This window comes from Amphiura filiformis, chromosome 8 (genome assembly GCF_039555335.1).
Source record: "Amphiura filiformis chromosome 8, Afil_fr2py, whole genome shotgun sequence".
NCBI classification, from domain to species: domain Eukaryota; kingdom Metazoa; phylum Echinodermata; class Ophiuroidea; order Amphilepidida; family Amphiuridae; genus Amphiura; species Amphiura filiformis.
Window position 1 is genome coordinate 46117727 of NC_092635.1, and position 72089 is coordinate 46189815.

General features: G+C 36.8%; 2 protein-coding genes across 3 annotated transcripts in view; one reads left to right on the plus strand and one right to left on the minus strand.

Annotated features, from left to right (window-relative positions):
* Positions 1-23563: 23563 nt before the first annotated feature.
* Positions 23564-54916, minus strand: LOC140159114 (transmembrane protein 209-like). 2 transcript variants are annotated; one of them, XM_072182466.1, is made up of 13 exons: positions 54752-54916; positions 53923-54119; positions 52663-52919; positions 51940-52063; positions 51503-51589; positions 50623-50861; positions 49937-50033; positions 49285-49410; positions 41779-41876; positions 40706-40820; positions 40159-40256; positions 39042-39115; positions 23564-23686 (listed from the first exon to the last, which is right to left on the minus strand). In XM_072182466.1, the coding sequence occupies exons 1-13, from the start codon at positions 54901-54903 to the stop codon at positions 23572-23574; spliced, it is 1779 nt and encodes a 592-aa protein (XP_072038567.1). In that variant the 5' UTR covers positions 54904-54916; the 3' UTR covers positions 23564-23571. The 2 variants fall into 2 exon arrangements, with proteins under 2 accessions (XP_072038567.1, XP_072038570.1); XM_072182469.1 differs by lacking the exon at positions 23564-23686 and having other exon boundaries at positions 39038-39115.
* A 15495-nt stretch (positions 54917-70411) lies between these two features.
* Positions 70412-72089, plus strand: part of LOC140159578 (plexin-A2-like) — a 348956-nt gene continuing 347278 nt past the window's right edge. The window contains 1 exon segment of the mRNA XM_072183069.1: positions 70412-70541. The gene's annotated coding sequence lies outside the window, so the exon portion shown is untranslated.

Genomic DNA, 72089 nt, shown 5'->3' on the forward strand with positions numbered 1-72089 from the left:
CTCAACCAGTGTCAACACATAAGGTCTTGAATCAGAGCTAAAGAGTTCAGGTATTAGCTGCTTGTTTTAATTTTGACAAATTTCTCTTTATTTAGGATATATAGGGGTGAACACAACTGGTACCTTAATTTTTTGGCTTACTGTATTTTCAGATCTAGCATGCTATGGTGTTGTCTGGGGTGCTGCTATTCAAATTCTGCAATCTAAAAATAAAAATGCTGCTGCAAATTTAAGTTTGTCCCATCAGTTATGCCTGTCAATAAACGTTTTTGACAGATTATACAAATATATAATAAAAATTATAGAACAGAATTTATTGACAGATATTATGGCTTTTAACAAGGTGCAAAAGAACATTCAAACAGTAAAAAGTTGCATGCTGATTTATGTTGCTATATGGATAAGTGATATTATTTTGCCTGTTTTGTTGTGAAAATGTACATTGCTGAAATAATAATGAAATCAAAATTTGAATTGATCTTGCACATTTCAATACAAATTTGAACAGAAAAAGCTATTCCAAGGTTTAAGTTAAATCAGTGCAATATGATGCATTATGATTGGTTGGAATTTGTTATAAAGTATTGCTGAAAAAGGGCAAATGTGGCCCAGAGAAATTTTGTATTTGCATTTTGTTTACTGGTAAATCCTATATTCAGATTTGCTTCAAAATGTATAATTATGATGAAGTTAGAGAAATAAAATGATGATGAAGAATGACATATAATTATAGAATGGTGTGTTGATTTGTGTGTTGTCCAGTTGACCAGATTCCGAATGATCATTGTGAAAATCCTTCAATAAGGCACGGTGGCTCAGTGGTTACGGCCTTGGACTCATAATCTGAGAGCTTGCTTGACGTGCTTGCCTCACCCCACCCAGGTGCAATGGGAAGCTGTTAGGGGTAGTCACAGTCGTTGTACTGATGAACCCTGCGCCATTTGTAGGCAGCAAACGTGGTTTCGACATATTCTAATAACGGCGGAATAAATGTAAAGTGCTTTGAAGCTGTTTACGGCATAAAGCGCTATATAAATATCTACATTTATTTATTTATTTATTTAATAAAGCATGTCAAATTTGGCTATGCCAGTTGAAATTCACACAACCTCTATGGAAGACATTACCTTAATTTTCCACACAGGGAGTGTAAAGGTCCATTCATACTTCTTCTTCCATATTAGTGCCTCCCATATGTCTGAGTATTATCGCACTGCATACAGACAAGCTGTACTTATTTTTTACTCTGGAACCTAGAGTAGATGAGTGCAATTTCTTTGCGGTGCGGTGCGTTGCGTTGCCGATATATCAATTATTTTTTGCCGCAACTCAATGCAACTTGTCGCAAAGCAATTACGGCGTAGTATAAATGGACCTTTACTTTCAAACGGGGTTACCTGAATGGGCAATTCCATTTGAAACTCGCAATCCCTGTGATGTAATGGATTTCAACCACAATAGCCCAATGTTTGGCTCCAAATATAGAATTTTTCACTCCAATTAGTTGGTTGTATAAGATATTGTAATGATGACCCACTGAATTGATAGTACTGCTGTATTATCCCAATATTTCAGTAGTTCCATCTTTCAAAAAAGTCTGATACCAATGTCTGATATTGGCATGTAGTGTTAGACCAAGAAAAAATCCATTGGTTATATTGGCAAAGCCTGACCTACCGTAATTGTTTGTAGGAAAAAAACATATAAAGCATCAAAATTTTCCATTTTGGGCACATTGGGAACAAATATTGGCAAATGTATCCAAAATCACACAATTAAGGTGTTTTGGAAGAAAATTTGCATCAGAAAAAGAATATCCTATCATGTTGTATGTACCCTACTTTTTCAGCCCATGCCTGTTACACCAATAACATTTTTTAAAGGGCTTAGTTGGAAATTATAAACTTACACCTGTAACTTAGGTTATTTCCATTCAGTAGGTGAATGCCCTAAGGGTACAAATCCCACGAGTCCTTAAATGGATGATACACTCACAATGCTTCATATAGATAAAATGTATGCAAAACAGGTGTGGTCAGGTGAGCCCTATGACCAAACTAAATTGTCCAGTGAACCAACTGATGAAATCATGTCCGGCACTGCCTGGCATGACCAGAGTTATTGCTGCATGCTGCTATGTTTTTATAACCTGAAGAAGTGAAGATACCCTCGCACCTTGATGGCTACTCCGGGGGATACTCTTGTTATATAACTGGTGATAGAAGCTATCTCAATTGGTTATTTTGATGACTTGGGTTGTATTCAGACTTACATCAAGACCTGATATGCATATGATATCTTAAATATTGTTATGCAGACAAATATAGACGAATCCAATTTCACGCATTCCTACACCTCAATGGCAGCCATAGCTGGCCCCCAGGTCTATCCCACCTAACATGTGAAATGATATGGCCTTGGCGGGAATATTTAAACTGCATTCCATCACCCGTGTTACACATAGACAAAAGAATGATGAAAGTTTACAACACAATATAATTCGACATTGATTTTTAAGCAGATTTAATCCACCCAATTGAGCAGTAACAATACCAGTTTGGTGCAGATGGGACCCAGTAATGGCAGACTGAATTCTGACCATCACTTGGCTCGTTGGCAGAGGTCGCATTTAAGGAGTTTGCGCGTACAGGGACTCCTTATTTTTTGATTTTGCCCATTTTGGACTCCTTAAATCTCAAGTTGAAAGTGACCAAAGGGTCCGATAAAAACTATATGGACTCTTAATTTCACGATGCACAGAGTCATAAATCATCAAAAAAAATAATAAAAAGATCAGTAAATCTTTTGAATCACCATAGGCCAACAACACTAATAATTTCACTGGAATATTTGACAAGTTCTGAAGTTTAGAATTTCGGACAGATGGACTCCTTAAATTCTCATCAGACCCCTTAAATGTTGGTTTTGCAGGTACCAAAGGGTCCAAAAAACTAAATTGGACCCCTTGATTTTTTGTGCTCGCGCGCGCGCTACCCCTGCTCGTTGGATTTGTCTATATGCTGGTAGATAGATGTTATAGAGATGTTACGGTAATAAAGATACAGAAGATTAATTACAGGCAATATATTCACTCCTAGGATAATCAGGAAAGAAGTTTGAGATATACAGCCCAATACATTTATTGAAATTATACTTAGGATATTGCGCACAAGTTTTAGAATGCTTGAGCATCGGATAAGGATTAATTCGTTTTCATTTTTGTTTGACACATTCATATTAATGCACTTGTGCTGAAATGTTGGCTTGTTTAATATGCCCAACCTCATATCTACTGTCAAAAACATTGAGGACCAGCCTTAGTAACAACCTAAAACATAAGATTGTGTGGTACATTAAACATAATTTGATTACTTGTTGAAGCAAAACTCTACACATAGTGTAACTTGTATAAAGTAAAGTTTATGGTCAGGTTTGAAGACTGTGTGATGAAATTAAATTAATCACAATACAATTTCCTTACAATTTCCCTAAGAAAATTGAATATAAATTGTAAAAACCTGTAAAGCATTTCATCAAGAGATATTGACTAAGTAGACTTTGGATCAATGCCTGCTTTAAGAAATAAGGTGAACTAGAAACGCTGTGCTCATATACCACAAAGACACCTGTGCTGGTTTTTCTTTTGCCACCTTTGACCCAAATTGGACCCCAAATCTGGGAATACCCCATAGACACTGGCTAATGTCAATGCATGTGTGTGTGGTGTCACTCTGCTATGTGGCATAAAGGCATTTTGAAGGAAATTTTTGTCTTGCCTGGAAGTGACCCACTTAATGACCTTTGACCGCAAATCTATGAACACCCTATAGACACTGGGTTATAATAACAATGTATGTGTGCAACTGGTGTCACTGTCCTATGTAATTTGTGGAAGAAGAGGCTTTTTGAGCTGATATATTTCTGACCCTGAAACCCGTGTGTGTATGACCTTTGACCCCATGAGTGTAAGGTGATATGTATGGTTATGGTCAGTGATGGTTGTGACAAGTATGGTCAAAATGGGTCAAAGTATGTGACTGCTAGAGCAAATGCAAGTGTTGACAGCAATAAGAAGAAAAAGGAACCTGTATGGAAAAAGACAAAGCCACGAGTCTGTCATTGATGAATCTCTTCAATTATTTGATCAGATAAGTGGGTGTGACATTTTTAAATGTATCAATTAATGTCTTTGCAGCCTATTTATTGATAAGGTCAAAGCTACAAACATACCAATCTAATGTCTAATCTTGCACTGACTCAGTACCGGAATGCCACAATACTCCCCACCCCAATAGAGTGGTTGCATGCTCGTTGCTGGCTTCGTTTGTAATATTCAAGATGCGGTTTCGTGAACTGAGATATTCAATGTTTTAGCTTTAAAATGAAATTTGTTTCAAAGTCACCCAATTTGTATGAAAACCAGACCTTATTTAATAACCGCTGGAAATTCAACTCAAATTGATTTTTATGTCAAGTCTAGTAGAAACTGCAAGTGGGTGGGCCCAAAGATAAACATCCCTTTGATACATTGGCCACCATTCAACAAATGCTGGTCTGAAACAAGTGCTGTTCTGTTGGAGATCATACTGTAATTGGAGAAAGAATTATGAAAATTATCCTTAAATCTTCCTGTATTCTTAATTGTCCTAAATCTTCCACACAGGGAATTTCAAATAGGTTACCTAAATGGGTGGCTTCATTTGAAATCTAAACTCCGTTTTGGAAATTAAGGTCATGTCTTCCATAGGTGGTGTATGGATTTTAACTCGAATAGGCTATTGATCATACAACTAACATAAAACAGAACAATATGGTTGAGCTTGTAATTTTGATGTATGTGAAGAAAATTAATTATTGTGGGTTTTAAGGGTACATTACTTCATTTGATTTAGCCTGACCAACTTGTTGACCTAATTTGATGCAAATACAACAATTAATCATGTATCCATAAATCTTATTGGCTACAGATGATTTGGCACAAATCAGGTGTTACCCTATTTGTTCATAACTTCAAGCATTTAGTTGTGACAAAGCCTCAATAAAATCTGTCCATCATGATGAGTGACTAGTGGTCACTCTAACGATACGGTCTATTTCATCTCAAGTCCGCAGGAATCTGGACATGATCCACAACTAGTGGTCAAGATACCTTTGTCCCCCTCCCTTGGGCCTGGACAGGAAATTAATCAGTATCTGTTTCAGATCACACTATTAAATTACAGATGAGAAGTTACACGATATGGATACAAACAAGTAGATTGAATTTCCCTTCTTTTTTGTAGGATGTGCAAGATTTTAAAGTATTTTTCATCAGTACCTTCCATTATTTGTAAGCAACCCAGTAACTTGGAAAGATATTCATCTATAAATCTATATCTACCAATTCAGCACAAAGTGTGTACTGACTTATTATGACTTATTCTAACAATGTAATCCATTGCCATTGAGATCCATTCGTATTAAAGGAGTATTTCATTATCCTCTTTTTAAGACATTTTTCAGTAGATATCCTTGAAAAAGCTTAGCTTCGAAATTTTAGGTGATTATGATTTTGCGTTTGTGAGTTATGCATGTGTATTACACTGCTCCATAAACAAGTATTGTAATTTCGTTTTGGTGTACCAGAACATAATTCAAATTTGGCGATATTTTTGCTAAATGAAGTAAGAACAAGAATTTTTTTTGTACATAAACATTATGTAACCAGAGGTTCCAGTGGTATAAAAATCTCAACTTTTTTTTGAGAAAAGTAGGGGGATGATGCTGTGGATCACATAATGCCCTTTTGGTATATAATAAAATGTAAAACAATTCCCACAGTATTCTCATAAAAACCATTTCAGGATGCTATCTTCCACTCAATCTGTAATACAAACACCAAAGGTGGTGACAGCTCACTCTCTCCATACTAAATATCGCTAAAAGCTTACAATCGTCCGCGCCGCCCGCACTGGGATATTTCACAGACGCAAATCTTGAACCCTATGCCCAAGGGGCCCAATTATGAGTTGTCATTTTCCACATCATAGTACAAGTCATAACATCAACTAATCCGACACGACCCAGCTATCGCTACTGATAGGGAAGTTTCACTTCCTGTGGGTCAAGTCAGGTCATGGCTGACTGGTCCTCATCCATATCGCCATGGTAATGCTGTTAAACAGGTGGATCATGTGGATGGCCGGCATCCACGAGGTAAAACCTGTGTTGCACTTTTTCTATCTCTGCTACGAATGACAAAGACCCTTTAAAGTATTTCTGAATTGGGGTAAGAGATGTGAAAGAGACTTAATTTGTATTTAAACAGGGCAATGACATGAAATGTACTTTAAAGTGAAACCACATAAATCTTATTCCATCAGAATTAATATTTCAACCATGGCAATGACTGCAATGTAACTAATTACAAAGTATTAGTCAAACTTCCAAGGGTATACTCAATTTAGCATCTACATCACAATTCAACTGCAATGCCATTAGTGGGAATAGTGCCATTAGCTGCCCTGTGAACATTTGGCAATTTACACAGAGTATAATGTACTCATCTATACATGGCAGCTACACTTGGCAGCTATTGCACTTACCCACTTCTAGCACTGGGCAGTCAAATTTTGTATCCATATATCACAATTTTGTGTTTTTCTACATATTCTAATTTTGATCAATTTTCCTCATTTCAGAACCTCTGTCCCCTTGGACATGGGTATCCCAACATGGTCCTCATCCATCCCCGTTTTCATCCCTGCAAATCCCCCTCGCTTCACCTATCTATGCTACTGCTTGTTTCAAAAGAAACTTCAATCTACTACCCAAGTAACTCAATCACATCTATCAGTTTGCCGACTCCTCTGAATTTACAGACCTATCTGTAAAATCAGTTTTAGTTGCTTATGTTGTCGTAGTCTAACCATTTCCAACATGCTACTGCTACAACAACATATAATCTTTGAAAAAACAATGAACAAAGTTGTGCTGCAAGTTTTTTGCCTAATAATACTGATTACAGCCTTTTGCTCTCCGTAATAAATTGCAGATAGAATTTGATTTTCACTGATTAATTTGATTTTTTTTTATTTAACTATCTAATGTACTTTAAACAAGTTGCCAAAATATTTTACTTGCAGTCGAAATTAAAATAAGTGAAAAAGTATGCAAAATCACAGATGGGTCTGTGCATTCACAGCACCCTCAAACTGATATAGAGGTCCTGCATATGACATAGCTACCTAAAATCATAATCATTCATTTCATGACAATTGGACCCCTCACAGTCCAGCATGTGCACCCAGTCAGACTCTACTATCCCTCAAAAAACCTGGATATTTTTTGGTCAGAGCATCTCAGTATAATCGCAACACATCAATTTTCGGAACCACATTTTGAGCTCAAACCGTATACTGGGTCATGACCAACAGGTTGTGAGCCCTTGTCTAAGTTAACACCATCATCCTACTTCCATGATCACACTGACATCCACAACATCTCTATTGACATCTCCCCTGACACTACTACACTCACAGAGATACAACAACCCCCTAGGCTAGGGCTGGCTGGGGTGACTATATTAATCTTGACTTCAATTTACCATGTCCTAATAGTTCCATATATCCTATTGACCATGAAACATGAACGCACCTTTAGATGAGGTGTACGGCATGGTGCCACTTACACCTAGTCAGCATTATTTAGTCCCATTGGGACTTTTTAAGAGCTTTGGGAATGGTGTTACATATATAGGTGAAAACTACTTTGATTTGGGCTTTGTTGGTCATACACTTGGAAAAAAGTGGCACAAGCTGTGTTAAATATACCAAGTGAAATTCAGATTTCCTGAAGTCAGTATGAACAAAAATAGTTCATGCTGCCAGTGTCAAACCAGGGACCTCTGGAATGGATTTGAAAAACACAAGTCCATTGTGGAAGAATTAAGAATTCAAACCAAATACCAGTTTAAATTATTTTCAATTTTTTCCCATCGCTCCAACTTGATATGGATCCAGCCATAAAAAGTGGAAAATGTGGTGGAGGATTTTCTAGTACTTGACTGTTTTGTTTGTTTCCTTCTTTTGTCATTGATGTTGTCCCCTTTTAAAGGACCCCAATGGAAATAAGCCTCCATGGTTTTTTGGGCTATCCTTGGTGTTATCAACGTGCTCTCTATAAATATGTGCTGTTTATATTCTTATTCTGTTTTTTATAAAATGTATTTAAGTATTTTCTATATGTGCCTTTTAAAATGTCAGTTGTTGTTGTTGATAAGACTAAATAAATATGATATGATGATATGATGATATGAATTCAAAACAAAATTTTAGGGTAAATGTTTAATTGAATTTCTATAAATTTCCACATTCACACCCATCGTTCATATATTTATATTCCAAATTTAGAGCTAAATTGGTCCAACGATTTGGATTATAGAAGCAAAAAATGAATGTGTATCTCAGTGGTACATAGCTTGGTTACTTAAGGGGCTGTGCAATAATTACAAGCCCTGGAGAAGGGTAAAATGGGGGGGAGAATTGCAATAAAAAGTCAAGAGGGGGGGGCACAAAGAATTTTGGCACACATTCATGGGGCGCTTTATGGATAAAACGATCATAAAAGGCTTGGGAAAATAGTATGGAAGTGCTTAAATATGATAATTTCCCAGCTCACTGCGCTAGCAATATACATAATTATCTAGACTTTAAGGTTTGCACATTTGGATCCAAAAAATTGGCACATGCAAAGGGCCAAGGGGGGGGGGCACAGATTTTTTGGCTGGCTGAGGGAGGGCAAGCAATTTTTGGCACACCGTTTGGGATATTTCAGTTGAAATCCATACACTACACAATATATATAATGAATATATAACCCTCAAATGGTGTGCCAAAAATTGCTTTCTCCCACTCACGATCTTGCCTGCCAAAATTGCTTGCCCTCCCTCTCTCTGACAGTAAATTTTTTTGGCCCCAGCAGGGCTCATGACTATGACATAACCCCTAATCTCCCACACAAGGGGTGTAGATTTCAAATGGGGTCACCCATTCAGGTAACCCCATTTGAAATTCACACTCCCTGTGTGGAAGATTAAGGTCATGTCTTCCATACAGGGTGTATGGATTTCAACTGGAGTAGTCCATTGCGTATTGAACCTGAACTCTTCACTCAACCTATTATTCCCATTTGGATTGTTTTTATAACAATTAGTTTCACATGACAAAATTCCCTAGTGTATTGACACAACTTCCTGGATAAATTAAACTAATCATAGCAATGGACAGGTTGAATATCTAAGACAAAACTACAAAATGCTCCACAAGTTACGATATTACCTATAACAAAGTACCTTTACCGAGAATTAACACTAGTAAGGGCTAACAAGCGACATTCTGAAGTAATACCTAGAGATTTTGGAGTGCACACATGAAGCCTGCCCTCTCAGAGTTTCACATTTTTATAAAGAGTAAATCAGGCCGTAGCTGTTGTCCTATTAGCCTGCATTGGATAGTCACTACTAGCTTTATTAATTACAAGCATTTTGCTTTAGGAGTAGACAGAATCTAAATATCTATCGATGTATCAAATGCATCTTTCAAGTGGTTAAATTGCAACCGTAAAAAAATGTTGAGTTGGCATTTGCACCCGTTTTTAATTCCTTCTTCAAACTTGTAGAGATCATGAATATGGAAGCTCTGAAGGGTCATGTCAAGAAGACATGCTAAAATTCTCACCTTGAAGAGGTGCAACACACAGTTTTTTCAACTGGTGCAACTCCATGTTTTATTTAGACTGGTGCAACTCAACGGTTCTTTCAATTGGTGCAACTCTACTTTTTTTCAAGTGGTGCAACTTAACCTTTTTTTAGCTGGTGCAACAGTTTTTTCGACTGGTGCAACTCGATCAGCAGAGGTGTACTCGATACAGGTAGATTTTAGATTTACCCATAATAAGGGTAGTGAAACATGATGTGAGAGTGTGACTATTTTGATTGTTTGTTACATCTTGCCCTAGTATGCAACAATCATACCACAACTCAACTATACTAGCATACAGAAAATTACAAAAAAGAATGAAAACACTCAGCCCCACATTAAAGACTTGTGCACTTATTTGTCATACTATTTTTTGCTTAAAATAAACATGTGTATAAGCGTCAAATTAGTTTCCCCTAAAGTTAATGTAATTTTTTGATGACAGGTATTGAACAGCGTAACAGTTGTGGCCATATTTGAATGAAAATTGATTGCATTTCCAAAGCTTCCCTATTGTTCACTGATGAGTGTACACAAATATATGGGAACAATCCAAAAGATGGATGACATCATGTAAAACTAGTTTTGTTGTGGAGAGGGGGGGGTTAAAAATGTTGATACTGCTTTTCCTATGCCCTTCAAAACCATCTATATTTTTGACCCATGTTTTGTTACAAACGGGGAGGGGGTCAGCTATAGTCCGACCAGCTCGTAATTGGCGGGAATTGTTAGGCTTTTACCACTACACCGAAAAGTAGACCCACATTAAGTGTGATATAGTTGGCCTGTCTGGTCCATAATATGGCTGTTGAAGAAAGTAGACAAAGTATAGGACTTTAATTAATAATTCAAAATGCCTCTGGCGAGATATCAAAAGGCAATTCTTGAAATAATATAATACTGATATTAATCCACGATGCTATAAGGCCCGCCGATTATGAGCTGATCAAACTATAGATACGTTTATAGGACATCATTGATCTTTTTGGTTGTTCCCTAATGCTCACCTGGTGTAAATATCAAATCTTGGAGGGATGAGCAATATTACTCATTACAGGAAACTCTAATATTTAAGATGTAAAAGATTCAAGTTGAGAGATCTGCTGGGTGGATCGCTAGATCTTGGATAACTAGAGCGCACTGAACTCACATCAGCTGTGTGTGTATAACAATAAATAGAGATATTTATAAGCTGAGACAGAGTTTAAAAGATTATTAACATAGTTCTTTTTATGCAAATCCAATAAATAATGAAGATGTTAAACTCACATTTTATTGGCGTTTCACCATTAGGCCGTATAAAATTAATGTTTTGGTTCTCGTCCCAGAGGATTTTCATGAATTGATGAGGGAGGGAGGTGTTTTTTTTTTTTTTTTTTTTCCAATGTAAAATTAGCATTGTCAGTAGTTTTCGGTCTTCTCCAACAGTGCTCGAGGAAACGATGAGGCCCTTTTTTTTTTTTTTTTTTTTTCAAATGTGAGATTGTGAGGATAAACCCCTAGAGTACCACAAAAAGACTTGGAAGTGATGCTTGTTCTCTAATAAACTTATTTATATGTATGAAGATTTCATAAATCATTCCAAAGTCTAAAAAATTGAAAAATCTAAAAAAAAAAAAAAAATCTGACAAATCCCAGAAATTGAGGAGGGAGGGACGAGAACCAAAATATTAATTTTACACGGCCTTACACTAGTGGATTCATCAGACTGGCAACTCATCACATCTGACCATTTCCTTTCATAGGATTCAGGAAGCACCCTAGAGAGCGTGATGATTTGGTCAAAGATGTTGTTGAGTGAGTAGGCCCCCTTGTCCTTATTTAGAGTGTCTTTTACTTTATGGCGTATCCAGATGGCTTCTTTCAGCTACCTAGTAGAGGCAACAAGATCAATGATAGCTCATTTGTGAATGTCCGTGAAAGATGATTTTTGGCTAATCATCGCCCTCTATGTGATGAGTTGCCAGTCTGATGAAACCACTAGTGTAGTGGTGAAACAATACTAAAAATGTTTAGTTTACATCTTCATTATTTATTGGTTTTGCATAAAAAGAAATATGTTACCAGTCAGGCTAAATCTTAACAATCCAAATGAACTTGTTCAAAGAATTTGCATCTGACGTCACTGTCAATCAAACTCCGCATGACCCTTGATTGGTTTAGAAGTATGCGAAAGGAAGGTTGATTCATCTAGTGCCTTCATCAATGAAAAGGAATCGCAGAAAATGACGAAACATTACGGTTGGATCTTAAAACGGTCTATCTATTTTTTCTTACTGTACACTTCTTTAAAGTACATTGCCAAGTCAGACACCGCTTAAACCATAAGCTACTCTTTAGATATTTCAAGTTTACATAACTGAGTCAATTTTATTTCAGCATACATTTATTTTAAACAATACATTTGAGATGAACATAATTTAGATACTACACTAGCTTCCACAGAAGAACAGCACTCTCTTGCTCATGGTGAGCGTACATATTGTAAACACAAAAGTGGGGCTCTGATCGGCCAATTCAATTGTCTGACAATCATAACAACAGACTGGTATAAATGTAATTGGTCAAAAACACACCGAAGAAGTGAGCGGCGCTCTTCACAACCAAGCGTATGCAGCCCATTATGCGGACATCAATCAGAGCAAGAGAGTGCCATACTTCTCTGAAAGCTAGTGTTGTAAGTAACCAGCATTATGTACTGTATATCATGCAAGACTTATTATACCTATCCTGTCAGTATTTTTTATCAGTGCAACAGAGTAGTATGTCCAAAATAGTTTGTAGATACCATTTTGTTGCAAAATTGTCTATCTTGAAACCAACTGTCCAGAATTTGCAAAGCTACAATACTTTTTGCAATGTAACCTACATTACTCTGGCCACAAATTTGCTCACCAATAGCTTCACATTTGAGTCTACTGCTATCAAAATCACTGTAAACACTGCCGATCACGATGGGTGATCGTATCAAAATTGTTGTTAAATTGCACTTCAACTTAACTTTAGACTGTTTCAAATAAGCAACCTTTGCTCTAAAAGATACGGTTGACTCATCAAAATAACTATTATCCATATTTGAACATCAACCAAATATCTAAAATGACAACGAAAAAGTCAAGCTGATCTACTGAAAAACAATAGCTCCGGACTCTAGCTTCGAATGCGTAACTATGGTGTGCAAATTCAAGGCTTTAGTTCTTGAGTAAAACGTACATCACAATAGCTGAAGTGCACTTACCAAGTCTCAGTCCACCTTACCTTACAAATGTAATTACATTACTACAAAAATACCTTTGGCAAATATCTACAATAGCAAAAAAACATTAAAATTCACATTTTGTTCATTTTTTCATAGCTGTAGGCCTACACAATTAGACACATTCATTTTTACTGCTGTGTTTATGGTAATTTTGTCACATTTTATCCATTTTTACCACTGGCAATATTAGAGACAGTCATTTCAGCTTGTGTTTATGCTGCAGTTTGTCACTCATTTTTGCATGGAGCAGAAAATCTGTTTACCCCACAGAAATAGAGAGGGCGAATCAGAAAATTTAGAGGTAATGTGTCTAGTCTAGTGCTGCACTACATTGTATCCATGTGTGGTTATCATAGGCCGTTTCTCACTTTCAGATATGCCAATTGGGCCCTCTGAGAAAAAACAAATGGGTAGTACCATGGCAGAGCCAAAGGGGATTGAAGACCCAACATTTTTGGGCTTTTAAACTACATTTTGGGCTTTTAAAGCAAAAAAGCAAATAAAAAGCACAAATTTGGAATTGTTAATTTATTCAGAAAACTGGCATTTCATCTTTGATACTAAAATATCAAACATTGTAACATCAATGAAAAAATAAAGTACTTCATTATTGTACCCCATATGGTGTGAAGTGAAATTTAAATTACCACATGGCATTGTAGATGCACCTGTCGTACCCAAAACTTGGAAGTCCCATTCACACATGAAGACACAAGAATCATGTCTCATCAAAACTGATACATCAATACAATAGAAGTACAGCCACAGCTATAGCCAGTACCACAGAGTCAACTCACATTTTATAATGTTGGCAATCCTTTCTTTTAGACCACCCGTGCTATGTAAGAACTAAATCATTATATTTGCATCAAGGTTTAAAAGATGCCAGATACTTGAGGTGACGTAAAATACAAGGTATGGAGTAAAACTTGTTGGTTGCTGTTAAAAGCTTGCATCCACGGTCCAGCTCTTTTTATGTCAAATATAGCATTAAAAATGTAACTTAATTTTCAGGAACAAAATAAAGCCTGTTTGACAGAATAAAAATTATGTCAGTACAGACAAGAGCATGTTTAACCTCGTAAATAAATCACGGGTGATCTAAAAGAAAGGATAGCCATACTGTTTTTGAACAGGGAACAGCAAAGTGACAAGCTACCATGTTTTCACTCAATCCTTCTGATGAGTTGGGTGTAGTCATGCACATATTCCTCTTCTATTCAATATGTAATAATTATATAGCATCAACGGCATATTATACTAGCAGTCACAGTGTTAGCTGGTAGCATTTTCACAAGTTTCGCTACCAGCGTCCAGTTGTGGCTAGCGATGTAGCGATAGTTAGTATATGTGCTTACTATTAAGTGCTTTTAAAACATGCAAACATGAAGAGCCCCATCCACAAAAGTGTAAAGGGTTTTGAGCAAATAATCGATACACATATTTATATACGAACAAGTAAACCTGCAAATGTGTGTCTCAACCCCATTAGCTCAGTTGGTAAAGCGCCAGACTTTGGTACAATTTCATGTTTTCAAAAGCGCTCGATAGTAAGCACATATGAAGAGCTTAGTTTCAAAACCCCTTACATCCACTTGAGCAATTTTGAGAAAACATCAATAAATCATCAAAAAAAGTACTGATATAAGGGGGTTTTCAACAAAAGCAGTTTATGGCGGGATGCTCATCCTACCCAAGCATCCCGCCAAAAACTGCTTTTGTTGAAAACCCTCATATATCAGTACTTTTTTTGATGATTTATTGATGTTTTCTCAAAATTGCTCAAGTGGATGTAAGGGGTTTTGAAACTAAGCTCTTCATATGCTAACTATCAAGTTTTTACGGTATGCCCTTTACTATTCAAAATCACATGTCACAAAACATGTTGCACTTGCAAGATAAGCAGAATAGAAAAGAGATAGGATATGCCCTGCAAATTTGCTTGCAAGTGCAAACAAATTGTGCCAGCAAATTTGACAGGTGCATGCAAACAAGTAATAGCAAACACTTGTTTGCATTCATCCTAATATCTTTTGACAAAATGATACCCCTATTCACCCTGTTGGTAGTTGTATAAGAGTCAAAATATGCTAAGGCGTTATTTTACAACCAAAGAAATATGCTTATTTCATTTCTTTTTTTCTTAATGTTATGAGTAAGGAATTGATTTATTTGTAAGTTCAGAGGCAAAAATATCTAATAAAGACACAACACACACAGTTTTGAGTCGATCTTTTCATTAAAAATTTGAAAAAAAAAAAAAGTTTTCTGAATTCCACGTTTTTCATCATTGATTTTTTGAACATGCAGTGACGTCTCTTTCCCAACAGCTCATACTGTTTTATTGTGATTCCCAATAGAACTACATGATAGGTGGGTCAAAAGTACATAAAAAATAATTTACAAAATGTAAATATCGTGGTCCTAAGTAAGATTAATGTTATAAATAAAACAAATTGAAATTCACCCTTACGTACGTCAGGTATGTCTGTCAAACTCGTGGTTCAGTTACAAACGATCGTAACTTCACTAAACAGTGTCTACCATGAAAACCACAATGGTCAACCTATAACGAAATGCATTTTGTCTTGAACTATATTCATTTTTTTCTTAGGCTACAATTTGTTTTGATTTTATCATGGTTTTAAAAACTTCTTCCTTCTATCTGTCAAAATCTGACGTACTTAAGATACGACCATATTTCTTGCTCAAAGCCAGACCAGCCTTTATAATACAACGTCACATGATGTAATAGGTGCCCGGATGTTGAACGTCATCAGCTCTTGGCAAAATTACAAGCAATGGCGGCATGACAAGTTGCATAGTGACGTCTGTCAACAAACCTGACGACCGACTATTCTGACGTACGTGAGTATAAATTTCCTTGAAAATATATTACAACTGATAAATCGGTATATATAGACAAAACTGAGCCAGTCCATGTGTAAATTAGAGTAATTTAAACCACGATTTACGCACTGCCTCGGGGCTTTGCCTCGAGGATGTTTGTGTTTATACTCGCACCAATGCTTTTGTACGGACACGTTGCATGCGTACGTTAGATTTTTACAGACTTTCTGGGCGTGCGTCAGGGTTTGACAGCCATTTTATTTTTAAACTTTGATATTTGCTACCTCGCTAAAGATATTGTTGTCGTTTCTCCACCAAGATGCTAGATTTAGAACCCCAATATACACGATGTGCTTTAACGAACGCATTTGTGATTAAACTGGTGTAAACAAAATTAAAGCTTATTCCGTGTACGTTCGTCAGATTGTTGACAGATGTGCTGCACGTTCGTCAGATTGTTGACAGACGTGCCACGTGCGCCGGCACCCAAGCCAAGCCAGCCAAGGACAGTTTTTCCAATCTTCTTTTTTTTTGCGCTACCTCAAGTCTAGTGGTGCACCAGGCTTTGTTGATCATTGGCTCACTCGCTTCAACAGGGTTGCCAAACTCCTGATTTAGTAGCCCAATTGTGCTTATAGCCTTATCGTATAAAGCCACTTCTGCCATAAACAAAAATAATGAGGACTTCTTTTGAAATTAATCGGGCTGCTTAGGTTTTTTTTGGGGGGTTGTGTGCATAATTTGTTTGAGTCTTGAATTATTAAGCTCCAAAACGGAGCCTGGGGGGGGGGGGGGTCTGCGTAAGGTGGTCTCAGTGGTGGGTAGTCCGGGCTCCATAACTCAAAAATGGAGCCTCCGGCGGGGGTTCACATGAATGGTTCTGATAGGTCTCGGAAAAGTGGTCTCGGTGGTAGTCGGGCTCCATAACTCAAACGGAGCCTCCGGCAGGGTGTTCACATGAATGGTTCTGATAGGTCTTGGTAAGGTGGTCTTAGTGGTGGGTAGTCCAGGCTCCATAACTCAAAATGGAGCCTCAGCCGCTGGGGTTCACATGAATGGTTCTGATAGGTCTCGGAAAAGTGGTCTCGGTGGTAGTCGGGCTCCATAACTCAAAACGGAGCCCGGCGGGGTGTTCACACGAATGGTTCTGATAGGGCTTGCAGAGATGTCACACTTCCGGATTTATCCGGATTTCAGGATTTTTTAATATGCTACGGATTAAAAAAAAAAATAAAAAAAAAAAAAAAAAAAAAAAAAAAAAAAAAAAAAAAAAAAAATTTTTTTTTTTTTTTTTTTTTTTTTTAAGTTTTTTTTTTTCGGTTTTGGAGTGTCCCTGGACCTAGTACTAAATGCTAGGATCATTCATGGTTGACCTACAAAAATGTTTGTGTTTTTAATATGCAAAGTGATAATTTGTGTTCATAGTATGGCATGAACACAAATTATCACTATGCATATTAAAAACACAAACATTTTTTTTCCCTTTTTGTAGGTCAACCTACCGGGTGTTCACATGAATGGTTCTGATAGGTCTTGGTAAGGTGGTCTCAGTGGTGGGTAGTCCGGCTCCATAACTCAAAACGGATCCTCCAGCGGGGTGTTCACATGAATGGTTCTGATAGGTCTTAGTAAAGTGGTCTTAGTGGTGGGTAGTCTGGGCTCCATAATAAAAAACTGAGCCTCTGGTGGGGATGTTCACATGGCCGAGGTTTATTTTATATTGCTTGGGAAGTGGGTAAAAAAATACAATAAAAGTAGACACAGGGGCGTCCAATCACATCATTTTGCATTTGTTTTTGACATTTTAAAAGAAAGCAGTGACACTTGTGGTAATGTGGGTTAAAGAATCGCCCTGTGTTCTAACACTTACCTTTTTCCCCCCTTTTTTTAATATAGGCTAGTGTTGTCAAGATGGTGTTGAGTATTCGGATGAGGAGTTTCAATCGTAAAAAACCGTGTGATGTTGCCGAGCGTGAGAATGATTCGCCTGAAAATTATGAAGATACACCTTCTACATCTTCTGCACATACACCTTCTACATCTTCTGCACGTTGGGCTAGAAATAGGCGAGAAAAATTAAAGCAAGATCCTGAAGCAAGGAAAAAGATTTTAGCATCGGAAGCTGCACGACAACGTGAACGACGAGCCAAAAGAACAGAAAAGCAAAGAGAACGAGATAGAGAAACAGGCCGTATTCGACAACAACGCTATGAAAAACGACTCTCTGAAGGAGCTGTAGAATCTGCCAAAGGAAAATGTACAACACAAGGAAAAAAGTCAAAAGTACTTACTCGCACAGAAAAAAAAAGAAAACTGAATATAATCGGATTAAACAACAAGAACGCAGAGCTAGGATGAACCCACAACAGAAGAGGCGAGCAAGGGAAATAGATGCAAAAAGGAGAAGTGAAAAGCGAAAGGAAAACCAAGGAAAGCAATGTCCAGTCAATAGCACTCCTCCCCGGACATCTAGTGGTTTCATATCCAAGTCTGCACAACGGATGGCATTCAAGAGATTGTGGGAACGATTTCCAATAAACGATCCAGAAAAATTTGCGTCCATAGTAGAAGACTTTGTGTCAGGAAAGCACACAACACCGAGGAAACAAGCTGCATTGCAAAGACGTGGTATTGGTGTATTAAGTGCAAAAAGAACCCTACAGTTAGGAAAGTGCATGACAGACAGTGTAAAAAGGAGAGTCCAAGAACTGAAGAAAAAGAAAGATTCCGCTTCCCTTAAAGAGAGACGACTACTGGTGAGAGCAAATCTAATAAGTAAGAAATACCGTATGCAAAGTCACTTAGCCAAACAATTGGATGTGCGCCCCAATTACCTGTCGGAGCTTTCAAAATCACTTGATGAGGATATGATGTCAAAGTCATGGAAAAGACGAAGCGATGCTACAAGCATGGAGGTGATTAACGAAATACAGTCATTTTACAGATTACCGAAGGTATCGAGGGAATTGCCGTACATGAGAACAGTGAAACAGCAGACACAGAGAAGGGTTATGGAAGTCTCTATTGATCAGGCATACACAATGTGGAAGGAAGAACACCCAGATCATGTTACCGTTGTTAGTCGCTCGTTGTTTCAAAAGCTGAGACCTGAAAATGTCCTCCTTCAACACAGAAATAAACTTAATCAATGTCTCTGTGAGTACTGTACTGATATTCTGCTTAAATTGGAGTCATTGAACAGGGCTGCTCAGGTGTATGAGATGCCAGACATAAAAGTCAAAAATAAGTATGAGCTAATTGGTCTATCAATGTGCCCAAAGAACGACGGTGACAACTATGCAAAACCTGACTGCATAAACAGGAGTTGCCCAGAATGTGGAACTGAAAAGCTGCGTAACCGATTTACACCACTGATAGCAGCTCATGGTGACTCTATGGTACAGTGGCGAAAGTGGGCACTTCAAACTTATGAACACAATGGGAAAACAAAAGCAAAAAAAGTTCTGATCACACAGAGAAAGACCATATCCGAGCTGGTGGAAGAACTATTGAATTAAATCGAATCTATAGCCAAGGATGTATTTGTTGCTAACTGGCAGCAGGACATGTTTACAGAAATTAGTACAAAGCTCCCACAGAACTGGGCCTTGCTGGTACTGGATTTTGCAGAAAATTATGGATGCCTATCTCAAGATGAAATACAGTCTGCACATTGGGCGACTCAACAAGTGACTGTTCACCCTATCGTTGGCTATTATAATTGTGTGCACTCTGATGCAACTCAGTCCCACATAGTCCAAGAGGCGATGGTTTTCATAAGCGAAGATTTAGGGCACGATTTCCATGCAGTGCATCATTTCGAAGAGGTCGCTGTAAAGCACCTCAAGGAAAGTAGGGGACTTCCTTTGGAACACATAGTTGAGTACACGACGGCTGCGGCTGTCAATATAAATCCATGGCCCATTTGGTGACATAAGCTATGCCACAGAGGATTATGGGGTCGACGACTTTGAAAGACTATATTTCGGATCAAGGCATGGAAAGGGGCCTAGCGATGGGGTTTCAGGGGTGGTAAAAAGTGCAGTCAGGAGAGCCGTTGTTTCGAGAAGAGCTGTGATTAATACAGCAGAAGAAATGTACACCTACTGTAAAGAAGAACTGTCAAGAGAAAGTTGCAAGGACAACGCCGACGTTCTTCTTCGTCAGAAGAAATGAAATCCAAAGAGAAAGAAAACGAGAAGTTAAGAAGCCAGTAGCAGGAACCCGTGCCTTTCATGCCATCAAGTGTGTGTCGCCAGGTGTGATAAAAACTCGTTTACTGGGGTGCTTCTGTGAAGGGTGCATTTCAAGTCCCCCAACCAACTGTGCCAATGCAACTTACGTTAACCCGTGGCAGAGACAAGTATTGAAGATGGATCGTGAAATACCCACTTCTCATGAAAACCAACCATCAGAAGAACCTTCCCCAAATGACACTGCAGAAGAGCTTTCCCTGGTGCAGATGAGCCTCCCCTGATGCAGATGAGCCTTCCCTGGTGCAGATAAGCCTTCCCCTGGTGCAGATGAGCCTTCCCCTGGTGCAGATAAGCCTTCCCCTGATGAAGAAAGTATTGAAGACTTGTTCAGACAGTTGCAAGGTATGTCAGAAATGTTTTTATTTTCAATGTCATTAACAGTACATGTTGAATTTATTATTTACAAAGTGGAAACTTGTTAATACAAAATTGCTGATAACATCATGACCTACAAAACGTGTAATGCGATAAATGCAAAGACTTAATGTAAGGACAGGGAAAATGTGTGATGCACAAAAAACGCAGGAATTTGCGCATTTTGGGTATAATCGCGCATTTTGGGTCCGACCACAAATTTTAAGATTTTACCAAAATAACCATTTTTCAAGTACTAACTTTGCAAAAACCTGAAGTTTTTACAAAAATCAAAGAATCCACAATGACCTGCAACACAATCCATGCTATTTAAAGTATAGAAAATAGGCCGTCATAAAAAAATTCATAAAAATATAGAAGGAAAAAGAATAAAAATTTTAATATTGCATGTATTTGAACTTTTGGGGAGAAAAATTATGCATTTTGTTAAAAATGTGCAAATTACGCAAAATAGCACATTTTCAGAAACTGGCGCGCGCATTTTACTCTCAGAAATCGCGCATTTTCCCTGTGCTTAACTTAATGTTACTTTTAATCACAATTGCAGTATATTTCTTTCTTACAGTATGCTATCAACCCTCCTGCTTAAGTAACATTATTTGGCATTTAATGTTTGCTCTATTTCAGGTGAACGTGATTTAATCGGATGAATCTGAGCCAGACCTGGATGCATCTCTCACTAATCAAGTGCAGAATCACAAGACAGGTAAATTTGTACACCCTGTGATTAAAAGTTGGTTCATATTGTGATATAATGAGTATCTACTTATGACAAGTCTGTTTGAGGAACCTTTATGAAATATATGCTTATTATATAACTTTAGATTACAAAGTTCAAAGATGCATGAAACATTTTCTTAAGTAGATGCTGAGGTAAGATTTGTCTTCAGTAATCTTAGATTGACATATTTATGACAAGTACTACTACACATGCATTTATTTCATATCAATGTACACTTAAAATATATATTTTCTCTACAAGTATAAGAATAATATTATATTGTACATTATATTACAATTATTTTTCATGCATTTTTCAGATTATGAAGATAAGCAGTGGAGAATTGGTGACTGGGTGTTAGCCGAATATAAGGGAATGTATTATCCTGGGATAGTCAAACAAATTGTAGGAGATGAAACAGAAATCGATTGCCTAGAGAAAGCTGGCAAGTTCTGGAAGTGGCCAGATCCCGCAGATCTTCTTTGGTATGAATCACACAAGGTTGTAAGAACTCTTTCTGCCCCATTCCCAATCAGCAACAGAGGACAGTTCAAGTTTGCAGCAGAACTTTAAATTACACTGCCATGCACGGGCTTAACATAGTGCTTAGTTGTATACACCTAAATGGTTGGGTAAATTTGACTTGCTAACTATAGCACATAGATGTGTAAATAAGTTATTTGTTCTTATGACTGATGAATGCACTCATATTGTTGTGACCAGCGAGTGTCTTCTTTGTTTTACAGTTGACTTATCTGTGTAAGAAAAAAAGAAAAAAAAAGTTAAAACCAAACAATGTTATTGTACAAATTCCATTATTATTATTGGAACAACTTGAACCACATTTTCATGGTGATTCTAGATTGGTGTTAAAGTAGCTGGCTGTATTGTTTGCAAAATGGAGCAACTTGGATGATATAACTTACCTACATGTACATGTCCAGTCAGCAATCTATGGCACGATAGGTTCTGAAAAAATTGACTATGGAAAGCATGAATTCTTAATTCTTATATGTTAAGAATTCTTATTATGTAATAACAAACTTGTGAAATTTACCATGCAATGTACATCTACATGTAATACTCGGAATTTAAAGGCAAATACACTTATTGTAAGCTGGTCATTGAAAAGGGATTGAGTTTGGAGGAGTGCGATCACATATAGAATCAGGAGGACAGATTTATTGCCCACTGTAAATTGCAGATCTAGGCTAGAAAATTCAAGTAAATCTGCCAAATCACACTATATACAGCTCCTTTTAAGCAAGGGATTTGTAGCACACCTGCACTTTTTAAAATTCAATGTCTTTTCTAATATTGGCCAGGTTTTGTGATATTAAATTGTGCAAGTGTCCGTCAAAACTGACGTACGCACATGTGTGTCCGTCAAACTGACGTACGTCAAGCACATCTGAATTAATCCTCTTATTTACTATGTTCTATCTTTAAACTTCATTTAACCTCTGCAAACATGTTATACTTAACCTTTTTCAAAAATTTACAAATATTCTTTGATATCCAGTGGCTGTAATGAGGTTAATTGTAGTTGTACCTTACCTTTTTGTAGTCGTATGAACCACAAACCAATTTTCAAAGACATTTAGAACTATTTGTTTATTTATTTGGATTGTTTTTTGACATTTATTCATAAGAACTATATTTGTTACATTAAAATAAGTGCAAAAGAGTACCTCCTGATGATAAATTTATTATTTATGCCACAAAAATTGAAATATTTTGTCTGTCAAATCTGACGTACGCACATGTGTGTCCGTCAACTCAGACATACACACATGTGTGTCCGTCAAACTGACGTCGTCAAGCACATCTGAATTAATCCTCTTATTTACTATGTTCTATCTTTAAACTTCATTTAAACTCTGCAAACATGTTATACTTAACCTTTTTCAAAAATTTACAAATATTCTTTGATATCCAGTGGCTGTAATGAGGTTAATTGTAGTTGTACCTTACCTTTTTGTAAGTCGTATGAACCACAAACCAATTTTCAAAGACATTTAGAACTATTTATTTATTTATTTGGATTGTTTTTTGACATTTATTCATAAGAACTATATTTGTTACATTAAAATAAGTGCAAAAGAGTACCTCCTGATGATAAATTTATTATTTATGCCACAAAAATTGAAATATTTTGTCTGTCAAATCTGACGTACGCAAGGTTGAAGTTCCAAACCGAAAAAAATAAAATCTGAAGTTCATGTACAACAACTTATATTTTGCTTTCTATATCATTGTAGCTAATTATGTACACTATCATATGAAGTTAGTTGCAGAGAAAAATAACCAAGTTTAGAAATTGACCCCTGTGTTCACTTTTATAACACCTTAGCATATTTTGACTCATAACTGTTATGAGAATACTGTTTTGTAGTTGCCTGTTTCCCAGTTCTCTGTCTGAGGTAGTTTATGTAGTCTATCAATCACCCATAGGATGTTCACACCAGAAGGACCCAGGTTCACACGCCTGTACAGGAGACAAACAAACAAAAGAAATGGAATTGTTAGGTTTGATTCCGATACATATTAATCAGTGCTTCATTATGCTTCCTGTTCCCAAAGTGCGAAAATTATTGAAAAATAATGTTTGTAAAATGCAAACCCAGGTTAACAGACCTTTTTTATTGGATTCAAGTAAAACATGAAACACACACATGAATTCAAGCTGCTATGTTTTGATTCTAGTACACAATATCAAAATGAGTAAATAAAACAATGTTGTCTGACCGATGCACATGCCAAGTTAATTAGCGCCATAGGCGGGGTTTGAGTTCCCTTCATATCTACTGCCCTGTTCTGAATAAAGCTTTGACGCATACTGTATATCCTCACATAGTCACCCCTTCGATTAAATGCCACTACCATTTTTTTTTCAACCAAGATGTTTAAAAAATCCTGATATTTCCATGCTATATCTTGTGTAGTAAGCTTACCAAGGTGCACACACGATCACTTAAGGTTAAATACAATTGATTTTCAAGGCTTGATTCCAGAGGGGCGGAAGTTAATAATGGAAACAGCCATGCAGAAAAGAATGAACTCACGCGTACAATAGTGTATCAATCTGAACTAGGGCCACGGACAAACCGCAGCTCGTGAGTCATCCTATATGTTACAGGGATAGGGCGGGGGCGACCATGATGGCTGATGGGGGGGTTGATTGTGGGCAGCCGTTTTTGGCAATTTTCCTTTGGATTTTCTAAATTTTCAATTTTTAAAATTATCCTGGATGAAGTCTGTCGTGAAATAAACCAATGCTTCTATAGGCTATAATAGGCCTAGTAGGCCTATTTATACCCTGATTATGCAATATATAGGCCTACAATAATAACTACAACAACAATAACAAAACCAACAACCAATATTTTGTTAATCTAATTTGTAAAAATATATTCATAGGCCGTGCCTATTAGACTATAGTATAGCCTAAAAATTCCTGAATTATATAATGAAAAAAAAACGGGCAAAAACAATCAATCGCTGCAGTCAGAAAGAAAGAAACGAACAAGAAAAAAGAAAAAAAAGTGAGAGAAAAATAAAATAAATGGAATTGAATAGACCACATATAGGGACTCGAACATGTACCAAAGTTTTCCAGCTCAAAACTATAGTATTTATATATAGTCAAACTTGTGTCCAGCGCGCTAACCGAATGAGCCACTGGGGGACATATGAAATTGATTGATCTCAAACTGACTATTATGGAATAGTGCATAACAGGCTCTTATGATAAACAAGCTCATCACCGCTGTAAATGTCGGAGGTATCGATGGCTTAAAAAACTCGTTTTTGCAAAATTAGCTTAAATTTGGAGTGAAATTCAAATGGTACAGTAAGCGACAGACATTTGGGAAATAATGTAGGCAGTTAGAAATCAAAATTAACGCTCCACAATCCAGATATCGATAATGTAACATAACAGTGTTTTGTGGTACAAGATTCTCGAAAATTGTTCCCCAAAACGGGCTAATAAAATTTAATCGGTACTGTATTTGGTTTTTCCCCATGGCAACATTATTTCTTTGGTCGATTTGTAGTACAATACGAAAAAGGAGAAAACAATCACTCTGCGTGGTTTTATACGGAGCGAACATTTGAAAAAAACTGCATGGAACGTGTTTTTTATCGTGTGAACATGGTGCGTAAAAATGATTTAAACAAAGGATTTTCAAACGGATTCTAAAAATTTGTATAAACACACAAGAATAATGTAAAGATACATCCATGCACCAACATTTGACTCACTGCGATATTTGATTGCTGAGAAAAACGCGCGGTTTTAGAGAACAACTTTATACGCCTTTTATACGCTTTTTATACGCTTTCTTTGTGTAACCTTAATGGCACCGGTAGTTGGTGAAAGTTGATCATAAACCCAGAAGTGAAACGTAAGTCACTGTTCATAAGTTCATAGTTCGTCATTTCAGTGTGAGTTTTAAGCTTACCTTATGATTTTAACAGGATTTATTGTTCTAAAAATGACCTCTAATAAACCCTCCCTCCTTTTGTAAAATGCAACGCCCCAGGGACGACTTTTCGAGGATATACGGTAATCAGCCAATTAGATTGTTACGATTGTGGAATGATTGAATCATCCAATCAGAACCCCACTTTTGTGTTTACATTGTGTACGTGCACCATGGACATGGAAGGTCTGAGCTTCTATGAAAGCTTCATGTAATGTACGTTGACATTCTTGAACTAAATGGAATACAAAGAATGGAAAAGAAACCAAGAAAACTTGTAAAAGTTAACATTGACTGTGCTCAATGATTCATTCTGCTTGATGACATCAAAAACGTTTACACTAGAGAGGCTCCAAATACACACCACCAAAACTGATACTAAACATACTACAATTAGTGACTTTTCCTTGTCGGTCACTGGCTTTCAAAAAGCGACAAATCAACCAAATATTTGTTCACACCAAGACAATCAAATAAGAGGAAACACACAAATAATGTTGAATAACATTTTGACCCAGACCAATCAGCACCAAGTTATGTTCCCCCTTGTCCTTGTTTTCTGTGACACAACAAACACTAATATCAACTAGTTAGTTGTCACCAGCAATGACCAAAACATGGCATGTTTCCTCCTCTCCTATAAAAGGAAACACACAAACAATGTTGAATAACATTTGACCCACACCAATCAGCACCAAGTTATGTTCCCCCTTGTCCTTGTTTTCTGTGACACAACAAACACTAATATCAACAACTAAAGTTGTCACCAGCAATGACCCAAAACATGGCATGTTTCCTCCTCTCCTATAAAAGGAAACACACAAACAATGTTGAATAACATTTGACCCAGACCAATCAGCACCAAGTTATGTCCCCCCCCCCCTCGTCTTTGTTTTCTGTGACACAATATCAACAACTAAAGTTGTCATCACCAGCAATGACCAAAACATGGCATGTTGGAATGGATGTAAACAAGCTAGAGCAAGACAAAGTAGTAGTTAGCTTAAATGTTAAGTAATCAATTAGCATGTATGTTTTTATCCCTCTCCTTATTTCCCGGTAAATCGTGCCAGTCTGGAAGCCCAGAATAACTTGAAATATGGAACAATTTGATGACAAAATGCTGAACAATTAACATTTTTGCTCAGTTAGGCCTCAAAAAATAAACTGTTTGATTGATGTAACATAAAAAAAATTAGGGTAGGTAGGTCATTCAAACTTTTTTTTTGAGGTCTTATTTGGAATAATCATTCAGGGCAACTATCCCAGTGCTCTGCATGCAACCCAAAACGAGGTTCATGCTTCATTTGCTACATGTACAGCAAATGTTAATTTCTTTGGAAAACTACATTATCTTAGACCTAAACATATTTCACACCATTTTCTCAGTGTAAAGTTAAACTGAATTAGTTAAAATTTATTTGTTATGCAAATGTGAACTACTGTCAATATGGAAATCTATGTTACGTGAATAATATTTATGCAAACTTGAGACTCATAAAAACTTTGACTCTGCTGTGTTTTCTTTCTGGAAACCTAACTCTATTTCTTGGAAATTTATCTACCAGAACACAACAGATTAGTTTCTGTGAAAGGACTGGATGCTCCTCTATTTTTCCTGGGTTTGGAACCATTGGCTTTGTCTTATGAAAACTGCTTCGTGTAGCTGAACAAAAACTTGCCAAGATTTCCCAGTGGAAAATTCCTTATTATTTGCAGGTTTGTTTGCTTCCCACATCTTTATCCATGGGACGATGGTCTACAACTAAACTGGCTAAGTTCACATGACATTTATCGGCAACAAAACTCACTCCCATATCAAAAAACATGTACCAATGTTCCATGGACAAAATCATAACACATGGCTCTGCAAATTGCCACCAAATGTTACACTCATACAAGTTCCTAATACAGAAACACTTTTCACTTCCACCTTCTGATATAAAACAGACCTTTGTCAATCAATCATATTTTTAAATAAAATCTAAGTATGACAAAACTGTCTGTCAAGCACTCAGAAGGAAAGGCTAAGTGGTGATTTACACTAATTTGACACCTTTGCATTATCTGAAACAACTGCCATCTGTTGAAATCACCATTGAGTCTTACATAAGTTTATTTCTATTTCTTTTATTTTATTTATTTTATTTTCACCACACTCTCCCCAGAGTAATAGCTATTCATATACCCAGCAGGTGAGCTAAGTATTTCTCACTGATTACAAAATTGGTGATGAAATATACATTGCAGTGCATGCTGGCAAAACTTCCATTTATACTGCAGTTCAAGGTTGCCATAAAATTTCGGTTCGAATCGTAGGTCAAATAATCAAAGTCACCAAATTTTTTCTCTTAACCATTGGTTTCTATAGGATAGGAAACTAACAAAAGTCGCGGGGAGCCAATGTTGAAAAGTCACCCAATTTTCTTCTTGATTCTTGACCATTTGTTTCTATGGGTCAGGAAACTTGTCAAAAGTTACATCAAAAGTCACCCAAATGGGCTACTAAATCACAGGTTTGGCAACCATGCTGCAGTTGCTAGCAATAAAAGTTGACAAATAAGGTGGTTCCATTTTTGTTGCTTTAGAAAGAAAACATTAGATCACTGGTCAACACAAACATTCAAGCATGATGCTGAATGTGGGGATTGACAACACAAAACAATTGTACCTTGAAAATCCCATCAAAAACTTGGCAAGCAAGAATGTCAAGAATTGTTTAAGGACACAAACACAACACCATTTACCATTACTGAATTAAATAGTGTACCTTTGAATTGTTTTGTAATGCATCTGGCAATTTCTGATTTTAAATGCATTCTTGTTTGCATTCTGAATGCAAAATGCTGGCACTATGCGCTACATGCACAAAGCTTTTGATGAGCAAGGTTCCAGGTATGTCAATTATCGTTCAATTTCAGGCTTTTGTTGATAAATACATGACGTACACTATATTGGTATTCATACATACACATTCATTTTGTATCTCAACACTTTTTACCTGGTCTCAAAGTACTGCTGTTTATGGTGATATCAAAATCCATCCCCTTCTTCCCCAAATCAGCAGCCTCAGGCAGGCAGGGCCACCAACACATTTTCACATCTGTTCTTAGATTGTGGCTCTCTGTCTACGGGACCAATGGCTTAACTGTGAAGCATTACATACAGTACTAGACTACCTGGAATCTAGATTCTTTGGTCCAATTTCTCGTAGCTTGGCTAGTGGTCAGACTTCCTAAGCAAATAGGCTAGCTCTACCAATTCATTTTATTGAGTTATATTTCTAAGTGATGTGCGATGTGAAATTATAAGCACATGTATATAGGACTAATTGGGCTTAAGATTTAAGAAGCCTGAGCAATAGCCATGCTTCGAGAGAGAAACCGGCCATTTGAGTCTAAATTTTTTGGAGAAAAGTTATGATCTATAATCATTTTGTGTTTCTTCTAAAAATGCCAGCATCTGAACTTTCATGTATTTAAAGTAAATATTTCACTTGAAAGAACGAATATAGCATGATGAATGTCTGTGTACACTACGTGATGGACCTGTGCGTGATTGGCTGGTATTTCAGACAACGTCTTTTGTTTTGATTGGTTTGATCAGTATTTCAGCCTGTCCACATTTTGTATTTTAAAATACGATTGCAGTCAGATCATGTACAGCTGTTGGCAATAAGGCAACTTGTACATTCAAGTGAAGTTTTTACTATAGGATATGCTGGTTAAGCAATATATTTTCCTATTAATAAAATAAAAATGAGAATAGCAAATGACAGGCCAAGTGCATTAGTCTCCAAGGACTTTGCCCTTGAGAGGATTACATAATGCTAGCTGCCAACATCCCCAAGGGTCTGTGTTTATTCTCATAGGATGGCTCACAAGAAGGAAATTAGCAGACCAAAGTCTATAGGTTTTGTCGTAATATTACCCATGAGAGGGTTACATAATGGTCAGCTCAGCAGAAATTATGTAGTTAATGAGAAAAAGAGTTGTACTGTAAGTTCAAAATGTTTTCTGTACGAAACCTTTGCTTAACTGCTCTGCCATGTGATCATTACAAAGTCTATAAAGTGTGCTGGGGCCTTTCTTGGTGCATTAGTTGCAAATCACAACAACTTTCTTTTTTATTATATTGCCAGCTAGTTGTTTTCCACACTTTGCTTGCATACTTCTTATCTAAAAAAATTGTGTTCAAACACTTAAGCTAATTATGTTCTTCATACCACACGGCGCATTCTATTTGAGTCACTTGAAACTAAGAATTTATAATAGTATTGCTGCAATGTTCCCCCTTCACATCCTCTCCCCTTCCCCCACAATCAATGTTGGGAACTTGGGATAACATTATTATTATTATTATCATGATTATTGTGCATTGGGCTATTCCAATTAAAATCCACACTACCCCTATTTTGGAAATATCTTCCACAGGGGGAGAATGAATTGCAAATGCTCCATTTGAAACTCACCCTCCCTCTGTGGAAGATTCAGGTTGAATCTTTCTCAAGAGGATGTATGAAATTCAAATGGAGCTGCCTAATGTGCTCATTCTATTTGAAATTCATACTCCACCTGTGGCAGATTTTTCCAAAATTTTAAATGGATTTTAAATGGAATAGCCCAATTATTGTATGGGGTAGAAGGGGGATTATTTCCAAATAGGCCTTCAAAGTGTTCTAACAATTTTTTCTGAAATTGTAGATCAGCTAATCTTTACAAAAAATATCCTCAGAATTATGACATTCTAACCATTTATTAGGTCAACTCCACAAGGTCAAATCTAAATCATACTAAAAAAATTTGTAAACCAGAAAAAGTAGCTCACAAGTCACAGGTTGCCATGATGCACATCATATATGTCAATTGACTAGATTAAATAGATACACAGATGTAATCCTGTCCTAGGATATAGCAATTAAATTCAACAACAAAATGATAAATTTGACAAATTGTTGTACAATATAATATAATACTTTCAATTTCTGAAGCAGGAAACCGGTCACTTTCTGAGTAACTCAGCCTTTTTGGAGAGGAAACATCAGTACAATTTACAATATCGATGCTTCACATTAGAAAACTAAATGCAAACTACTATAGGATTGCTTAAATTGTTTAAATCATCAACGAAATTCTGTGTTTTGACATTTTTTGGATACCATTTTTGAAATCTGCATGAAAATTGCATCAAAATGAGTACAAACATTCCTATTACTAGACCAGCAGTTCTTGAGGTAACAGGAGCAGACTTTGGAATACAGGAACTTTGTAGCAGAACCTCAAATCTTGTACACAAAGTATTAGTAGTCTTTCAGGTGCTGTCATCGGGGTGACGATAAACAGCGGTGGCAGAATACACCAGAGACAATAATATCAACAATCAAAAAAATTTCAAATCGAAGGTGACCTTGTTAGGTCAAAACGGAAACGATAATGTTTGCCTGTGATTAATACAATAATTCCTACTGCTAGAGGGCATTTGTAGAAATAACTTACAGGTGCCTCAATGGGTGATGATCCACATAGGAGAGATCCATATCAATGTGGATTACTGAGATGCAGACCAATGTGGATTTCTCTTGTGAGTGCAGAATGAAAGGCATTTAGAAGAAACACTTTCACTACACGATTATTTCCTATTCCCCATTCCAGAAAAATACAGCAGTAATTTTTTTTGGATTAAAAAATTATTATCAAGTTCTGCCAAATGAAACATATAGCTAAATCATAATCTTTTAGTTAAAAGTCAAATTTTAATATGTAATTTGAGGGAAAATGGTCCAAAAACATGAAATTTTGCATGTTTTCTTACAATCTTGAGTATAGGGTAAGAGTTAGCTTATAATTTTAATATTATATGCTATTTTTGCTAATTGGTTATGAAAAAGATTGGAAAATGTATCTTCCAAAAATTAGAATGCATAACTTGAAATTAGTCTTTGTTCAAGTCTTTGGGCTTGAATGTCACAGAATATGAAAATGGTCGAAAATGCCCTAAAAATGCATGTTTTTGGCCCTTATTTCCAAAAATTGACAAAATATTAAAATTTTACTTTCATTGCCAGTTAGGACTAACTAAAAGATTAGGATTTAGCTATGTTTCATTTGGCAAAACAAAATAATATTTTTCTGGAATGGGGAGTAATATGCAGATCAATGTGGATTTCTCTTGTGAGTGCAGATGACATTGCAACATGAGCATCCTACCTGCCCAGCGCCAATGAACGAAAGGCATTTAGAAGAAACACACTCACTACGCAATTATTTCCTACATGCGGATCACAGCGTCCTTGGGACGGTTGCTATTAATGCAGATCGCATAAGTACACATTGATGTGCATGTACATATTGATGTGCATTAATGCGGTTCTCACCTCCCAGTGTGTAGTCACCTATTATCAACACCGATGCAAAGGGGGAAACTTAACCTGAATTTGGTTATCAAAATCACAGATAATATCTGTATTACTTTTGTTTTTGTTACTTGGTGAATCATAGTACATCTGAAACTTTTGAGATAAATATAAGTGCACATACTGCTTTTCATGGACTAAATCTACATTCTGTTGGATGGTTTCAATTAAAAAATTTTTTAAAGACCCAAGACCCAATTTTGGAAGGTAGGTTATGCAGGAAACTTGGCCAAGGTAATTGCGGTATTTAAATTAACTATGTTATCTGGGTTATCATCAAGTGCATCAGAATAAATAAACCAGATATGTCTGACAAGAAATGGAATGACATGCCAACTTTAAAATAATCTTGTCAGTCTGTATTCTGTCTGTTTTGTACAATGTCATTCCTTCTAATTCTGTTCATCTCTACTGTCTGCATGTCCTTCTGTCAGTTCTACTTGTTTTTTACCTATTCCCTCCCTCCTTCCATGTCTTGCCTGTCAGGTGCCTCTTTTCCTATCTCTCTCCCTCTCCCTCTCTCATCTCTCCCTCCCAGTCTATCTCTCTTATTTCTTTCTTGAAAAAATGCTAGAAAATTAGTTGCTTTTATTAGATTTCAAAATTAAGCCAATCTTCATGATACATGTATGACTCTTCCTTTGTATGCTTTCAAATAAGTACTAGCACAACGCTCTAACCAACTGAGCCACAGAGGCATGCTGGAGGAGAGCAGAAGATTGAAATCCATAACCAAGACTCTGGCACAAATAGCGAGAGTGTCAAAATCATTGCAAGAAAAGCCAGATTAATTCCATGCACCCAAAAACAGAAACGAGTTGTCAAACGACACAAATTAAAACAAGAAAACACAAGTTGACCAATAGCCCAAAGGTCATAAAGTCATGGCTTATGGAAATGATAAAAGTTACCTCAGGAAGGATGGTTAACATACATTTCACATTTTGATGCAGATACTGCACACAGGGGGTGTCATGTCTTTAAGGTTGTGCATGTATTTCAACTGCAATAGACACCATTGGGGAGGTCTTGATATAAACAGAGAATGTTCATCGAAGTTGTAAACAGGACTGGAAAAAGTGTGTAATCCATGAAGCTTATTCCCAGGAAATTCTCACATTTGGAAGAGAAATTTTGATTTCTCCAAATAAAGAAACTGTGGGAAATGTTGGGGAAATGTGGCTTGTCATCCCAGCAATTTGAGTATTTGTTTCAGGCCTGCTTATACAACTTACTGACACAAGAGGGAGTGTTTCACATTTAGGTTCAGTGTATGAGACATGCATAGAGATGAACCAAACAGGCCATTGAAGGGGTGTGGGGTCACTACATGTCTTCCACAGCAAGTTTGTTACCTTCCTGGCATTGAATAAAGCCAGTAACCATTAATTTGCACACCTGGGTGGGGAGAGGCAATAGGGGTATTAAGACTAGGGGTCTGTTACCGTCAAGCAAAATTTTAAATATGTGGACAAACTCAAAAAAATAGAAATCCTTGATTCTTTTAGTATGTAAAGGGTTTAGGGGGGACATTTTAAAAATGGCATTTAAAAAGTTGCATTTGGCCTGTTGGCATGGTAACGGACAAAACAAATATTAGTCGAAAATGACCAAAATTTACAATTTTCATTTTTGAAAAAGGGCAAAGTTTGGTCGAATGCCACAAATATATAAGATGTGATATAATTTTTAATTTTTTTCTTCAGATAGGGGCATGCTTTGGTAGTCCTTGCAAATGAAGAAAGAGCTTGTCACTCTTTTAAAAGATCCTTTAATTTTAAGTAGAAAAAACACATTTTTGGGCAAAAATTGTAAATGTCATTTTACCCCAACATTGAAGGGGTGTAACTGTAAAGAAGAAGTTGATATTTTGTAATTGTATAGTGGCATAGCTAGAGTGAACCCTTGCTGACAGATATATAGTTTCAAAAAATTGGGGTCTCAACTTCTAAAGAAGTTCTGGCTTTTTAAAAGTACCAAGTTTTTGAAATAATGTGTATTTTTTAAGGGGAATTTATGGCAAAAAAGACAAGTTTCGCTTAAAAGGATTGTGTTTAAATAACTGTAATAATTATTGAATATATTTCTATTGATGAAAAGATTAAGTGACTTCTTAAATTTGAGTCTCAGTTTTAAATGGTACAAACAAGCTATATTATACATACATGCCTTTCAAGCAGATTAGACAGATCGCAGCGCTATTCAAATACAGATAGAGGGCAGCGCTTGGAAGACAGGTTACTTTTAGCATCAGACAGCTAGCTACCCAGTACAAACAACAGAGTTCACCAACTTTACAAGAACACCAATCAGGGGCTGTGCAATAATGATAAGCCCTGTAGGAAGGGTAGATATGGGGGGGTCCAAGAATTTTGGCAACCCCCAAAAGAGGGGAGCAATTTTGGCAGGTCAAAGGGGTGAGGGGTCTAGTACATGAACCTATACCATGGTTCCTAGCCGTCAGAGGAGCTCATAGGGTAGTGTCAATATACCGTAAACGACATATCTGATTTGCCCATCAGGTTTTTGTAAGTTTGCCACTGCTTTTAGACAGCTAGATACCCGGTACAACAGAGTTCACCAACTCTACGAGAACACCAATCAGGGGCTGTGCAATAATGATTTGCCCAGGTTTTTGTTTGCCACTGCAAGCTAGGTGGTGGCAATTGACATTGGAGCACATTTACGGGGCAGACTATACTACAGACACGCTCTGATAAGGGCTTAGAAAAACAGTGCAGAAATGTTCAAATATGCCAAATTCTTTGCTCACTACGGTACCCTTGCATTATACATGTACATCCAGACCATTATTATAAGGTTTGCAAATTGGGAACTCAAACATAGGGGGGCAAAGATTTGTTGGCAGGCCGGAAGGGGCAAGCAATTCTTTTTGGAACGCCGTTTGGAAGTTTTAAGCCTAGCCCTCAACATCAGGAAGCATGTAAAGTTTCATCTCCAGCAGATGGATCTTCAGGGAATTCAACATCAGAAAATGTTAACCAAGAAACATTTGAAAATCATCAACATCATGAACTATGTGCTGCTTTTAACATCAGGCAGCTACTAGTACTAACCCAGTACAATCAACAGTGTTCACCAATTCTACGAGAACACCAATCAGCAATAGGAAGTATGTGAAGCTTTATCTTCAGTAGATGAATCTACTAGCTACGCCGGTGGATTCAAGAGGTATTGCAAACGCTATTCAGTTACCCAAGGAAACATGTACATCGACATACATAAAGCATTGAAGCATTGACGCTAGTAGCTCACATTCAGTCAGGAAAATATGACAAAATTACAAACATCAAAATTAAAAAGCCTTCTAGCCAAGATAAGAGGAAATACAGACGGACAGCAATGCATTCTTTCTGAATCAGAGATATGATTAGGTCATGAATTGGCCCTAAAGGTTATATACCACTAACAGGCCTGGGCGATACATGGAAATACGACGAGTAACTATCTGTGAGAGTTCTGAATATGAGAAACGTCCACCCGAAATTAGCCATTTTGCCATTGAAACCCGTGTAATACATAATTAGTGGTATTTAACCTATAGTCAGCAAGAAACAAACAAACCCAATTTCCAAGAAGCAGAAAGAATTTATTATCGATGGGTATGAGCATGTAGAGGTCACTGGGAATCCGGGCTGGGAATATAGAGACCCTTCTGCTGTTGCTAAGCAAATGCGTTTTTTGGTGGATGTAAAATAGCAGCAAGAGGGCATTTAGCATGTTTAGCAGGCCTACATCTGAGACGAGTATCTGACCCCACAACACACAAGTAGTTTTTTTCCGAGAGATCAATGATGAACTTGCAGATCCTGCAGATACAACGGTATAGTGCCTAAAGCAAGCGGTGCAGAAACCAGAACTTTATCATCCCATTACTCCTATTACTTTGGGGACAAATAGATTATTTAGAGTACAAGATGACAAACTTAGCAGTGTCAGCATCAAAACTCTCACAGACATCTGTCAGGCACTGTTCATGATCTCATTAGAAAATCCCACACATGAGCGACTCCGATTATAATTCTAACAATCTACACAAAGTAAAGACTTGAGCATCACTTTATGATGGGTTGGCAATGGCTTCACCATGTCCACATTTTAACTTTAAAAACAAAACAAAAAACTGTGACATTGCATTTTAAAAACAATAATTCAAGTGCATTGTCCAGTCCCCCATGTTTTTATAAACATTTTTCTATTGTTTTGTACAATGTTTGATCTTTCTTACATTTGAGATTTGTTTTCAGTATCATGCAGTCTTAGAACTAAATTTATAGATAACATTGTATAAAACAAAGTAAAATGTTACTTGGTATGTCAGTTGCTGTTGTTGCTATAAACCCCAGATAAGGTAGAAACATCTGGTAAAAAGGACTTTAATGTTATAAATCCACGAAATTATCACATTCTCATTATGTTTAAACCATATTTAGATTATTGGTGATAAAGTCAATCAATGGGTCCAGTAGTGAATAGGCCTAAATAAGAAGTAGAAATGATTATTATACATGGAAAACCCCTAGCCTACTCCAGAGTAGTGACCAACTGAAATATAATGTGTTTTATTTGGTTTCAATTGTTGTAATCGATTTATCCATTGTTTAGGAAGAGTAGAGATTGTAAAAGACAGATAACCACCACCAAGAAATTAATGCCCATGGTAACCATTTTAAGCCTAACTTTGCACATTTTTCATGCATTAAACCATATGGCTGGGGAGGGTCACTGGCAGTTTACTAAGTGAAAATTACTTAAATAAATGATAACCAACGGTTATCATGGGTCAATGAACTATTCTGGGTATGTTATTTGCAAATCACAAGCCAATAAAGGATTTTTATACTGTGAAAGTGCTATGTAATTAGCTCATTTTTATCGAAAATAGCGAACTTTCTTCAAAGTAAAACTTCGTTATGGGGTAAAGACCCCAATTTTTTTATTGGTTGGTTGATCATCCCCATTCATAGTCATTCTCATCCAACCCCTGACTTTAATCAGCAAACTTCTTCTTGAGAGTTATTGAATTTCAAAGTTATACCACTTTTACTAATGAATAAAATTGCAAAAAAAAGGGATTTTGCATTGCATATTACACAATATTCTAGGTGGGTGAGAAAACTGGCAATACTATTTTTGTAATGTCTAATACATAGGTATTTATCAGCAGCAATTTAAATTGTTCCATACTTCTAGCAATTTCATTAGTGCTAGCTAGAAAAATGTGTCTTTTTCTAACTGTAAAATTGAAAAAATGTACTTTACCTGTGGCAATCTTCAAAGAACCGTTACCATGGCAACAAGGGATTTTCGAATTTTTGATCAAGTTACAAAATCATTAGACCCAAATACCTTTCCTATCACAAGATTTAGGCAAATTCCATGAACCTTTATTTTTGGCTTTGTCCGCACATTGCTGAATTGATCCAGACCCCCAGTCTTAAGGATTTATATTAGGATTAATAATATTCATTTGTACGGTCAAACCTTGCGTGTCCATTTTTTCAATTTGGGTCCATTGATGAAGAACAACCATTTTTTGGTCTTGGCTTTTCATTTAAATTTGGGTTCAGATTTAGCACTCTAAAGAGCTGTTACCTTATTATATTATATAAAGCAGGTCATTGTAAGCTTTTTTTTATTGACTATAAAGAAATATCATGAGTGGCCTATCAACACATGTTCATAGATGTCAGTATCAATATAAATCCAACATCACCTGGAAAAGATTTGAACAACCCACTTAGGATTCTATTATGAGTAATCAGTCACACCATTAATGTGTGGTAATTAATTACTGAAAGCACAGATGAGGTATTAACAATTATTATACTCATTTATATATATTTTTATTTATTCCTTTGGAAGTTTATATAATTTTACAACTTGTGTGCGACAGATTGATGCTGTGTGCTCTGATTGATTGACCCAGGAAAAATACCAGGGCTGTGAGAGGCCTCGGACTAAAAAACATGGATATTCACTAGTCTAGGCTAGCAATCGGGATTTGTCCACTGTGACTGTCAATGCTGTGAAACAACATTACTAGTGTAAGCTTACTCGCCAGATTACAGTCTTAAAGCTTAGGCCCATTTGTCGACATCAGTATCCATATGACAAAAAATGAAAATACCTTGCCTCCTAGGAATTGACACAAGTACAGCCTATTTATATAGGTTGGGTGCATGCTGCAAATTTGTCATAGTTAATAGCCGATGAGAAGACAATATTTCATGATCTACTTCAATCGATCAATCAATAAATTACTACCTTTACTTCCACATTTTCACATAACTGAAAGAGAAAGAGTGGCTCAGTGTTAAGTATTCTTGCTTCTGATGCTTGAGATCCCGAATTCGATACAGTTTTGAATTCGCACTTCTGGTGTATGAGGCATGGGTTTGATTCCCAGTAGCAGATAAACTTGTTCAGTTCAGTTCAGTTCAGTTCAGTTCAGTTTTATTTCATCAAATTCCATCCATTCAATAATTACAATATAAAAAAGCTTTTACAAACATCGTATAATATGGTGAAAATGATGAGGATGCCACTGAACGCAGAGCGTGGTATTGACTTCGAAAAAAGTCCGAGGACAAAAATCAGACTTCCACTCTCCCATACTGCATTTTAGAGTTGTGTATATGAACCATGACAGAATTCCGTCATTCTGAGGGGGTGTTAAGCTGTACAAAAGAGCCATACCTGTATATAGCGTGCAGTTAGTTCAAGGAGAGTAGGGTGTTAACCCCTGAGTGTCCCAACCCGTCCCAGTGTTCAAATGCACCCCAATGGAAATAAGCTTCACAAAATTGGATTATCCAGGGTTGTCAAATCCGAAAAAATCAAATGTATTCAAAAGTGTGTTACATTGAATAGAGTTAGTGATTTTAGTGGACAAAATCAATTCTAAAATAGTACAAACTTACCCGACCATGCCATGTTCTTTTGTTTTCACATGATGGAGGAACAACAAAATAGCTTGAAACATATTACTACGGCCCTGCAATGATAATTATAATAATATTAGTTTTATTTACGAAAGCATGTTATCTTGCATTTTTCAACAAATAGTATAATTAAAGAAGTTTGTTTGTTTGTTTGGTGAAAAAAGTGGTAAAAAACTGTGTAAACCCAGTTCATCGCAGCACCTGTGTTTTGCATAATTACTCCCAATTCTCACATTCCTCTTACCATAGTGTGCACAGCATACGAAATAAAGAATTCTAATGTTGTTGCTGTTGCCTCAATGTTTATCTTCCGTATACCCCCAAGATATGGTGTATTGTGCATTACAACATTGTTCCACGGTAGAAGGGATACAGTTCCAATTAGGCCTTTTAAGTGTTTGAACAATTTTGTCTGAGATTCAGTATTGCCTGACAAACAAAAGGGGTAAAAACGAACTTCGTTAAGGTGGTACTACACCCCTTGGTAAATTTGACTATTTTTGCATTTTTCTCAAAAACTAATAACACACTGGTAACAAAAGTAATGTATATTCTAGGGGCAAGGAATCTAGTTACTACACTGGAATTTCAGTGACTCAAGACAAGTAGTTATTGATTTATTGATCAAATATTGGTTTTCCCTCATTTTTGACTGTAACTCCACAATTGTTGTCTGTGCTGAAATAAAATTTCCAGTGCAGTAGTTGTAGTCCTTGCCCCTATGATATACATTATACATATCTTACTTGTCACCAATACGCTATAATTTTTGAAAAAAAAGAGCAAAAATAGGCACAAAATTGGCCAGGGGTGTAGTACCACCTTAACTCTACGACAAACAATAATACTTTGTTTATAAACACATGGATCAGACCGACATCCCTAAATCTAAATTGCTTAATACTTTGTTTATAAATACGAGGATCAGACTAGCATGCCTGAATCTAAATTGCATAAAATCATTTATAGGATCTATAAACCCTACTTTCAAAAACCCTTTTTATCCTTATCAGTAAATAAATGATCCAAACCACAAAAAGCCTTATTTCAAATAAATATTTGCTCATTATGCAAAGATACCAGTGGTCCCATTTACCTTAGGTAGATCCCATGTGTCATCTGTGATAATGACCTTGTAATGGGGTGGGTTGATTTTGGTTTGGAACAGCAGCAGATTATCTTTCTTCTTCAAATCTAAAATGACACAAAATATAATATACAGTCAAGATGAAATCAAACAATGGTTTTTATTTTGATAAACAAAAACTTTTTAATCAAATGCACATGCAATGTCCCTCCAGAATAATTTTCCAATTGAATATTGTACATTATAACGACTTCATACACTTTTTTCTGTCAAAATGGAGATTTTCGGAATGTGAAATGTTACGGATGAAAGATATTTTGTTCAGATTTTGTAAGCTAAAATTTTATTCTCACATTAGTCTACCGGTAGGGATTTCAAATCAAATTTTGGCTCTCATATCAAAAGGGATTTTAATACTGGTATGAAAGTTCACAGGTAGGAACAAAAACAAGCATAGAATGAAATCAAACGATCCTCCTTTAAAAATCAATATTTTTATCATACCATCATACATATATTTTCATTAGGAGCTGAAAATATGCCATATTAAGCTTACCTGGTTTGTCTGGGGTCTTCATAAAGTACTGGCTTGCAAACGTCTTCCCATCAGGATACTTGGGATGTGCCGGAAGACGGGAATCTAAATAGCTGCATAACATGTGCATTACAATCTGACATGGGAATAAAACGAGAATGGCTTTAAATTAAGATATTTAAATTGCCATGGTAACATTTTGCAACTGTTCTGCTTGTCATTCCTCTCTAGTCGGAAGGGTCGCTAGTTTGAAAGTTCTCTAGACCGAAAGGTCGCTAGTCTGAAAACCAAATTAAGTTCGCTAATCCGAAGGTTCTCTAGTCAGAATATAGAATAAGGGTTAGTGTTAGGATTAGGGCTAGGGGTTGGGGTTAGGGTTAGTGAGCCTTATTCTATATTCGGACAAGAGAACCTTATTTATTATTTGGATTAGCAAACTCTCGGACTAGAGAACCCGATATTTTGGACTAGCGCACCTTTTTTTTCAGAATTCGGACTAGCCAATGCCATTGGCCCAATGGTAAATTACGTGTTCGGACTAGGGAACCTTCAGACTAAGGAGCCTTTGGACTAGGGAACCTTCAGACTAGAGAGTTGGCGCCATTCTGCTTTGTGGGAAATGTTGGGGAAATGCAGTTGTACTTACAACTAATCAGAGATTTTTAAATAAATCAAAGAAATTTATAATGCAATTTATTGTCTAAGTGATGTAATAATCAGGTTAACTACCATAGCAACAGATGAATACAATTTTTGAATAGATCGCCCTGCACTACAAGCAGGTTGCACTCATCAACTATGTATGTCTGCAATCATAGATTGAATACAATGCCGCTCTTGTGACAGATACTAATCTTACAGGTGTGAGTGATTAGCATTTCTTTGACATCTATGATCCAATGCATAGGTACTGCGTGAAAGCTGTAGTGCAGGGCGATCTATTCAAAAATTGTATTCATCTATTGCAATGGTAGTTAATCCTGTTACATCATCACTTCAATGGCAAATTCTAATGAATGAAACCGTTACACAACACATGCAAATTAATAATTCAGACCAAAGACTATCAATTAGATTCTAGTTTTCACACTTACAGCTGAATCAGTGGGAAGATCCTGATCCCATTTTCTTCCTTTGAACTCTGAACCCTGGTTCCATCTGAAATCACTCATACATCCACCTTTAGATAAATCTGTAGAGTCGTGGAAACAAGAAAAATAATCATTTGTAATACATCATACACACGTTGCAGACATAACAAGTGCTCCAGTGCTAAAGTCTTATTCAGATTTCATTTGACAGCTTAACCATCGCGTATACGCACGCGACGTCAAGCATGTGCATTGGACCTTGTGCAAATAATACGCGCTGGATGGCTAACAGTACGCTTAATTTGTAAAAGGGAATCTGAATAAGACTTTACAGACCTTTTGAGGAGAATTCTTATGAAAAGCACGATCAAACAGCACGACCATCAAAATAAGTTATTCAATCAATCAATTTCTGGCAATTTGAACGCGTATTCAACCACACAGTAGACACCGGCTCTATGCATTCAACAATTGGTTATGGTGTTTTGTTTTACCCCGTGCGACATTTTTCTGAACTAATTTCCGAAGATTTACAATCATCTTCTGGAAAGGTCTATTGCATCTGTTCAACTAGTATGCTGCTGAGATATTTGAATGTTACCTAAATACAATATAAAACTCATTCACAGCTAACGTATCCTTGTTTTCTGGAAGCGAGCAGTGGGTAACATACCGCTAGCTGAATGCAAAGTTGTCAGTGCACATTAATAACAAAGCACTTAGGACCCTCTTGCACTCTGCTGATGATACACAATTCATGTACATTATTTTTTCATTTCCAAAATTTCTTTTTTTATGACCTCACTAATTATGGAAATCCAGAAATTTCAGCAGTGGGTAACATACCGCTAGCTGAATGCAAAGTTGTCAGTGCACATTAATAACAAAGCACTTAGGACCCTCTTGCACTCTGCTGATGATACACAATTCATGTACATTATTTTTTCATTTCCAAAATTTCTTTTTTTATGACCTCACTAATTATGGAAATCCAGAAATTTCTGAAAAAGTTCAATTTCTGCTACTATTCTTTCAGTTTCATTTCTGCTACAGAGACAGCGCCATTGGAATGACACAAATGAGAATAAGACAACTAGCTTTACTCTACAATCTGAGACTGAATTAAAAAGACTAGTTTGCATATACCATCACTGTCAATCAAAACTCCCTATGATCCTTGATTGATTAGTATGGTGTAAAAGGAAATGAATTTTCTGTTATGAGCCAGGAACCCTATTTGCATAACATTGGTGAATGTTACGTAAGAGTTAGGCGGGTTATACGAAGGTAGGCGCTAGGGCGTTGGCCAGTCATTGACTGTTTTCCTAGAGACCAGTGCACATCACGGATAGATTGACTGTACACGGATAGATTTACGTTGCAAAATTTGAGTTTGGAGTTGTGGAGTTGTGAATAGGAGTTTCGCTGGAATTAATTTGTTGTCCTTTGGAAGGTGTACGATAGACATAAGCTGGGTACTATCGTGAGTACTAATTTTGTTTTATTGACATAAACTTAATAACATGTCGCAAGAAGGACAATTTGTAATTGTTCGTCAGGAACCCGCTCCTAACCAGGTCGCTGCACAGATATTAGCTAATAATATTGGTGTCCCTCAAATCGGGGCACAGTCAGGCGCAGTGAATCAAGCTCAAGCTCCTCAACATCAAGCTCAAGAGAATCTAGCGCAGCCACCTGCGGCTCCTCCGGCGCAACCAGCGCCAGTGTCCGCCCAGGTGATTTCTCAGATAGTGAATCAGGCGATTTGGTGTGACTTCCTACATTGATAACGCCATTATTCCCTAAAATCAGCATCTAAAGAGGTTGAAGAATTAAAGTTACAATCCAAGCTAAATTTCAACCACAGAGGTAACAAAACTCAGTTCCAATTCAATCACGAGATTTTATCGAATGTTGAAGCCTCCATTTCCCGTATTGAAGAGGGCAACATCATCGAAGTTCTGCCCCTTTTGAAAGAATCTGCAGAGAAACTTTCTAAGAGAAATAAACTGATAAGACTAGCTGATAAATCAGACGGGGGGTGGGCCGTCGTTGATGAATATCTGTCAGCCGACCTAGCAGAAGATTCTGATGATGACCGCCGTATCAGATCAGCGCAGGCAAAGGCCAGTAGAAAGAAGAGAGCGCTGAGCGGCGTCTCAAATCAACAAAAGCCGTATCAGCGCAAAAATGCAGTATGGTCAGGCGTGATGGTAATCCTAGTGGCGCTAATTTTCGTACGCCAAAATTATGGATACGGGTCAATATCAATTTGGGAATTCCCAGAAAGGAGGCGACAGATGTTTTGCCTGTGGTGAGAGGGGTCACTGGCGCAGACAGTGCACTGCCGCTTCCCAGTCTGCAATCAAAGGTTATGGGGCAGCATCTACCTCAAATATGCCCAAGGAGGGAGCCAGATGGTATTAACAATGAAGGTAATACAAATATAGATTTATTTATTTGCGATTATGAGACAGGAAAAAGATATAGAAAATGTACGGTTAGAGAGCTAACAGATCGGGATTTCAACAAAGCTTTGATACTTGGTAAAAATATAATAATAGGCCCTACATGGGGTTATAGTTGAAGTTATAAAGTTGATCACAAGCCTACAAATATTTGGTAGGTGAGTATGAAATGTCATGATGAACGCATGATATACGTAGCTTCAAAAACTAATAGGAATTTTTTGAAAAACGTTTCATAATTTTGCACAGATTATGGTTTACCGGTACAAGTTCGACAGGAGTGGTCAAGGCCGTTAACACTCTACATTCTGGAATGCGATGATATTGACTTCTATTTCAATAATTATTTTGATTACTTAATTAGGACGCGAGGAGCCTTACGTTAAAGGTAGGCTTAAAGCATCATTGCCTTTTTGGCGGTTCATTGGAGCGGAACCTGACATTATTGACTTAATTTCTAACGGATACAAGATCCCGTTGCTATCTTCGCCTGGACCCGCCAAATTTAACAATAACAAATCTGCTATTAAACATCGAGAAGTCGTATCACAGGCAATTCAAGAACTTTTAGACAAACAATTGGTAGTTGAATGTGATGAAATACCGAAGATAATTAATCCACTTTCAGTTTCTGAACAAAGTTCAGGGAAATTAAGATTAATTTTAGATCTCAGATATATTAATTATTTTGTTTGGGGAGAGAAGATCAAGTTCAAGACTGGAAATGTGCCTTAGAATTTTTTAACAAAGACGATTTTATGTTCTCATTTGATCTCAAGTCGGGTTATCATCATTTGGAGATATTCCCAGATCACACCCAGTACCTGTGTTTCGCATGGGAGTTCAGTGGCACAATCAAATATTACTCATTTAAGGTCTTAGCTTTTGGCTTAAAATCGGCACCTTTCATCTTCACTAAAACTTTAAGACCTTTGGTAAGATATTGGAGAAGACAGGGATCTTCATAGTACTGTATTTAGATGATGGATGGGGACGAAGCGGGTCCTTTGACCAGTGTGAAGTGATTGCAAAACAAGTAAAAGCAGATTTGCTCTCAGCCGGTTTAGTGCCTAATGTAGACAAGTCAGTTTGGAATCCAACTAAACGGTTAGATTGGTTAGGGTTAACATGGGACTCAACAATAGGGGCGATTAGCGTTACAGAAAGAAGGGTTAACGATATCATTGCATTTTTTGAAAGAATTCAAAAGGACTTGCCATATGTTTCGGCTAGAAAGCTAGCCTCCTTTGCAGGCAAGGTTATGTCATTATACCCAGTAGTGGGATACATCGCTCAATTGAAGTCAAAGTATTTATACATGGAAGTAGAGAGGAGAGTTCACTGGGATAAAGTTTATAAGCTGTCCAGTGACAGTAGTGTGATAGAAGAACTATTTTTTTGGAGAGAACATGTAGTAGAGTTGAATAAGAGACTTCTCTTTGAATATTCTTGTCCAGTATGCTTAGTATATTCAGATGCTAGTGATTCGGGTTGCGGGGCCTGGTCGGCAGAGTGTGGGGATTAAAGTTTTTTCAGAATTGGAACATAATTGAAAGCAAAAAGAGTTCCACCTGGAGAGAACTTAAAGGTGTATTTTTAGCTTTGCAAGCCTTTACACCCCAATTACAAGGAAAGAAGATATCATTGTCTACCGATAATCAAGGCGTGGTCTCCATAGTCACAAAAGGTAGCATGAAGCCAGAATTACAGGAAATTTCTTTGAGCATTTACAATTTGTGTAAGAACAAAGGCATTGAAATATAAATAAATTGGGTTCCCAGATCTGAAAATTCTGAAGCTGATGAGCTGAGCAGGAGAATAGATTTTGACGATTGGGGTGTGAGTCCAGAATTTTTTGACATGATTGATAAAATGTGGGGACCACATTCTGTAGACCGGTTAAGCTGATGAATTCAACACAAAACTAAGAACATTTAATTCAAAGTACTAGTCGCCCAAACCAGCTCACGTTGACGCCTTTACATGTGATTGGGCTGGAGCGCAGAATTGGTTGGTTCCACCAATAACTTTGGTGAGCAAGGCAGTTAAACACTTAGTGGCATGCAAGGCTTCTGCAACTTTAGTAGTACCTTGCTGGACTTCGCTGCATTTTGGCCTATTCTCTTTTCACCACATAGCAAATACAAGAAAGCCATAGTGAATGAACTAAGGTTCAATGATCCGAAGCATATTTTCGTGCAAGGAAAGAATCCTAATTCTCTGTTCGGATCCCCAAAAATGACTAGCGCCGTGTTGTGTTTAAGGTTAAACGGAGCCTTGTGTTAATTACAACAAATTATATTATAAACATGATCCATAAATTCCCTTATGTAACGGCACCAAAACGGTGATGAATGTTTTGAAAGCGTCTACATTTTAAGGCGTGGTGAAATAAATAATTTGGAGAAAGATGTGTTTGCTCTGAATAGCAACAAAGCCACTGGGCAAGAGATGTTTATTAATCTCCACTGGGAGATGCGGTGTTTTAATTGTATCACAGATTATAGAAGGAATGTGATTGTATATAAATACGGAAAGCCACTGGGCACACGTATACAATATAACGAGTTTGATCCACTGGGAGTCTTTTCTTACTGCCGAGTACAGAATAGTCAAGTCCAAGTTGAAGAGTTCAACAAAAGAGAACGTTCGCTGATAGACGTTTTTTAATTTGTTTCAGAGATGGGGTGACTGGAGACTTGAATCTGGAAAAGGCGTTATTGGCTTCTAGAGCGCCAAACACGGTTGCCAAGTATAGCCGAGCATTCGAGAACTGGAAGGCATGGAGTCTGTCTCGAAATATTTCAGTATCTTCCCGCGATTAAAGACGATATAGCGAGCTATTTGATTAAATTGTACAATGAAGAGGCCCCTTATTCAAGAATAGAAAGTGCGTTTCTGCGATTAAATGGTATCATGACTGTTCACTTTTAGTTAAAGATAACCCGTGTGAATATAAAATCTTGCATTTATTGTTAAACGGCTTAAAAAGGCTAAGTCAGAAACCAGTTCCCGAAAAAGGAACCCATAACTCCAGAAATGCTACATGCTATAGTAGGGAAGAATTGTTCGCCAGATAGTCTGGCGGGATGCAGGCTATGTGCCATGCTGCTAATATCTTACGCAGGTTCCTTAGACACTCTGAGCTTGCAGAGTTGAGAGTTTGTGACATTCAGTATTTCGGTTCAGATATGAGGTTGTTTATAGTGAAAAGTAAAACTGATCAATTTAAGAATGGAGTGTGGCTTATAATAGCGGCTACAGGTAAAATAACATGCCCGGTCAGTATGTTCTATAGGTACATCACATTAGCTGGTATTCAGCTAGATGGGTCTGATCAGTATCTCTTCAGACCTCTTGTGTTTATGAAATCATCTGGAAAGTATTTCCTGAGGGCAGGTAAAATGTCATATTCTAGATGTAGAGATTTGCTTAAAGAAGCTCTGGTAGGTATTGGAGTAGACTCCAAAAGATTTGGACTACACAGTTTAAGAGCTGGAGGGGCCACAGCAGCAGCCAATACAGGAATACCGGACCGTCTTTTTAAAAAGCATGGTAGGTGGCGGTCTGAGAGCGCTAAAGACGGTTACGTGACTGAATCATTACAGAACCAATTGGCAGTTTCAATGAGTTTAGGCATCTGAGTAAGTTATAGAAGTTATTGCCACTTGGACATGAAACTTGAAGTGAAAGGCATGCAGTTTTAGATATTAATTAGCAGTCAAGTGAGGACTTTCTAAAGTAGTCAGAATGAAGATTATTGCAATTGAGGTATATTTATAGGAAAGGTTGTTAATGTAGTAGTAATTTATAAGTAAGGTAATTGCCTAAATAATAACATACATGAGATTAAGCACAACCATTGCATTGCGATTATTCCTTGATCCAGCTTTTGCCCGCTCTTTATACCTTGAGATTAGGGAACATGGAGATGTCCATTGTCTCCTCGAAGAACGGTGTTCCCCTATTCTTAATATTTGTTATGTTCCTTTTAGTTAAAAGGGGAGGGGCAAATATGGGGGAGGGCGGTATAGAAAATATTTTATTTACGTTTGAGGGTACCAAATTAGTAAATAAATGAATTTTCTGTTATGAGCCAGGAACCCTATTTGCATAACATTGGTGAATGTTACGTAAGAGTTAGGCGGGTTATCTGAAGGTAGGCGCTAGGGCGTTGGCCAGTCATTGACTGTTTTCCTAGAGACCAGTGCAGTGCACATCACGGATAGATTTAATTTTTTGTTAAAAATTGTTAAAAGGTGGGTTTCAGCCCAAATTTAGCTTGTTGGAAGTCAATTGCAGATTCGGATTATTCTGGCTAGAAAGAAAAAAGCAACAGCAGGACTACGTAGCCATAATAAGTAAGTTGTGTTCGAGTTGTCGTGATTGGCGGTGATCTATTATAGTAAGTATGATATAGGCCTTGCCTGTCTAGTTGTGATATTAATCATGCTAATCGTGTCGTGTCGGGTAGTATCGTGTTGGTGTGTTCAAAAGGTGTAGGTTACTTAACTTACTTAACACAAATTTTTCACGATAGGTTCTTGCACTGTCCATTGTCTCCTCGAAGAACGGTGTTCCCCTATTCTTAATATTTGTTATGTTCCTTTTAGTTAAAAGGGGAGGGGCAAATACGGGGGAGGGCGGTATAGAAAATATTTTATTTACTTTTGAGGGTACCGAATTAGTAAATAAGGTTGATTCATCTGGTGCCTTCATCAGAGAAAAGGAATCACAGAAAAACAAAAAATTAGGCAAAAAGCAACTTTTCTAGGCATTGGTGACATGGTACCTTTAGGAAAGAAAGTTTTCTATTATGAACATCTAATTTTTGAGATGGTTTGTATGTTTAAAGATGCAAAATTAACCATAACACACACAGTTTTACCACTGCATTCAGAAATTTCAATCACCAAATAACTCCTAAACTAACCATTTCAGAGTTTGATTGACAGGTGATGTCAGACGCAAACTAGTATTATTATCTCTGGCTCTGATTATAACCCATACAGGTATTGCCGACAAACATAGATGTACAAACCTCGTATTCTCTGCACAACATATTCCTGATTAGAGTGGATGTCCAAGTACGGCAGCACCATTTTGAGAGTTTGTACGCTTTTACTTCTTGTTAGTATCACATGTCGTAATGATGATATACTAACTTCTAAATTGGTGGAAAAGAAAAAAAAGAAAGAAAGAAAACAAAGAGAAAATTTATATATGCTTTAATTTAACACTCATGCATTATACACCCTGTATGTATTTTACTTCCTGCTCCTGCTGCTACATGTCCAACTTTTATTGTAGATATTATTGACCTTTTCGGTAAATCCAATAATTCCTTGCGGTTAGACCCATGATGTCATTATTTTTCATGTCACGCAGATGCGCACATCATTTAGCGCACATCGTTGTGTCGCATTTAGTCTCCGTCAGACTGTATACGGCTATCACGTTAGGAACGACAAGCATTAAGACCGACACAAACAGGCTGTGAAGGAGACTACTGGGCATTGCAAGTCGGGTCTAACTGCAAGGAATTATGGGATTTACCAAAAAGGTCAATTGTTTGGCTTACTAACGTGTTCTGTAAAAGACAACTTGCCTATTGATTGCATGAAAGATGCAAGTGTTTTGTTATTATCACACACTTACAACCATCTTGCAATTCAACTGATAAAATGACTTACCTCCTATCTGCAATTCAGCTCTTCCTTCTCTCTTGAGAGCAGAGTTGACTTCATCTATGGCTCGAACCAGAGACCTTAAAATGGTCTGGGATATATACTAAAATAAATGCAAAACAACAATTCATTACAAATTACAATTTTGTGATGTGTGGTTACGAGTCTTATTATAATGATTTTGACAAAGTATAATGTAATATTAGTAGGAATTAAATCCTCCCCGGTAACTCAAATATAAAGTTGCTACCCATGCTCATTAATCACCCCTCAAAACAGACCCCTAAATAAAATAACCATTTCCCTCTAAATGGTGTAACATCCCTTTTTAATAATTTATGGCAAAAAGAGACCCTAAATATAAATATGGCTGAAAATGGACCCATAATTGGCCAAAAAGTTGATACCAACTTGATATTTGAGTGACCCCGAAGGATCTATTATGTTTCAGCTACGGTGACACCTCATGACGTCACACTGCACAAATTCCATTCACTGACAGAGGAGGTTGATGTATGTGAATGCAATCATTGATTTGTTAGGAATTGAACACAGCACCTGTCTCATCAAAAACTCTTTGATAGTGACAGATGTGTTATCGAAGCTAGAACAGATGATAGCCCTTTTGTAAAATTTGAATGGAAAATCTGATTTGATACTCCAGAAGCAAAATTGAAGCTCAGATGACTCACCATGCGAAGATTTGCTATCCAGCCTTCCAATTCATCTCTGACGATGCCACACTTGCCCCACACCTCCTCTGCCCCATATGTCGCTGGGTAGTCTGGGTCGTCATCGTTACGGGCTGGGGACTGAGGTGACCGACTAGCCAACTGGTACTGAAATTTGCGTAGTAGTGGAGTAAAGTCAGCGGCTGATCGGTTGATAGACCAAAATGATGGTGACCCACTGGGAGAGGATTCTGAGCTTCCTGTTGATAAAACAAATAAGAAAATAATTCAGAATTAATCCACTCACAAAATCTAACTGCAACATATTTCTTTTTCTCAAAGGTTGTGAGGGGAGGGCCAAGGGACACATTTTTATGTCAATACAAATCAAGGCATTAACAGCTGTTATCATTACGGTAAAGCTGAGGGGTTGGCGCCTAGATAGCTGTTAACCTCCTTTTTGAAGCTGGCCTGTTTCACAATGCCTGGAATGTGAGGCGAGAGTGCATTATATTTCAGCAAAGTAAAAGAAAACAGGACTATATGCAAGATTAGGTGATGAAAAAACCACCCTGTTCTACAAGCATGACCAATTGATTTTGACAGGATTGTTTTGAAAAAATCCATAAGATTTTAAAAATATTTTTGCAAATATGTTCAGATTTTTCAAGCTTTCTGTGATTTTTTTAGGGTCATTTAGCCTCTTTCAGAATTAAAAAAAAACACATCCCAAAACTTTTCTCTAACATATATACAATGAATTCCGTTAACATTGCTTCAAACCTCTTCCGGAAGTCATATTTGATGAGTTTTTTCATTGAAAATTCACTTCTAATAAACGCTCCCCCTTTTGAAAAGGCTACCCCCGGGCTTCTAATAGAGTAAACATGGTACATCTTACCAAGTTGGTGTCTTCTCTCTTTTTCCTCGTATGACTTTAAATAACTATTCAGTGCATTCTTATCTGTTATGATGGCATCTGAGGTGACTGAAAAGGAAAAATTTAACATTTTGAATTATAAATTGCAGACTTTTTTTAAGTGAAGAAAAGAGTCAAACAAAATAAATAGGACAAAACAAAATGAACAAACAAAGATAAAAACAAACAAAAACTATAAATGAAAGCTATCCCTACAGAGTTGTTTCCAAACCATTTTCACCAGTGTCACATGTGGGCTGTGTAATACTAATAGTATACAGAAGTGGGGTTTTGATAGAGGGAATCTGGGCTTTTCAACAATGTTCATCATTGGCTTTTATACAAACCAATCAAACACATCGCAATCAAGTATTCTGAAGCCCGACAGATCACCCCCATTGTAGGACTATTTTCCTTACCTGTACTTGGTGACCTCTGTACAGGTGATGACTGATGATGTCTGGATCTTAGAAGTGAATTGCTGCTACTGTTGTCACGGTACATAGGTGAGGCAGGTGACTGACGTGGACTCGTTGCTGGTGTCTGAAAAAGGTAACAAAAAATCTTTATGCAATTTAAACATGGATCAGAGAATCAATTCTCGCAATGATACTCCTAAATTGGTTTGCGAGGATTAATACGGACTTGTTTAAATGTTTTAGTAAACAAAATGTGGGTAAGATGAGAATCAATTCATCAAAATTGCACCCCTGATGTCTGTGAAAAGTTCTCTAAATTACTATACCATGCATAACCCCTAAACCCTATCCTTATCCTATGACTTCTATTTTTTCTAGTAGGTTCTGCAGGCTCTATGGCCGTATGTGACCCATATTATCCATTACCACACAGTTGTCTGTGATTACTGGTAATGTGATCAGCTGTTGGACGACTCACTGACAAATAAACATTGCTCTACACATATCTAGTTTTGACAGTGCATATGTCGCATGTACCTTGGTGTAGACCAATGAGAAAGAATACTTTGAAAAATATTATGAAGTTAGACTCTACAAGTGGCATAGATTTTTAATAGTGTTATATAGCACTCTCTCTATAATACTATATCAGTAAGACTCCATACCACAGAACAATCTCACCACAGCAGTGCCAAAATGATAGCTTTATCAAAGACAACTTACCATCGATGTGAACGACTGTTGTGGAGTCACATAAGGGGAACCCTGAGATGCAAACGAAGTAGAAAACACTGGGGAGTTATGATGAGACTTCATCCGTGAGCTAGGGGGCGTTCCATGGAAGCTGCTATGTGGTGTGCTCACGCTGGCGGATGGATATAGATAGGTGCTCGGTGGCTGAATCGTTGGGCTGCCCGTGTAGGAGTTGAGATTTGAAGGCGCTGAGGCGATCCTTCTGGTTCTGGTTTTAAAGCCAACATCTGAAGAAAAAAACACAAGAATGTTTGACTAAAAAGTTTTCATGAGCTTATATATTACTAAATTCAAAAAGGGAATAAGAAACATATTACTCTTCATTAAAAAAAATTGCCATTTTGGATTGGCATGGATGAGACCAAAAGAGAAAACCTCATATTTGTTTTAGGAAACTTGAACTGCATGATGCTTATATGTGACCTGCTCCAACAAAATGAGAGTTAAGTTAATAGTTTCGAGACTCCTGGTTGCTAGATTGATGTTCTTTGTTTGATGCGCACAGGTGCATGCCAGTAGTATGTCTTTGTGAATAAGGCATTCTGTATGCTAGTAGTATGTCCTTTGTGACTGGAGCACAACATGAACAATTGGACATTCACAAACGACATATTACTGGCTTGTACATGTGTGCATCAAATGAGGAAATCAAGATATACACGTTTGTGCTAATGTTTTCTAATCAGAAACGAGTCTCCGAGTATTTCTAATTTTTACTGGGGCCTGAGCACTGATGAAGACCTCAGCATCGCTGGATTTAGATGTTTTTGCTGACTTCGAACTTTTGCCATGTTCAAAGACTTTTGTCTGACACAGCGTTTATTTTATAGGCCTATTGGTCTAACAGCTCGCATCCAAACACTTTACTTGGAAAACCACTTTTATCAACTCAGCAGCCAGGATGTCTCGAAACTAACAATTTGCGACTTTACGCTAATTTTGTGGGAGCAGGTCACATAAAGAGGATGTGTCAAAGAAGTTTGCATCAACAATGTCTGGCATAATAAAAAAAATATATAGTCACAATATACTAGGCAAAAACAATATTTTTTAGAAAGTAGATGAACATAATTACATGTTGTGAACATAGTGAGCCGTAGAAACAATTGTGTTTACCTGTACCAAGGACATGGCGAAAACAATTTCAACATAAAATTTTTTTTACTTCCATGTTTGAAATGAAACAAAAAGTGTAATTATCACATTTTCTTCATAATGTTACAGCCATACCTTTGTCTTTCACTCCTAATAATGATTTTTCCATCGGAGACAGATGAATTGGATCCTGTACTCTTCTGATGGTTGGTACAAGGAATTTCCCCAAATCTACCACTGTATTGATGGTGAAGAGTACTGCCAAGGCGCATGCCACATACCATATGGATGGGTGATGAACCTCAAAGAATTCACCTACCGTGTGAAAGGCTCTGAAAATAACGAGAGGAAATAGTATGAGTCCTGCAATATCATTGAGCTCTGATGGGCTTTTCTGAAAATGTACTTATTCTCAGCAGTTCTGTCACCTGCCCTGAACATCCCAATCTGTCCCAGTGCAGTTTGGACGTCGCAAGTTCACAGCACACAATTTTTATTATTATTATTAGAAAACATTTATAAAGCACATTTAAAACCTAAAAACATCTCAATGCGCTAACAAGCAAATCAACAAAAGCAACAATATAGAGTACTCATTACATAGCAAGTTAAAAAAAATAATGTTGGGAAAAACATGACAAAAGTTACACAAGGAAAGCTTACAATGCACAGAACCTGATCTTTATGCATCATTAAAGTGTGCATTCAATAAGGGGGGATGATGATAAACGGATGGGATTTGCTACTTGCAAATAAGAATTTTATAATTATAACCCGATTCAATGCAGGATGACACTACCATTAATACCAACTTGCTAAATTAGCAAAATGAAAATAATTGGTATAAATTTTGAAGTTACATTTGTACAGGCAAAGCCCCTAATTTTCACACGAGTCAACACATTGAAACTGTCAATCATGTAATGTGTATTCACAGAATCTTGTAGAAGACTGAAAAACTTACAATTCCAGATAACAGATAATCGCAAGCATGCAGTTACAGGCAGCCCAGGATAATGCTGATTTGGAAGCACTATTCCCAGCTTGTCTCCTTAGTGTCTTCTCCACAAGCGGAGTAGAGGCGCTACCGATGTGCTGTTGCTGAACATTCTCCATTATCTATATTGACAATCTGAAAGGGAAAAAGGTGAAATGACAGACATTTACAGTTTGCTGTTGTCGTCAGTTAGAATATTTTGAAAGCAATAAAATCCTGTTAGTGTCTCAAGTTTGGGGCGATTAATCCACATTTCTATTTTTTTCTCTCGGATTTTTCTAAGAATTCATCAACCTGGTGTTAGAATTTCCAGTGACCGTGCATAGTAGTAGTTGATTTTTTTCTACACGTTTTTTTTCTTCTTCATTTGGGTATATTTGTAGGCATGTTATTTAAGAAATAAAGGGTAATGCATTATCCTTTACACGCAAATAATGTGTCCGAGGCAGTAAAAGCGTAAATATTGGGTGAGGCGCAGCCGAACCCTATGCCTGGTCAAGCACCCTCACAGACCCGAATGTAGTGAGGGTGCTTGGTATATCCGCCATCTTTCAATTACAAATTTAAGCTTTATGAGAAGCCTATTTTAGTTGCAAAATGAGAACACAGAGTGGCTTATCTTTAACCCACATTCTCAATCTCTCATGCCAAAGGTTCAAATAAAACGATCCCTAACTAATTATCAAAAGATCGTAAATTAAATTTCTTGAAACATGCCGGCGAAAAGATTTGTTTACCAGTAACAATCCTTGTTCCGACACCAATTCCGTTCATTCGGCAAAACCACGTGATCACTCAGGTGAACTAGGATTGGACGATTGATTGAGTTAAATTTTATCCAGGTTACCGGGCCATGCCTAATGGCGATACTTGCGTCTTGGAAATATTTTTCAGCCACCTTGCAAAATGATCGAAAATACACCATCAAGGCGACTTGATCAGTAAGCATCATTGAAACTAAGCAATATTAATTTTTTTCTTCTTTTAATTTCTTGGATAAAATTGTAGTTTAGAACTGATTTGATTAGTTTGATGAGAGTGGATTTAAAAACCAGTCCACAAGTAGACGTTGTAATAAACAGTTTGACATTTCCGCCGGAGGATAATGTGAATCCATAAGATGTGGCGATCAATTTCACGATTTAAATCTTTCCTTCGGGGCGATTTCCATTTCTTGCTATCATTTAACGCCTGAAAGCATCAATACTAAAGATAGGCCATCAGTCACTTGTGCAGATATATGTTAACATTGGATTTCATTTCTTGTTATTGTTCACTGTACCATTATTATTACCCATTATTTAAACGTTTTATCTTGCTATATTTCAGCCCGGGGCACTCCATATATTGACATACGTCATGTGCCCATGAAATGACCCCATTTTTTTTTGGCAAATCCTACACCCAATGACCCCATTTTTTTCAGTAGTCTACACTGAATGACCCCCTTTTTTGAACAATTAGTCCTCAAAATTGAAATTTCGGCGCGCAAAGTGTGCATTTTGAAAATGAGTTTTGTACATTTTGTTCTGTAAAATTCAGGCGGCGAGTGGCACGATAGAGCCGACAACTTGTGAAACCGCCCGGCCGTATGGCATTTTCCATATACTCGGTTAGTTTTGTGGGGTTCATTATCGAACCCCTACACCAACGGTTTTAGCCTGTATTTATATTATTTATTAACATAGGCCTATTTGTTTGTGATATTTCAAGCGTTTTAAAATTTCAAAATAATCCTATTCAATTACACGTTTGACAATGAAAATGTACTGAATTTAGAGGATGCACGTTAGCAGCAATTTTATCTACTTTCAATGCAGTAAAATGATGACTAAAATGATTTTGCTGCATTGAAATTAGTAAAATTGACCAATATAATTGCTGCTGCCATGGAAACCGAGCTACCAGTGGATCTACAACTAGCTTAAAATGAAAGTACTATAATATATTCATAATATATGTGTAGTTCCCACTTTCCAAACACTGAAAATTTTGTTAAAATTACAAAAAAGTACCATTTTCAGCCTAATATTGGAAAAATTGACAAAAACATGCTATTTTAGTCCATATGTGAATTTGAAAGGGCCATAGAACAAAAACTATAGCTCACAGCCATTCACCATCATTAACTTTTTTGTTCAGAATAACTAGGTTGATATAATGACATATTTTTTATATCAAGAAAATATATATTTATTTTTTTCCCATGCAAAAATTACATTTTTAGGTCAAAATGGCCAAAAATAGCACACAAATATGGTTTTTGCCATTTTTTTTATATTTTAGAGTTGTGCTGTGACACTTTTATTCACCAGTGTTGGAAATCCATGTGACATGTAACATCTACAATAGAAATAAAATTTCTACTCAATTTATTTTTAAAGTTACAGCTATTTTAATATTTGACATTTTGGGCAAAAATGAAAAAAAATCACGATAAACACATTTTTAACCCCAAATAACTCCTAAATGAGTAAAGTAAAACGTGGGAACTTTTTGGATATTAATTCAGACATATATTTACTCTTGATTTGTTATGTTTTCATGTTCTGCTATGTTTTCATGTTCTGCCTAAGAGTGGACAACGGAAGTCTAATAGACTTGTAGAAAACCTGGGTTTTTCTGAGAACACAAACACATTATAATCTTTTCATGACTTCAGTGATGCAACCTCGATGGCTATCATGGTGTATAGAAATGATAGCCATCGAGGTCGCGTCACTGAAGTGACCATGTAGGTGAATAAGCCCATTCGCAATTTCAGATCATGGTGCATCATGGGTAATATTTGCCGATAAAATTGGAGATAAAACATGATGAGGCTACTGTACATTTCCAATGCGGTGAACTGTACTGTTTGCATACTAACATCTTGTACTGCAGATTTTGCCAATTATTTTGTCTTTATTTCTTCATGATATCAATATATTTAATCAAATACAATGTATCATGAAGAAATAAAGACAAAATAATCGGCATAATTCCAGTACAAGATGTTTTTATGCAAACAGCACAGTTTACCGCATTGGAAACGCACTGCAGCCTCCTCGTGTTAAATCTCTCGTTGAAGAACTGCGTGACGATGTCTGAGCATGCGCAGTTGCAATTTTCCAAAATTGCGAAAGGGCTTATTCAAATTTGCCATCAAACTGCATCATTTTATATATACCAAATTAAAGCCCTTGAGTAAAGCCAAAACTGAAAACCTTTTTGTCATAGCACTTTCCGTAGCAAAGTTACATCTTGTCAAAGATCGACTTTCAAAAAGATTCTGCTAGCAAAATTCCCCAAAACAGCATTTCGGTGGTATTTCTTAGTCTCATGATGATAGCAGCTTTTTTTAATGGAACTGCTATCATAATCCCTCTAAAATTCCATGTGCGATTGTCTTATCACCATAAAAAATCATATAATTATTTGGGTCAAGTGAAGTACCGGTATAGAAAACATATTTATGTAGGTTTCCTTCTTCGGCCAGTTGCTTTAAATTTCTATGTAAATATGCATTGACATTGTCGGTGAATTTGGCTGACTAGCAAATTGTAACTTTAAGGTTTGCCTGGCATGCATGATTGGCCACGGAGAGTTACACGCACTGTAGTACGAGGAACCCATACCGTACTTAGCTCTGCTAGTACGGTATGGGATGATCTGTATGCAGAAAGCTAGTGCAACGTAATTTCAATTAGAGCTTGTACGAAAACATACAAGGCTCCAGAAGCTTAAATAGCTGCATGTTTGTCATAATATTAATTACACAGGTTGTTGTACTTCTTACCTAAACGTTCATGTTTGAAATTGCAATTAATACTCCATTATAAATCCAGAAAAAAATAAATATTGATTGGTACACGATCCAGTGCAGGTGAGTGTCAAAAATCCCCGGAAAATAAATTTAATCACAGCGATGACTGAGGGCAGTCCACAGAATTAGAAGTTTACCCAGTCTATGTTTTGCGTGAGCACTGCGTCACTTGAATTTTAACATACGGGATTGGAGACTACCAGCTTAAACTTGGTCGGGTCAGAGGTTAAGGGGGTACTACACCCCTGTCCAATTTTGAGCCTATTTTTGCATTTTTCTCAAATATTATAGCACATTGGTGACAAGTAAGATATGTATAGGGGCAAGTACCACAACTACTGTACTGAAAATTCAGCAACTCAAAGCAAGTAGTTATCGATTTATTGATCAAATATTGGTTTTCCCTCATTTTTGACTGTAACTCCAGAACTGTTGTCTGTGCTGAAATAAAATTTTCAGTGCAGTATTTGTAGTCCTTGCCCCTATAATATACATATCTTACTTGTCCCCAATGGGCTATAATTTTTGAGAAAAATGAAAAAATGGGCACAAAATTGAGCAGGTGTGTAGTACCCCCTTAATTGAACAGAATTATGATTAGTGCCGTAAGTTAACATGTAACAACTTTTCCCATGCACTTTTTTCATCTTTTGTGGCGATTTTTGCATACATGCAGCATTATGGTTCTTTATAAGGACCTCTAGATTAGTTTGATGAACAATTTAGAGTGAGTATATGGTCGCATGTCATAAGTTGGGTACAATTTCCATTACATGGTCAAAAATTACAAAAAATGTATTTTTTGATATGTTGTACATATTGAAAACCTCTAATAATTAACACCATTTTTAACCTTATCACATGCTTAATTTTTGAGATAATGCTTAATTACTAATTAATTAATACACAGGCGTCTATGTAAATCTCAATTTTCAAATGCGTTTTTCTCCAATCGGACCTCAATTACAAAAATGACTGTAAAATTTTTATTTTATGCAAGAATGTCATCAGATTTGGAGGATATGGTCTCAATACATTAATGCTTCAAATGAACTATTTAAAATAATTCTACGTATGTTAATTACATTGTGAAGGTCAATGACCTTTTTACGTGTAATTAGAGAGACGGTTATTCTATTATTGAGGAAATGAATATCAAGAAGAGAAATGTACATTAGCATGTTGCTAAAAATACTGAAATTCAACTAGGATTTCATTAAAATGAAAAAAAATGGAACATATAACCATTTAAGGTGGTACTACACCCCTTGATAAATTTGTGACTATTGTTGCATTTTTCTCAAAAATAATAACACATTGGTAACAAAAGTTCTGTAAATTATAGGAATCAAGTTACTACGCTGGAATTTCAGTGACTCAAGTCAAGCGGTACTTTATTTATGATAAGAAAAGAGGTACATGTACATCGTACCGCTAGAATGTACCTCATTTCTTAACATATGAACCCCTTGTCTTAAATCACTGAAATTTCGGTGAAGTATATTGGATTCCTTGCCCCAATAATATACATAACTTTTGTTACCAGTGTGTATACAAAATATAGTAATTTTGTAGTTACTTTTTGAACAAAATGCAAAATTAGTCACAAAATTTATCAGGGGGTGTAGTACCACCTTAAGTAGTCAGTAATTGTTTTAGTTGTACAAATTCAACATTCAAAGCTGTCAATACATTAATATACCCTAACTAGATTTGAAAAAAGTAACCAGTAGTTTTGACATGCTGACATGTGAATTTTCACATCTGCCCTATTGCACACTCCCGCATCCGCCTGCTCCACATCCGCCTGCTCCTCCACCCCTGGCATTTTTCATTTCAACTGATGTGAATTTTTTACTGAACAATGTATAATTATATGCTTCTATAGATTGAACGAGTATAAAATTAGGCTTAAAATGAGGTATGAACCACTGCTGTAGGATATGGGGTTACGGAAAACCAATCAAATTTGTATCACAATTTTCAGAAAAGTGTAATCCCTCCACCCTTTTTGCATACCCAACTTATGACATGCGACCATATGTGTAATTCACTGACAAATTGATGCACTCAAACTGAGATGGCTCTTCGGTGCAAACTTAAAATAGGGCAGCATCAATAGCGAAAATGTCATACCGATAAATGACACATCTGTTTTGCCCGTTTTTTTATAGTTTGCCTTGCGATAGGCAGACTCCCATACGAAACTATTGAGGGCAGTCTTCGTGAGGTACATTTTCAGACAAAAACTTGTGACCGCTTTAAATTTTTCACAAAATACCTCAAATAATTACGAAATACCAAAACGAGCTAGATGTGAATACAAAAAAGGAAATATACCATTATTTGGCTGTCTAAAAACATAACAACACACATTTTTGTTGTGGCACTTTTTTGTAGGATGGCCCTACAAATATTAATGCTTCCGTCAATTGCAAGCCCGGCTACCAGGGACCCGGGCACTGTAGACACAATACCCGGGACCGTCACCCTGAAATTACTAGAAAGTAGGTCCCATTACCCGGGACTGTACCCATACCTGCCAACATTGAAAACCTAGAAAACAGAGTACATGGCGAACTGCAAATTACAGTTTGTTATCTTTAATATGGAAACCACTAACTAATGTTTACCTCTTCATCTATCACAATATTATACATGCATTGGTTTTCCATGCATTTTATAATATGTGCTAGATGAAGAGGTAAACATTAGTTAGTGGTTTGCTAAAAGGATAACAAACTGTAATTTTGTTGTAATTTTTTCCATTTGTTTTCAAATTAACTGTGAATGATCCTAGCACTTCAGAATAGGTCCAGTGGTTCTCCAAAGTCGCCGAAAACTTTGGAAAAGAAATTTAAAAAAAATTTTTAAAATTTTTTTTTTTTTTTATTTTTTTTTTTTTTAAATTTTTTTTTCAGAAAATCGAGTACTCCGATTTTCGGGGTTTAAAACTTCGAAAATCGGAGTAACTCCGCCGAAAATCGGAGTAGTTGGCAGGTATGTGTACCCGGGTAATAGCGGGGATTATTACAATTGCCTTTGGTAATCTCCCCCGCTACGCCCGGGTCCCTGGTAGCCGGGCTTGCCATTGATGGAAGCATATTCACAGCCTTGAAGGCATGAGAGTTTAATCAGCCCGGCTGACATGGGCGGGGACAGTACCGGGGGTTTCACCCACAATTTGTGCCCCTGTACCCGGGACAATACCCGGGGCATAGCGGGATTATTACAATTGCCTTTGGTAATCTACTAATCTCCCCCGCTACGTCCCCGCTGTGCCCGGGTCCCTAGTAGCCGGGCTTGCAATTGACGGAAGCATAAGTTTGAAGAAAATTGCTTGAAAAAGCACACTCAATGTGCATTGTATGGTCACAATTTCTTGCCCCAAAATAGGTCTCAAAAACGCAGACAAATCATGAAACAAAAACAACCATAACTTTAGTTCTATTTGAAATACCAAGCTGGTTGACCACTCATTTTGTTTGTAATTGCAAGCTCTTTAAGACTTTATTCACTCGTTCGGACATCCGGGAATATTGTCCCCTTTGCACAAACGTGCGCATAGCAACCAGCTCGAGAAAGGGGAACTGCACATGCGCACACTGGTTTTACAAGGCTATTTCCCCTTTGTGACGTCAGCCCGACCGAGAGAATTTGAAACCCAAAATCAAAATGCTGTGACCAGTTTAAATTTGGCATGATACTGCCTACTTGCGAACTACACGCACTGCATATTTACTTTCATACACACACCCACAGCAGCGTTTGAACGTGCTCTCTCGTCAAAAGTTTACAGGAACAGAAATAAGCTTATTATAACATGCTTGGACCCGGAGGTGCTGAATGCTTGGACCCGGAGGTGCTGAATTCAACAGCTTGTTTATTCAAGACGCGTCTCTCGACAAAAAATGAGACCTTCCTTGTTAGTTGTTCACTGCAGAATTCATGCATCGGGCAATTTCAGGAATCTGAACTTCATGAAATTAAACACCAATTCTACGCATTTTATTGTCATATTTACGTACTTAAATTGTTACCTTTTTTCAATCACAGAGTCATTTATTCATGCATTCATGGCTTATTTTCCGCGTAGTGTGTATCCGAATTCACGCGCAGGCCTCCTGTCAACTCGCCCCCACGCAACTCGCCCATCAGACAATTTGACCTGAGCTAAAATAATCCACCGATTAATAATTGTAGGGGGCCTATTGATCTTTGGATATAGACCTAATTGTGTATAAAACTAACCAAAGTATTCTATAAAACTAGAAATTTTAGTAGAATACTTTGATAAATAGTGTTCAATTGCATTTCCAAAGTAATCAATCCTTTCAATCGGGGGGTGGACAAATATCTTGAAGGAGAGCGTGGCCTAGCGGTTAAGGCATAGGACTGTGAACCCAAGGGTCAAGGGTTCGAATCCCAGGTCCGGCTCTTTGTGTCCTTGAGCAAGACACTTCACTCTACTTGCTTAGTGCTTCGGAGGGCACTTTAAGCTGTCGGTCCCGTGTACATGCATATTTTCTCACATTAATGTAGTGTGCACGTTAAAGAACGTCACAGGCTATTCGAAAAGAGCAGGGGATCATCCCGGTCATGTTGACTGTACTTCAAAATACACTCATCTACTCTAGGTTCCAGAGTAAAAAATAAGTACAGCTTGTCTGTACGCAGTGCGACAATACTCATACATATGAGGGAGGCACTTATAAGGAAGAAGAAGAAGAAGTAATGTGAATCCAGCACCTTTTGGTGACAAAATTAGTTTCTTGAAGTAATGTGAATGCAGCAGCTTTTGGCGACAAAGGTGATGGTAAAAACCCAGCCCCCAACTCAACACAAACATTGACAACCATGAGAGCAGTGTCCGAATTAAGAAAATAAAAGGTCCCACGGACAACCAGGTTGTAATTTCTGGTTGTCCACCAAAGTTTTGGGTTGTCCGTAAACTGCCACAATCTGAAACAACTACAGGGTGTAACAATAAAATTTGTACAATTGCATTTTGACTTCTCAGGAAAAAACTAAAAGAGTTATGGCACAAATGTTATATGCAATAAAATCAATAATATCTTGGCTAGAAGAAGACATTTAGCTGGTGTCTTTACTAGCTTGGGTTTAAAAGTTACGTGCGATTAATTAAATCGTCCAGAAAACGGGTTGGGCCACTTTTGCCATGTTTAAGCGCATATCAAGTTTGAACCGCGTGAGATATGCTTATCGTGCATTAAACATCAAAGAACGGATACAAAAGAATTACAAGTGGTGTTTCTTCATATAATTAACATGAACTTAATAATAATATGATATTTCTTTAAAATCTATAAATGAAGTCATGAAATTTCTTTTAAATTATCTTATAAATAAAGTAATTTCTCATATCCCTTAGATATCATTGGTAAAACTGAGAACAGTTTTTGCATCTATAAGTACAAAACAATAACATTTTTTGAAATTAAGTTCAAATTTAACTGGGCTTCTAGCTGTTCTGGGGCGATCACTATTGCCAACAAATTCTAGATACTTCTCATAGGTATAATTATGTAATTGTATGCCTTGATGGAGAAATGAGTTTGGAAAATGAGCTATAAAGAATCGCATGGTTTCTGCTTGACTCCTTGTGCTACCGAATGTCACAACCATAAAAATATGCTCTTCCAACGTGAATAGGGGTTGAAGTTGTTGGGCTGCAGCCACGATTTCTAGTAAATGAGGCTGTTATGTCAGTGCTTAGTTGTGACTTTCAAAAAATCAAGGAGGTATTCTATTATGTAATCATTTCTACCAGTTCGAATACCCCATTGTTTAAAACTACCTATAAGAGCATCGTCCAACTGGTCCATGGTTCAACTCTATTCAGTCACTTTTGTAACACTTAGACAAAAGTGGCCGCGCCCAATCGGTTTTAAGACTAGGTTACATAATTGTCCATATCTTCACTTGTATACCATCGACTTTGTTGGCACAAAGTTTATCTGGTGGCTAAAGAAATTATCTTGATAGGCATATAAATATCAAACCAAAAATTAAGCGGCATACTTGTTTCATCCTATTTTCAAAATTGTACAAATTTTATTGTTACACCCTGTACATGTGACCAATAAAGTGGAGTGAGTGTAGTCAATTTATGAACAATTACTCTTAAAGTTCAATATTTAACAATTCATCTGCCAGTTGTGTCAGGTTTGAGCAAACTAACATGCTGAAAAAGTGACTTTTGGCTGTAGATCTTTGGTTGTCCGGTGGACAACTAGAGCAATTTTTTCGGTTGTCAGGTGCATATTTTGGGGAACGGACAACCAAAATTTCGAACACTGCATGAGAGTAATACCAAATATAGCGCGGAAAAGAGGTAATTTTTTACCAGTAGCGAGGACCGCAAAATTGGCCCGGGGTCACTCCCATTGTGGCCTGTACACCATCCGCGATAATCAACTTTTGAAAAGCACCCTAAACACGGATTTAACCCTTGGCTAAAACGACACCCTAAACATGGATTTCATTCCTAAAATCAAATTTCATACCCTAAATTTCATTTCCGCAGATTTAGAAATTGCAATTTTGCTACCCTTTTTCCAATTTTTCATGTTTTTGACACCCTAAACGCGACACGCGTGATCGTGCCTACCCACGAAAAATGACCCTTTTTACGCATTTCATTATCGCGGATGGTGTACAGGCCACAATGGGAGTGACCCCCCCGGGGAAATTGGGAAAATAGGGGGTATTTAATTTTGACAGTCCGCAAAATTTGACAGTGAATTGAAATCAGCAAAATAGGGGGTATTTAATTTGCACTGTCCTCGAAATTTGAATAAAAGGGGTAGGCCCTTGGGAAAATCCGGTAATTTTATGCCAATATTTGGTGTCACTGAAAAGGGGTGTTTGAAATTCTAGTCATTGAAAACCACAAAAAAGGGGTTGTTTTTGGTCAAATTTTGTGCCCGATTTTGCATAAAAAAGGGGTAAATTTGATGAAAAATCATTGCAAAGGGGGTCTTTAAAAGATTTGGTAACTCGCATGGTTGCCAACTTTTGTTTTGAGTTGGGGGCCGGGGGTAAAAATGTGTGCAAATTTTTTTGCCACATTGCAGCAAATTGGTTCAAAAGTAGAATAAATTTGTGCTAAGCGTGCAAAATCATTGGGAGCTAAATGGCCAAATATGAGGTTATTTTGGTCAGAAATCCACATACAGGTGTCAACATTGGAGGATGAGTGTTGGCTATGGACCATCCCCCTGGCAAAAATGAAGCCCCAATTGAAGCCATTTGGGGCACCTTTTTACCATATTACCGTTATTGTTTATTGCACGATGTAATTAAGGGGCTTCCGCGATCCGTGGCCTCCTTGGATGTGCCTCCCTCAGAAATTGGAAATTTAAAAAAAATGAAACCCAATTGAAGCCATTTGGTGCACCATTTTACTCCAGGGTTGGGTCTGGGGGTTACTCATGTATACACTGGGATGAGGTTGGGGCATTTGATATTGTGCCACCACTTTTCAGAGTGGTGGATCAAATACCCCCACATATTTTAACGTATAACATGTACCCTCCTGTCCCCCTACACGATATAGTAATAACATGGAGATCAGATAAGGTAATAATAACAATTTGGTCTCGATCATTTGAGGACCAAGTTTTCTCGTGGACGATCTGTTAATAGGGCAAAACCACTGAAATTTGCTGTAAATAGCGCCCCAATCAATTAAACGAAAGAAATTATAACGCACACTTTGTGTATCCAATTTGTTATGGTCTCTTTATAGCATTGCCATGTGTGCTTGGAAAGTCCTGTAAGCGTGACTTGTGAAAAGAGCTGATTGAGACAGAGTTTAATATTAAAGGCTCAAAGTATGAAATTCATTATGTGTGTGTGTGTGGGGGGGTCTGAATCACTATGGGTAAATCTGATTTGATCAATTAGCTTAAAATGGGCAACTTTAGTACTTAACATGCTTAATATGCAAGAGACACAAACTTCATGATCCAATACCGGTAGGCATATTTACGCCATTAGACCTAGTGCTGTCCAAATGTCTACTTTTATTCCCCATTCCAGAAAAATACTAATTTCTTTGGATTAAAAATAATATCCCGTTTTGCCAAATGAAACTGCTAAAGCCTAATCCTTTAGTTCTAATTGACAATAAAAGTCACATTTTAATATTTGGCCATTATAAGGAAAAGGGCCTTTTAAGGCCCTTATTTATTATTAAAACACTCATTTATTAAAAAGAGTAGCCTAACCTATTATAATAATAGTGGCAAACATGGTAAACGCATGTTTAGAAACATGCCGCGTTTTAGGGTGTTTTTCGTATCCTGGGACAATCAAGCCCAAAGACTTCTACTATAAGACTTATTTAAGGTTGCATTCTAAATTTTGGAAAACACATTTTCTAACATCTTTTCTAACAAATTTTAAAATATAAAATTAATTAATTATATAAAATAATTTAATTTAGGCCTATGAGCAAACTCATAGCCTATTACAAATTTTGAATGCTTGAATTGAATTTTTGTGATTGAAATTGTAGGAATTCATTCAAAATTGCATGTATTTTGACCCATTTTTCCTCAAATAGCAAAGCTATTAAAATTTATTGCCAGTCACGATACAAACGGATCGCACTATTCTGGTTGCCTGGCACTGGCAGAAATTCTGCTCAGACAGTTTTCATCAATTGAATCATTTAAGATTTTACTAAATCCTCAATTAACATTTTCAATCTTACATCAGGACCTACTCATTTATTTTTCAATTAGGTCCAATTAGTAATTGTTCAAAACATTGTATAAATTCTTTAAAAAAACTCTATCTCTATCTACAGAATCCAGTTCCGTTTAAAATCTACTTTAAACAATTTCATTGGTGTATAATTTAATTGTCCAAATAATCTTTTTTATGGACGTGCCAAAAAGTGGCAACGTGAAAGGACTCACAAAGGTCTCAATATTGGGACCCTTATTATTTATAATATTTGTGAATTCATTACCAGAGGCCGTAATATAAGTAGTAGTTGTAAGTGTGTGATGTATGCAGATGATACTACTATTTTAGTAAGCTCATCTGACCCCACTGTTCTGGAAAATAATCTTAATGCAAATTTAAAGAAAATTGCTGACTGGTTTCAGTCTAATCATTTAACTCTAAATACTAAGAAAACTAAGTTGATGTTGTTTGGAACAAGGCAAGCTTTAATTAATTATAAAAACATATCCCTCATTTATGAAAGTGTGAGCATTGAAAGAGTTGATAAGTATAAGTATTTAGGAGTCATATTTGATCCACATCTTACTTGGGATGAGCATGTTAGTTATCTTTCTAATTCAAATGTATCAAAACGTATTGGTGTTATTTGTAGAGTAAAAAGTATCTTCCTTTTAGATCAGTTAAAACACTTGCCCAAGCCCTTGTCTTTCCTCACTTTGACTACTGCAGCTCTGTTTGGTCAAATTTTAGTGCTTGTCACAAAATGAGCTTCAGATTCTACAGAATCGACTTGCCCGTATTTTACTTTCTGCAGACATAAGAACACCAGTGGACAAAATGATGAAAGACCTGGAATGGGTTAAACTTGATAGTAGGTGGGAGAATCAGTTACTTATTTTAGTTTTTAAATGTCTAAAGAACATTGCTCCACATTATTTGTCATCTCAATTCACTTTCACCTCCTCTACTCATTCTAAGAACACTCGAAGTCAATCACATAACAAATTGGTTGTTCCAAGGTGGAAATTATCTTCTGGGCAGAGAACATTTCATTATAGAGCTGCCACTTCATGGAATAGACTTCCTTTTAATCTCTGTGCCAATTTGGATTCACTAAGCTTGAATGAGTTCAAGAATGTCTTATAATTTTGTTTGTGTTTAAGACATCAAGTAACTTATTATATAGCCTTCCTCATTAATTTGTTAATTTGAACCTGTTCTTTATTTCTATGTTTGTGTATTAATTATTCATATTCTTATATATTGTTATTTGTATATGAATGTTATGTATGTTATCAGGGCTTCCAGGGAGACCAGTACTTTTGTATTGATGGAATTTTCCTGAATAAATAACGAATAAATAAATAAAATACCAGATAATGTTAAAATGCACATTCTAGTAACGGTTATGGAAACGTTTTCATAATATTTTACAATAACGTTTCCGATTTTGTTGTACATATATAATGGGCCTACTGTTATTTTAAAGTTTAACATTAACGTTTGACAAAATTTTTTATAATATTTTGGATAATTATTATTTTAACATCTTTCCTAAAGTCCTCAGGCCAAGCGTTATACAACAATTTGGGAAATGTTCTTTAACGTTTCAAACCCCTTGTGTTTGCTGAGAGATTGTCTCGAAATATTTTATGAACGACTATAGTGCATTGCATTTGTTATGTCTTTAAAAAGGGATATTTTTGGGCGGGAGGATTTTTAAGCAGGGATAGCAGATAACACCATATGTAACTCGAGGCACCATGATCAAAGAGGCATTGTACCATATCATAGAGCTTTTTGAGTGCATTCGTTTATAGCTTTTGGGCCCAATATTATTATTATTGCAATGTTACTAACGGGTCATTTGAATCGTCTTATTTATCTTGTTTTGGATCCAAATGGTTTAAAAAATAATTGAATTTTGGTTTCCTTGCTTAAAAAGCTAGCACTAAAAATGGACTGTATGGCCAATCATACCAGTCACCGAGAAAGTTATCATTCAATAAAGATATTGCTTTCAAGCTCGGTCTCGGTCTCGGTCTTGGTCTCGGACCTGCCGGTCTCGGTCTTGGTCTCGGTCTCGGACCAGCCGGTCTCGGTCTTGGTCTCGGTCTCGGACTGCCTGGTCTCGGTCTCGGTCTTGGTCTCGGATAGGCCGGTCTCGCGGACTACAACACTGATTAGTGAGCTTGGACTCATCACTAGTGACAACCTGAAACCAGTATTGGATCATTCTTGCATTCACTTTGTTAATTAATGGTTCCCTGCCGAGCTCACCATAAATCATATTAGAAGATATGCATTCTAATTTTGGGAAAACACATTTTCAAACTCAGTTTATTTCGTAACCAATTAGCAAAAATAACATAATTTCAAAATTATGAGCTAACTCTTATACCCTATACTCAAGATTTTGAATGCATAGACTTGTGCCAAGTCTTACAATTTGTGACTACAATTGTAAGAAAATTGCAAAAATATTAAAAAAAAATATTGAAAAATATTTAAAAAAAAAAATATTTAAAAAAATTGAAGCAATATTAAAAAATATTTGAAACAATATTTAAAAATATTAAAAAAAAAAAAAAAAATTAGTGCTGTTTTTTTCTGGAATGGGGAGTAGGCCTATTGGATTGTTACACTAAAGTTGACTTTTTGATAATGATTCTTTATGAAGAAAGTATAATTATTTTTTTATCGAAAAAACTAGATATTTTCATTACCCCCCCCCCCCCGTGGCGAACACACATTTATTAAAAAGAGTATCTTAATTTATGGTAAAAGTGATAACTTGTACAGTGCTCCTTTAATAAAATTATCAACATCAAATGAACGTTATTTTGCTATGGATTATTTTGCACGTGATATCTTCTTACCATTCATTACACAAAGAAACACTTCTTTCTCCCGTTATTTAACTCTTTGAAACTTTTTTTGCCACAGTTCCCCGTTCGTTGAGTTAAATAAAGATACACTCTGTTATTGTAAAGTTATCAGAAGAAAAATGTGTCCATTAGTCTCAAAATAACAATCTAGCTTTTACGTGAAACGGATAAAAATAATCCACTCGGCAAAGGTGAAATCGATCTGGCAACTCGGTTGTTTAGCCGATCTGCCATTGAAATGGATAATTGTGTTATTCAATGGACAATTTGTTGATCAACTTTTATTAAGTTTATACAACTGTGAGCAACAGTTTACGGAAAAGGGAAAGGAGGAGAAGAGAAAATTGTAAGTAATATTGATACAGTTGGTAAATTATTGTTGTCAATGGCTTGAATATTATATGGATGCCGTATTTCTCCGTCCAGCGGACCAAGAAATCCCGGCAGGAAATATAGGGCAATGGAATTCGTTCGGTAGTCGAGTGTGTGTGTAAACATGTGTAGGCCGTTGACTTTTTGCTGACTTGTGAATAATATTACTCCCGATTTAGGGCTATGACAAATGTAGCAGAAATGTGGTTAAAATGATAATGCTGATCTGTGTAAGTCATCCATTATTGTTACCAATGATACTGCCACAACATACAGGCAAACTAGTGTGTGTGTGTCATTTCATGATTTTATCATCATAATTTATGTTGTTTTGATTTTAAAAATTGAGTTTTGACTTGCCCGGCTAGTCACGATTATCGCACTTTCAGTTTCCCACGCGTTTGAACGGGAATTGGATTGCGTACTTTTTCGATGTCTAGTGAGCAAATTTTTTCAATATTTTGAGAAAATGATGTCAAATTTTCTATTCTGTATTGTTTGGTCATAATGTCTTTTGCCAATAGTATGTTTAAAGTTGTAATTTTGTGTTTTTGATCATAAAGATCGGATATTTTCGTTCGATTCAATTCTGAACCCTTCGCATAGGGTGCCGATTTCGCAGAACTTTGACGATAATTTTGCCTTTTTGGACACTAAAATGCATTCGATCCTTAATTTTGTTTTAAGTCTTAAATTAGCAAGCACAATAAGGTTAGTACCATTTTTATATACATTGATAAAATTTGTAAGATTTTTTTTCAAGTTTCTAACCGGCGCAAATCGTTAAGTGTGTATTTCCCATTGACATCCAAAATGGGAAATACGAGTCTGATGGACATAGGAACGGCGTCCATGAGACTCAGCGAGTCTATGCCCGGCCCATGTATGACACGACTGAATGTTTCTGTAGCATGATACTGTTCAATGGCAATGCAATGTGCGGTGCTCAGCTCCAGGTGAAGACGACCGTATAGACGGATTGAATTTGAAGCCATCATTATATATGCATAATTTATTAATAATGTTGTTTGTCACATGATATGGAGCACACACTGGCTAATGAATGGCCAGGCGCATGACCCATCCACTCAGTCTTTAGAATGGTTGATAGCGAACTCAAAAATTATCTTGCCTACACTTAGTTTCAGAGAAAAATTTTACCGGTACTACATGTATAATAGTTTACAGTAAACCTTTGACGAGCGCGTACTTCCGCGATGTCAGGGCCAACAACGCGTACAGGGCAAAGTTCATTCATAAATTTCCACTCGGCGACATCAGATCGCCTCAGCAGCCAATAAGAGACATGTGCGTTTCAACACAGTAAATGTGCGATGTACATGTACACTCAAAATATGCTCTCGTCAAAGTTTGTACTGCAAAATATTATAGCATTATATAGTACTATATATATCTAGAAATTTCAATTGAATGAACACATCTCAGTTTTTATATCTTTCAACTGCACTGTACACACTACACAGTCCAACCGCGATCATGATTGTATATTTCGCTTATTTCA

What these genes read in the sequence shown, in the direction of transcription:
- LOC140159114 (XM_072182466.1), bottom strand. Translation starts at nt 54,903, where the DNA reads ATGGAGAATGTTCAGCAACAGCACATCGGTAGCGCCTCTACTCCGCTT. An exon ending in AGAGAGAAGACACCAACTTG is followed by an intron (nt 50,862 to 51,502) that starts GTAAGATGTACC and finishes TTTTATCAACAG; the next exon opens with GAAGCTCAGAATCCTCTCCC. An exon ending in AAAGAACATGGCATGGTCGG is followed by an intron (nt 23,687 to 39,041) that starts GTAAGTTTGTAC and finishes TCTCCTGTACAG; the next exon opens with GCGTGTGAACCTGGGTCCTT.